This window comes from Triticum dicoccoides, chromosome 3A (genome assembly GCF_002162155.2).
Source record: "Triticum dicoccoides isolate Atlit2015 ecotype Zavitan chromosome 3A, WEW_v2.0, whole genome shotgun sequence".
Taxonomy (NCBI): Eukaryota; Viridiplantae; Streptophyta; class Magnoliopsida; order Poales; family Poaceae; genus Triticum; species Triticum dicoccoides.
The window spans coordinates 484,921,400-484,993,488 of NC_041384.1; the positions used below are offsets into that span (position 1 = coordinate 484,921,400).

The window sequence follows — 72,089 nt, forward strand, 5'->3', positions numbered from 1 at the left end:
CCGTAAGCGGAAGCGTTATGAGCACGCGGTTGATGTGGTCATACGTCTTCACGATCCGACCGATCCAAGTACCGAACGCATGGCACCTCCGAGTTAAGCACACGTTCAGATCGATGACGTCCCACGAACTCCGATCCAGCAGAGCTTCACGGGAGAGTTCCGTCAGCACGAAGGCGTGATGATGGTGATGATGTTGCTACCGACCCAAGGCTTCGCCTAAGCACCGCTACAATATGATTGAGGTGGATTATGGTGGAGGGGGCATGGCTTCGAACAATCAACTTGTGTGTCCTAGGGTGCCCCCTCCCCCGTATATAAAGGAGTGGGGGAGGGGGAGGGCCAGCCCTCTACTATCGCGCGCCCTGGGGAGTCCTACTCCCACCGGGAGTAGGATCCCCCCCTCCCCTTCCATGTAGTAGGAGTAGGAGAGAAGGAAAGGGGAAATAGAAGAGAAGGAAGGAGGGGGCGCAGCTCCTCCCCCTAGTCCAATTCGGACTAAGCCTTGGGGGCGCGCAGCCTCCCCTCTCTCTTTCCCTTAAAGACCAATAAGGCCCATATACTCCCCGGCGAATTCTCGTAACTTTCCGGTACTCCGAAAAATACCCGAATCACTCGGAACCTTTCTGATGTCCGAATATAGTCGTCCAATATATCGATATTTACGTCTCGGCCATTTCGAGACTGATGTCCGAATCACTCGGAATCTCATCTGGGACTCCGAACTACCTTCGGTACATCAAAACACATAAACTCATATTACCGATCATCATCGAATGTTAAGCGTGCGGACCCTACGGGTTCGAGAACTATGTAGACATGACCGAGACACGTCTCCGGTCAATAACCAATAGCGGAACCTGGATGCTCATATTGGCTCCTACATATTCTACGAAGATCTTTATCGGTCAAATCGCATAACACCATACGTTGTTCCCTTTGTCATCGGTATGTTACTTGCTCGAGATTCGATCGTCGGTATCTCAATACCTAGCTCAATCTCATTACTGGCAAGTCTCTTTACTCATTCCATAATACATCATCCTGCAACTCACTCATTAGTTGCATTTCTTGCCAGGCTTATAGTGATGTGCATTACCGAGAGGGCCCAGAGATACCTCTCCGACAATCGGAGTGACAAATCCTAATCTCGATCTATGCCAACTCAACAAGTACCATTGGAGACACCTGTAGAGCACCTTTATAATCACCCAGTTATGTTGTGACGTTTGGTAGCACACAAAGTTTTCCTCTGGTAATCGGGAGTTGCATAATCTCATAGTCATAGGAACATGTATAAGTCATGAAGAAAGCAATAGCAGTAAACTAAAATGATCAAGTGCTAAGCTAACGGAATGGGTCAAGTCAATCACATCATTCTCCTAATGATGTGATCCCGTTTATCAAATGACAACTCATGTCTATGGTTAGGAAACATAACCATCTTTGACCAACGAGCTAGTCAAGTAGAGGCATATTAGTGACATTCTATTTGTCTATGTATTCACACATGTACTAAGTTTCTGGTTAATACAATTCTAGCATGAATAATAAACATTTATCATGATATAAGGAAATAAATAATAACTTTATTATTGCCTCTAGGGCATATTTCCTTCAAAATTGTCATTAGATTATTGTACTTGCATGTTGTGTCATGTCTCTGAATGGATTATGTTGTAAGACCCCCTATGTTGTCCATGTGTTGTAATGATCTGAATTTTTTAGGCGAGGTAATCCTTAGTACTTGTATGATTGACATAAGGTGAACTATTTTTTGTGTGAGCATATTGTATTGGATGAAATAACTGTTTGACTCAAAGTGTATCCAACCTACTGAATTCGAAGATCACGACATTTCTAAATCATAATCATATATAAAGGTGGAGTAAATCTTTGTTGTGGTTTTGAAGAAATAAATAAAAAAACGTAGAATTATCTATGGATATTCGTAATCAAATAAAAATTGGATTTGGATTTAGTTGCCAGGGCCCAGGGCAAACGTGAATGCTAATGCTCCCAAGTTTTGAACGAAGCGGCTAAACACCCACTATCATTTGTGGGCTGCCCGAAGCAAGTGTTTGTGAGATGGAAATTACTATCTACCCCTGACACTTGACATCCTTATCGACCGGATTTACCCTGTTGTCGATAGGGGTAGAGTAGTAACTTCAATCAGACGTGACACGACGGCCTCTGAGCCCATTCAGACACAGTGGGCGCCAAACATGGGCGGCAAAACACATTTGATTCAAGCTCGTCCGAAAGACATGTGTCTCTCCCTCCATTTCCCCATTCATCCACGGTGGGCGGCAAAACAAAATCTCCTCGTCCGAAATCGATGTAGGCTAATATTTTAAATAGGGGCAGATGTGTAACTTCCCTCAGACGTGACACAACCGCCCTACCTGTCAGCCCCTTTCATACACCATGGGCGCCAACGTGGGTGGCAAAACACCCTCTCCTCGCCCGAAATCGTTACCGGCAAATATTTGGGAGATGCGAGATTACCGTCCTATCGCCAACCGACGTGATGTCCGAAATTTTAAACGGGGGATAAGTTTGTAACTTTCCCACATTTCAGACAAGCGCGTCCCAAAGTTTGAGATCCCCCCTCCCCCTCCATTTCCCCATTCATACACCGTCGGCTCCACGACAACCTGCCCACTACGGCCAGCCTCCTCTGTCCGCCACCCCATCCTCCACCTTGTTGGAGCCGCTACCCCTACCTCGTCGTCCACTTCAAGAGATGGACGTCTCTCATCCACGGCGCCGGACCAGGATCCTTTCATCACGTCGTCTCGCTTCATCGGCGCTGTCGTCCACTTTGACGTTGCCGCTCCTACGACCGCCTCGTCCATGGCAATAGGATTTATCCCCCAACCCGGCCGTCTTCCATCTAAAGTCTTCTTCCCCGCCGCCGACAGCCATCGCACCGGCAGCACCCTCAACGTATCAGCAGGGGCCTATACGACGTCGCAAGAGAGGTGGTACTCTTCCATATGTGCTTAAGTTATTGATCTCACCCGGAAAATAGATCTTAAATTGTTTACTACACTTTTCTTGTCCGTACCAAATCGTAGTGGCTAGTTGAATGCAAACATTGGTTGCGAAGTAGCTTTGTCCGGTTTGCACCTTCAGATCCGCCATGTCACGGTCACTATACTCGCAAAGCTTATGGTTTCCCCCCTTTATATTCACTACCATCATTTTAGGTGCTTCACTGCTTCGTGTCATGCTAGCACTGCTCCTCAAGACCTCAACCCATCAAGCGAAACAACATGACACTCATAATTCCAAAGCTTACGTGTTGAAATACGAATTTGATATGATGCTCATATTACTAAAACAGAGAATGTTTAATTGGTCACCTAATGTTCCTATATTTGTTTTGAAAAGCATGTGCGCCACCCACTGGTCCAGCTAGTTCCACTTTCCTGATTTTACTCTTGATGCTTAGGGTTTTCCCCTTTTATCTACTCTACTATGATCTGCGTAGGTGCTTTCTGTCATACTAGCATTACTCCACCCTTCAAGCTAAACAACACAACACTCAAAATTCCAAAGCTTAGTTGTTCAAATATGCTTGTGATATGATACTGATATTAGTTAACAGACACATTTAATTGGTTAGCTAAAGGTCCCACTTGAGTTTCCAAATGCATGTCGCGACATATAGAGAGACAACAGAATTGCATTTCTTTGTCACTTGTTGCCTGTACTTTCTTGTCCATACCAAATCTTAGTTGTTATTTCAAAGCAAATATCGGTTGCTAACTACCCTTTGTGCGATTTGCAGCTTCAGATCTGCCATCCCACTTCCACGGTCAAGACTATACTCATCATGCTTACGGTTTCCCCATTTTATGATGACCACGATCAGCCTACGTGGTTCGTGTCGTAATAGCACTGCTCCACCCATCGAGCTAAACAAGCTTAGTTGTACAAATTCAAATTTGATATTATGTTGATATTAGTAAAACTGAGAGATGTTTAATTGGTCAGCTAAATGTTCCTACTTTAGTTTTGAAATGCATGTGAGCCACATATGGAGAGACCGGAAGGAATAGTATTTCTCTGTGCGCTTTGGTTCATCATGGGTGGCCAACCGACATTGTATAGAAAGACTTGTAATATCTTCAATCTGCTTGCTCTTCTGCTCTTCTTTAAGATGATCCTCTTCTCTTGCGGTCGACTGGTTAGGTCGAGTTATTCTCCCTTAGTATATTTTGAATCTGTCTGGTCAGGTCGACTTGTTCTTCTTTACTATATGTTGAAGCTGTCATCTGCGAAGTATCATCACTTCTGGATCTCTCATATTTTTAGTAGGACACATTATATTAATGCACACACCAAATTACAGCATGCATGGCACCTCTTAGAAGAATTGCAGAGATAGCACAAAGGGGTTTACAGGGAGGAAGTATTGGATTAGAATCACTTCTGCATTACAAAGATAATCTCACTTGTTTTTATGTTTTCATGCATGTCAGGTATTGAACATTATCAAAATGAATATGAGAATGGGCGCACGAGAGGAATATTGCGGAACAATCCACTGGCTAACAAACTTGGCATGGTGGAGGATGGCCTATCTTATTCACCCATCAAGGTGCATGCTCTAACTTGGCAAGGTTGTATTGGTCGCACATATTTTGCATCTGACCTCTTGCATTACTTCTACTTTGTTACACCATCTGCTTAGTTTAAGCATCATATATGAGTATATGCCATACCTATCCATTTTCTGTACCTATTCCATGTGTCGTCATACTATGTTTTTCTAGTCAAATGTTGTTCTTTCGTAATAGATGTCCAAAAGGAAGAGGGTGATTGCATATCCTCAAGGAGTACAAACTAGGTATTTGGAAAAGTTAGTGATACCTATTAAATCAGATAGATCAGCAGCCACAGAAAATACAGGCCCAACTGTAACAAACTTTACCCCTACTCCAGTGGCCAAACCCCTATTAGAACTGCTGACAGCCCAACGTCAGGTGCTGTCTATGATATCAATTCAAAATTTGAACTTCTAAATTTATGCATGTGCCTTACCTTCTCTCTTGTATGAAAACTAATTTCAGCTGAATATCCTTGCTTAAAGGATCATAGGATCTCACGACAATACTGGGCTCTGCATTGCTCTTGTCAGTACCTCTTGCCCTTTGTCAGCATACTTACACTCATTGTTGTTTGATTATGTAGCATCACTGTAAATGTTCGCTTCTTTATCCTCCCTTTGCTTGAAATTATAAGATCTATATTTACTCTTAGATAAATGTAGAATTAACACAATGGTTATGAGTTTTGGATTGCTCATGTAAGTACCTGTTGTCATGTACTCCCTCTGTATCAAATTAATTATTGATCAATTGGATGTATTTAGAACTTAATAGTGCTAGATACATCCATTTGAGCGACAACTAATAACGGATGGTGGTGGTATTACTATACATGCATCGCGAGATAGTTGATTGTCTAGCATTACTCTGCATCTTATCTGCCCTACCCTCCACTTTCTCCAAATTATCATATCTACATTTACTCTTACCAAAATGTTGAATAAAGCCAATGCCACTGCACACGTTGATGTCTGCATTCCTCTTGTCAGTACCTTTTGCCTTGTAACGTTGTACTTAATTAATTTCTATTTGATTATGTATCATCAGTCTGCACCTGAGCTTCATTATCCTCTATTTCTTCCAATATTATTTGATCTATATTTACTCTTTGCAAAATGTAGAATAATGGCAACGCTTATAAAGATTTTTCTTTGGGAAATTTATTGAATTATCTTTCCATTAACATGGAGAAGGGCTTTGTCCAGCCCGTGTTAACATGTAATGTAACTTCATCCTTATCAAGCCTTCAAACTTTGTTCTAGTATAGATTTGGATAGGCATCATTTCCTCCACTGCTGTTTACATCTGATTGGATGTTTGCAACAACTACGAGTTTTAAATTGTAGTTGTAAAAACATGTTCCTTATGCAGAACAAATCTATTTATTTGCTTATATACCTGTGAAACCTGTTACGTGTCTCCTTGTTTATCTTTCAGAGTCGTATCTCTTATGCCAGGAAGAACTTTAGGAAAGATAGTGAGACAAACCATCTTGAGGACAGCGAGATGACCCCAAGGTCCTGTCCTAATGAAGACAGTGAGTTGAAGCTACTCACTAGCAGGTGTGAGACAACCTCTGTGCAGTTGCTGCCTCAATCAGTTCGACTTCTTCAGTCTCAACTTAAAGCGAAAAGGCTTGCTTCAGCTCAGCTCCGACTTGAAGTCAAAGATGTAGTGAAGATGTCAGGGGACTGCCTTGCGCACTATGGTGCCATACAGCTAGGGATGAAGCATCTATCCTTGACACAACTGAGGTCTCATCAGCTTGTTCGGCTGCTTGCGGGGCCTGAGCTTGCCAGGTCTAGTGCCTTCTGAAGTGCTCTCAGTTTTGTATATTCTTTTGTCGGCGCGTTTATATGCACTGGTGGCGACCTTTGATGCCCAGTGTATGCAATCCGCGGTCATGTTGCGCTTTATTATCACCAGTAGGGAACTTTGATTCCTAGTGGATGTAATATGCCGTAATTTCTTTGTTGTATAGTCTAGGTTTATTCTTTGGTCGGTATGTTGTAATTTAGGCCGGAAGGTTCAGTGGATCTCAGTGTTGTCGGTCTTCAGGCCGGCCCGTTACTCATATGGGCCAAAACATGGGCCTATAATCATCTTGGGCCATTAGCAGGTCTAAATCTATAGTAGTCTCCCACCTTTAACAAGCCATGGGCTACATATTTACTATAGTGACACTAAGCTTCCTACGGGCCATAGAAACAATGGGCCTTTTACGGTCTGTAGAAACAATGGGCCTTCTACGGGTCGTACAAACAATGGGCCTTCTATGGGTTGTACCATCAATGGGCCTTAGACGGGCCGTATGATCGATTAGCCAAACATGGGCCAAAAATAGACCGCATTATGGCCGTAAACGGACTAGAGTTGGAGTCATCTCTTCATGGGCCGACCATAACGGGTCGTTGTTAATAGGCCGTATTTGATGAAGCTATGAAGACGGCCCAACGTATTAACGGGACGACTGTAACCACAGGCTGAATTTGGCCCACAAGCAGAAAATGGCAGTAACGGGCCATAAGTAACTGAATGCTGGAAATGAGCCCAAGAGTAAATGGGCCCTGAGAAGGCCGAAAGATAACATGGGATGCAAACGGCCCAATGGATTAATGGGCCGTTAATGGGTATAAAGTGATACACTGTTTAGTACGGGCCAGTTTCACCATGGGCCATTAATGGGCCAAGAGTTACAAAGGGCCTCATATGGGCCGAAAGACGTCATGGGCCATACATGGGCCGGAACTTAAAATGGGCTGGAATCATATTGGACGGCCCAGATGACGCTACTGGGCCTAATTCGGATAGGTCGTAACGGGCCCTGGGTTAGCGGGCTATAAATGGGCTATATGCGAACAGGCCGTTAACAGGCTTTCCATGGGCCGGCCCGCCACCTTTTAACCAAGTCAAATAGGACGGCCTTTTCACAGGAATGGGCCACTATTCAGCCGTGCCACGTGTCGATGTATCATAGGCGCCTTCGGTCCAATGAGTGGATGACATCTGTCCCAACGGTGAGCCGACACGTGTTTCCTCCAGCCAATGATGATTTTACACGTGGAAAAACCCCATTGGTCGGGGCTATTAGCGGGTTATCGGATCCAAAACCGGACCCGATAGCTTAACAACGTTTCGTTATGGTGGATGCCACGTGTCGGTCACCCTTGACAAAAGCACTTCTGTGATGCGCGATTTATCGTCATGGAAGTGGACACTTCCGTGATGATAACTTTGGATATGTCATGTAACACTTCTACGACAGCACATGTATGACTATCTTGATTTTGTCATAAAATTGTCATGGATGTACATGCATGACAGAAAACGTGACCTACTGTGACAAACACGTATCATCACCGAAGTGTATTTTTTTTAGTGATATGAGATGTTAAAGAGCTGAAATTGGTATTTCAGACTCATGCCCGTGTTAAGAGGTATGAGACCTCTGACAAGTACTTTGCCTACAAGATGGACGAGAATAGCTCAGCTAGTGAGCATGTGCTCGGAATGTTTGAGTACACAATCACTTGAATCAAGTGGGAGTTAATCTTCTAGATAAGATAGTGATTGATATAGTTCTCTAGTCACTATCACCAAGTTACTAGAACTTCGTGATGAACTATAATATGCAAGGGATAACGGAAACGATTCCCAAACTCTTCGCAATGCTGAAATTGGCGAAGGTAGAAATCAACAAAAAGCATCAAGTGTTGATGGTTGACAAGACCACTAGTTTCAAGTAAAAGGGCAAGGGAAATAAAGAGAACTTCAAGAAGAATGGCAAGCAAGTTGCCACTCCTGTGAAGAATTCCAAAGCTAGACCTAAGCCTGAAACTGAGTGCTTCTACTGCAAAGGGAATGGTCATTGGAAGCAGAACAACCCCAAATACTTGGGGGATAAGAAGGATGGCAATGTGAATAAAAGTATATTTAACATATATGTTATTGATGTGTACTTTACTAGTGTTCATAGTAACCCCAGGGTATTTGATACCGGTTCAGTTGCTAAGATTAGTAACTCGAAACAGGAGTTGCAAAATGAACAGAGACTAGTTAAGGGCAAGGTGATGATGTGTGTTGTAAATGATTCCAAGGTTGATAAGATCACCATCGCACACTCCTTTTACCTTCGGGATTAGTGTTGAACCTAAAATAAATGTTATTTGGTGTTTGCGCTGAGCATGAATATAATTGGATCATGTTTATTGCAATACGGTTATTCATTTAAGTCAAATAATAATTGTTGTTCTATTTACATGAATAAAACCTTCTATGGTCATACACTTAATATAAATGGTTTATTGAATCTCGATCGTAGTGATACACATATTCATAATATTGATGCCAAAAGATGCAAAGTTGATAATGATAGAGCAACATACTTGTGGTACTGCCATTTAGGTCATATTGGTGTAAAGCGCATGAAGAAACTCCATGCGGATGGACTTTTGGAATCACTTGATTATGAATCATTTGATGCTTGCGAACCATGCCTCATGGGAAAGATGACTAAGACTCCGTTCTTCAGAACAATGGAGCGATCCACTGACTTATTGGAAATAACACATACCGATGTATGCGGTCCGATGAGTGTTGAGGCTCACGGCGGGTATCGTTATTTTCTGACCTTCACATATGATTTGAGCATATATGAGTATATCTACTTAATAAAACACAAGTCTGAAACATTTGAAAAGTCCAAATAATTTTAGAGTGGAGTGGAGAATCATCATAACAAGAAAATAAACTTTCTACGATCTGATCGCATAGTTTCGCAACTCACGCCACCTGGAACACCACAGCGTAATGGTGTGTCCGAACGTCATAATCGTACTTTATTAGATATGGTGCGATCTATGATGTCTCTTACCGATTTACCACTGTCGTTTTGGGGTTATGCATTAGAGACAGCTGCATTCACGTTAAATAGGGCACCATCTAAATCCGTTGAGATGACACCGTATGAACTATGGTTTGGCAAGAAACCAAAGCTGTCGTTTCTTAAAGTTTGGGGTTGTGATGCTTATGTGAAAAGTTTCGAACTAATAAGCTCGAACCCAAATCGGAAAAGTGTGTCTTCATAGGATTCCCAAAAGAAACTGTTGGTTACACCTTCTATCACAGATCCGATACAAGATATTTGTTGCTAAGAATGGATCCTTTCTAGAGAAGGAGTTTCTCTCGAAAGAAGTTAGTGGGAGGAAAGTAGAACTTGATGAGGTAATTGTACCTTCTCCTGAATTGGAAAATGGTTCATCATAGAAATCAGTTCCAGTGATGCCTACATCAATTCATGAGGAAGTTAATGATGATGATCATGAAACTTCAGATCAAGTTACTACCGAACCTCGTAGGTCAACCAGAGTACGATCTACACCAGAGTGGTACGGTAATCCTGTTCTGGAAGTCATGTTACTTGACCATGACGAACCTACGAACTACGAGGAAGCGATGATGAGCCCAGATTCCGCAAAATGGCTTGAGGCCATGAAATCTGAGATGGGATCCATGTATGAGAACAAAGTATGGACTTTGATTGACTTGCCCGATGATCGGCGAACCATTGAGAATAAATGGATCTTCAAGAGGAAGACAGACGCTAATAGTAGTGTTATTATCTACAAAGATCGAATTGTCGCAAAAGGTTTTTGACAAGTTCAAAGTGTTGACTACTATGAGATTTACTCACTCGTATCGATGCTTAAAAGTCTGTCTGAGTCATGTTAGCAGTTGCCGCATTTTATGAAATCTGGCAAATGGATGTCAAAATTGCATTCCTTAATGGATATCTTAAAGAAGAGTTGTATATGATGCAACCAGAAGGTTTTGTCGATCCAAAAGGTGCTAACAAAGTGTGCAAGCTCCAGCGATCCATTTATGCACTGGTGCAAACCTCTCGGAGTTGGAATATACGCTTTGATAGTGTGATCAAAGCATACGGTTTTATACAGACTTTTGGAGAAGCCTGTATTTACAAGAAATTGTGGGAGCACTATAGCCTTTCTGATAAGTATATGTGAATGACATACTGTTGATCGGAAATGATGTAGAATTTTCTAGAAAGCATAAAGGAGTGTTTGCAAGGAGTTTTTCAAAGAAAGACCTCGGTGAAGCTGCCTACATATTGAGCATCAAGATCTATAGAGATAGATCAAGACGCTTGATAAGATTTTTCAATGAAAACATACCTTGACAAGATTTTGAAGTAGTTCAAAATGGAACAGTCAAAGAAGGAGTTCTTTCTTTTGTTGTAAGGTGTGAAGTTGAGTAAGACTCAAAACCCGACCACGACAAAAAATAGAAAGAGAATGAAAGTCATTCCCTATGCCTCAGTCATAGGTTCCATAAAGTATGCTATGTTGTGTACCAGACCTATTGTATACCTCACCATGAGTTTGGCAAGAGTGTACAATAGTGATCCAGGAGTGGATCACTTGATAGCGGTCAAAGTTATCCTTAGTGGAATAAGGAAATATTTCTCGATTATGGAGGTAATAAAGAGTTCGTCGTAAAGATTTATGTCGACGCAAGCTTTTACACCGATCCAGATGACTCTTAGTCTCAATATGGATACATATTTAAACTGGGAGCAATTAGCTAGAGTAGCTCCATGCAGAGCATTGTAGACACAGAAAATTTGCAAAATACACACGGCTCTGGATGTGGTAGACCTGTTGACTAAACTTCTCTCACAGGAAAAACATGATCACTCTTTGAGTGTTAATCACATAGAGATGTGAACTAGATTATTGACTCTAATAAACCCTTTGGGTATTAGTCACATAGAGATGTGAACTAATCACATAAAGATGTGAACTATTGGTGTTAAATCACATGACGATGTGAACTAGATTATTGACTCTAGTGCAAGTGGGAGACTGAAGGAAATATGCCCAAGAGGCAATAATAAAGTTGTTATTTATATTTCCTTATATCATGATAAATGTTAATTATTCATGCTAGAATTGTATTAACCGGAAACTTAGTACATGTGTGAATACATAGACAAACAGAGTGTCCCTAGTATGACTTGATAACCCACAAGTATAGGGGATCGCAACAGCTTTCGAGGGTAGAGTGTTCAACCCAAATTTATTGATTCGACACAAGGGGAGCCAAAGAATATTCTCAAGTATTAGCAGCTGAGTTGTCAATTCAACCACACCTGGAAACTTAGTATCCGCAGCAAAGTGTTTAGTAGCAAAGTAATATCATAGTGGTGGTATCGGCAACAAAAGTAAAGACAGCAAAAGTAATGTTTTTGGTATTTTGTAGTGATTGTAACAGTAGCAACAGAAAAGTAAATAAGCGTAAACCAGTATATGGAAAACTCATAGGCATCGGATCAGCGATGGATAATTATGCCGGATGTGATTCATCATGTAACAGTCATAACATAGGGTGACACAGAACTAGCTCCAATTCTTCAATGTAATGTAGGCATGTATTCCGTATATAGTCATACATGCTTATGGAAAAGAACTTGCATGACATCTTTTGTCCTACCCTCCCGTGGCAGCGGGGTCCTATTGGAAACTAAGGGATATTAAGGCCTCCTTTCAATAGAGAATCGGAAGAAAGCATTAGCACATAGTGAATACATGAACTCCTCAAACTATGGTCATCACCGGGAGTGGTCCCGATTATTGTCACTTCAGGGTTGTCGGATCATAACACATAGTAGGTGACTATAGACTTGCAAGATAGGATCTAGAACTCACATATATTCATGAAAACATAATAGGTTCAGATCTGAAATCATGGCACTCGGGCCCTAGTGACAAGCATTAAGCATAGCAAAGTCATAGCAACATCAATCTCAGAACATAATGGATACTAGGGATCAAACCCTAACAAAACTAACTCGATTACATGATAAATCTCATCCAACCCATCATCGTCCAGAAAGCTTACGATGCAATTACTCACGCACCGCGGTGAGCATCATGAAATTGGTGATGGAGGATGGTTGATGATGACGACGGCGACGAATCCCCCTCTCCGGAGCCCCCAATGGACTCCAGATCAGCCCTCCTGGGAGGTTTTAGGGCTTGGCGGCGGCTCCGTATCGTAAAACGCGATGATTTCTTCTCTCTATTTTTTTCTCTCCGAAAGCAAATATATAGAGTTGGAGTTGGCGTCGGAGGGTCAACAGGGGGCCCACTAGGTAGGGGGCGCGCCCTAGGGGGGGCGCCCCCCACCCTCGTGGAAAGGGTGTGGGCCCCCTGGTCTTCATATTTGGCGAGGATTTTTTATTGTTTTTTCTAAGACCTCCCGTGGAGTTTCAGGTCATTCCGAGAATATTTGTTTTCTGCACATAAAACAACATCATGGTAATTCTGCTGAAAACAGTGTCAGTCTGGGTTAGTTCCATTCAAATCATACAAGTTAGAGTCCAAAACAAGGGCAGAAGTGTTTGGAAAAGTAGATACGACGGAGACGTATCAACTCCCCCAAGCTTAAACCCTTGCTTGTCCTCAAGCAATTCAGTTGACAAACTGAAAGAAAGAAAGAAAAACTTTTACAAACTCTGTTTGCTCTTGTTGTTGTAACTATGTCAAGCCAGCATTCAAGTTTTCAGCATAGATCATAACTAACCATATTTGCAATAATTCTCAGGTCACATAATCACTCGTATCAATAGCATAATCAACTAGCAAGTCATAATAATAAATCTTGGATGACAACACTTTGTCAAAACAATCATAATATGGTATAAAAAGATGGTATCTCGCTAGCCCTTTCGAGACCGCAAAACATAAATGCAGAGCACCTTTAAAGATCAAGGACTGACTAGACATTGTAATTCATGGTAAAAGAGATCCAATCATAATCATACCCAATATAAATTAACAGTGATGAATGCAAATGACGGTTGTGCTCTCCAGCTAGTGCTTTTTAATAAGAGGGGGATGACTCAACATAAAAGTAAATGGATAGGCCCTTCGCAGAGGGAAGCAGGGATTTGTAGAGGTGCCAGAGCTCGGTTTTGAAATAGAGATAAATTGTATTTTGAGCGGTATACTTTCATTGTCAACGTAGCAACTAAGAGATGGCGATATCTTCCATGCTAAACACATTATAGGCGGTTCTCAAACAGAATGGTAAAGTTTATACTCTCCCTCCACCAACAAGCATCAATCCATGGCTTGCTCGAAACAACGAGTGCCTCCAACATACATCAGGTCCCAGAGGGAGTTTTGTTTGCAATTAATTTTGATTTAGTTTGCATAAAGCATGGGACTGGGCATCCCGGTGACCAGCCATTTTCTCGTGAGTGAGGAGCGGAGTCCACTCCCCTTGAGAATAACCTGCCTAACACAGAAGATAAGGACAGTCTTTGTTGATACATGAGCTATTCGAGCATACAAAACAGAATGTTTATTTGAAGGTTTAGAGTTTGGCACATATAAATTTACTTGGAACGGCAGGTAGATACCGCATATAGGAAGGTATAGTGGACTCATCTGGAATAACTTTGGGGTTTAAGGGATTGGATGCACAAGCAGTATTCCCGCTTAGTACAAGTGAAGGCTAGCAAAAGACTGGGAAGCGACCAACTAGAGAGCGACAACAGCCATGTACATGCATTAAAATTAATAAACATTGGATGCAAGCATGAGTAGGATATAATCCACCATGAACATTAATATCGTGAAGGCTATGTTGATTTGTTTCAACTACATGCGTGAACATGTGCCAAGTAAAGTCACTTAAATCATTCAAAGGAGGATACCACCCCATCATACCACATCATAATCATCTCAATAGCATGTTGGCATACCAGGTAAATTATTATAACTCATAGCTAATCAAGCATGGCACAAGCAACTCTGGTCTCTAATTGTCATTGCAAACATGTTTATTCATAATACGCTGAATCAAGAACGACGGGCTCATCATATTTACAAAAACAAAAGAGGTCGATTTCATACCAGCTTTTCTCATCTCAATCAGTCCATCATATATCATCATAATTGCCTTTCACTTGCACGACCGAACGGTGTGAATAATAATAAGAGTGCACGTGCATTGGACTAAGCTGGAATCTGCGAGCATTCAATAAATAGGAGAAGACAAGGAAATATGGACTCTTGGGTTAATTCAACAATAATGCATAAAAGAGCCACTTCAACAATTTAATTATGGTCTTCTCCTACTGACCCCCAAAGAAAAGAAAAGAAATAAAACTATTTACACGGGAAAGCTCCCAACAAGCAAAAGAAGAACGGGAAATATTTTTGGGTTTTATTTTTAATTATTACTACTACAGCAAAAAAATAAACTACTACTATTTTTTTTGGTTTTTCTTAAGGTTTAACAAACACACAAGAAGAAAGCAGGAAAAAGAAAATAAACTAGCATGGATATTATAGTGAAAAAGTATGAGCACCGACATCTAGCAATGAGTGTGTGTGAACATAAATGTAATGTCGGTGAGAAATACGTACTCCCCCAAGCTTAGGCTTTTGGCCTAAGTTGGTCTATGGCCACGGCTGGCCTGGCGGATATCCATAATAATAGTTGTTGGGGCCGTACTGTGACGAGGAGGAATAGTTGGGATCATACTGATGTGCAGCGATTATCGCCTGCTGAGCTGCAGCGTGGAGTCGGGCTGCCTCCGCTCTCCTCTCGTACTCTTCTGCCTCCTCTCTGGTAATAATATATCTTCCTTTTGTCTGCGAATCAAAGAAGGCAGGAGCAGGGAGAGTAATACGGAAAACACGTCGTTTATCAAAAATTAAGCGATATAAGAGAGGTGATTCAGGCCTCTCGACAAACTGGTGCAAAGCCATAGAGTTATAATCTAAATATGCGGGAGGCAACTCCATATCACCCTCATGAATGTCTATTTCAAGAAAATGAGCTAAGCGGGTTGCATAAATTCCTCCAAAGAAATCTCCATTATGTCTATTATGATGCAACCTACAAGCTACAATGGCTCCCATATGATAAGATTGGTCTCCTAACACGGCACTCCTAAGAATGCTGAGATCAGGGACACACATGTGACATGTTTCATCCTTAGCATTTATGCATCTACCGATGAAAAGAGCAAAATAATGTATAGCAGGAAAGTGAATGCTCCCTATGGTAGCCTGCGTTATATCTCTGGATTCCCCCACAGTTATACTAGCAAGAAAGTTTCTAAATTCAGATTTAGGGGGGTCCCTAATACTGCCCCATGATGGAAGTTCGCAAGCAGAAGTGAAATCCTCTAAGTCCATGGTATAAGATTTGTCATAAAGATCAAACATGTCTGAAGGAGAATTACGCGAAGATGAATATTCAAACCTCCTCACAAATGAACTTGTGAGATCATGATACTGGGGGCATTTGTTAGCCTCAAAATCCTCAAGACCGGCATTGCGCAAATATTCTTTGAATTCTTCTTTAATTCCCGCACGGTCCATAAAATTTTCTGACGGCCATTCGCAAGGCCGTACTGGAGCGTCTCTTGGTGGATCCTCGTCAGCATCGCGCATAGCAATCCTGGGTCCTTGCTTCTTAGAGGAACCACCTTGGAACATCTTCCTAAACATATTGTTTATCTCTGAAAAATTCTAAAATTTTTAGTAACTTCAAAATAAAATTAACCAAACTCAATAAAACTGATAGTAACTACTCCTACAAGTGCCTAGAGCCTATATCAAGCATTAGAACTACTTGGAACCATATAAATTTGACATGCAAGCTCAAGAACATGGTCACCTATGCAGCACAAATTTGCAATGAATAAAGCACTAGAACAAAAACTAATTGGACCAATGGAGGAGTCACATACCAAGGAACAATCTCCCCAAGCAGTTTTGCGAGAGGTGCTTTGAGCAAGGAGATCAAAAATCACAACAAAAGTGGCTGGAGCTCGTGCTTGAGTTGGTTTTTCGGGTTTGTGTGAGATAGAGGAAGAAGATGGGTGCTGGAATAAGTGGAGGAGGGCCACCATGGGCCCACGAGGCAGGGGGCGCGCCCTATAGGGGGGGGCGCCCACCACCCTCGTGGCCAGGTGGCAGCTCCTCCCGGGGTAATTTTTGCACAGTAAATCCTCAAATATTCCCGACAAAATCATATTAAATTGGCATGGCATTATGAGGACTTTTATTTTCGGGATATTTTTATATTGCACGGATAAGTCAGGAAACAGACAGAAAAATACTATTTTTACTTTATTTAATATGAATAACAGACAAAATATAAAGAGGGTACAGAAGTTTGTGCCTCTAGTTTCATCCATCTCATGCTCATCAAAAAGAATCCACTAACAAGGTTGATCAAGTCTTGTTAACAAACTCATTCCGATAATCATGAAACCGGAGAAATTTCGAATAACACTAAGTTACCTCAACGGGGATATGCACATCCCCTATAATAAGAATATCATATTTTTTCTTGATAGTAGGAAGAGGAAATTCAAAACCTCCAAATATAATCGATGGAATTTTTCCAATAGAGTTGATACTATGAACTTGAGGTTGTTTCCTCGGAAAGTGTACCGTATGCTCATTACCATTAACATGAAAAGTGACATTGCCTTTGTTGCAATCAATAACAGCTCCTGCAGTATTAAGAAAAGGTCTTCCAAGAATAATAGACATACTATCATCCTCGGGAATATCAAGTATAACAAAGTTCATTAAAATAGTAATGTTTGCAACCACAACAGGCACAGCCTCACAAATACCGACAGGTATAGCAGTTGATTTATCAGCCATTTGCAAAGATATTTCAGTAGGTGTCAACTTATTCAAGTCAAGTCTATGATATAAAGAGAGAGGCATAACACTAACACCGGCTCCAAGATCACATAAAGCAGTTTTAATATAATTTCTTTTAATGGATCAAGGTATAGTAGGTACTCCGAGATCTCCAAGTTTCTTTGGTATTCCACCCTTAAAAGTATAATTAGCAAGCATGGTGGAAATTTCAGCTTCCGGTATCTTTATTTTATTAGTAATGATATCCTTCATATATTTAGCATAAGGATTTGTTTTGAGCACATCAGTTAATCGCATACGCAAAAAGATAGGCCTAATCATTTCAGCGAAGTGCTCAAAATCCTCATCATCCTTTTTCTTGGATGGTTTTGGAGGAAAAGGCATGGGTTTCTGAACCCAAGGTTCTCTTTCTTTACCATGTTTCCTAGCAACAAAGTCTCTTTTATCATAACGTTGATTCTTTGATTGTGGGTTATCAAGATCAACAGCAGGTTCAATTTCTACATCATTGTCATTACTAGGTTGAGCATCATCATGAGTATCAACATTAATATTTTTACTAGGTTTGGGCTCATTACCAGATTGTGTTTCAGCATCAGACATAGATATATCATTTGGATTATCAGGTGGTTCAACATTAGGTTCACTAGAAGTTTGCACAGTTCTATCATTTTTCGTTTTCTTCTTTTTAGAAGAACTAGGAACATCAATATTATTTCTTTGAGAATCTTGCTCGATTCTCTTAGGGTGGCCTTCAGGATACAAAGGTTCCTGGGTCATTCTACCAGTTCTAGTAGCCACTCTAACAGCATAATCATTTTTCTTACTATTCATTTCATCAAGCACTTCTTTTTGAGCTTTAAGTACTTGTTCTACTTGAGTGGTAACCATAGAAGCATGTTTGCTAACAAGTTTAAGTTCACCTTTAATATCAGCCATATAATCACCCAAGCATCTAATCATATAAGCATTTTCTTTTAATTGTCTACCAAAATAAGCATTGAAGTCATCTTGCTTATACATAAAGTTATCAAACTCATCCAAGAATTGACTAGCAATTTTAGTAGGAGGGACTTCAGCTTTATCATATCTATAGAGAGAATTTACCTTTACTACCTGTGTCAGGATATCGGGATCATGAGGTTCTTTAGTAAATAAATAATTAAGATCATATATTTCTTCAACAGGCGGTGAATTAAGACCATGTATTTCTTCAGTAGGAGGTAAATTATTAACATCTTACCTTTCTCTTTCATAGATTTCTTTGCCTCTTGCATATCTTCGGGACTGAGAAATAGAACACCTCTCTTCTTCGGAGTTGGTTTAGGAATAGGCTCAGTAATTGGAGCAGGAGCTGGCTCAGGAGGTGGCTCAGGAGGTGCCCAATTATTTTCATTTGTCAACATATTATTCAATAGAATTTCAGCTTCATCCGATGTTCTTTCCCTGAAAAGAGAACCAGCACAACTATCCACGTAATCTCTGGAAGCATCGGTTAGTCCATTATAAAAGATATCAAGTATTTCAGGTTTCTTAAGAGGATGATCAGGCAAAGCATTAAGTAACTTGAGAAGCCTCCCCCAAGCTTGAGGGAGACTCTCTTCTTTAATTTGCACAAAGTTGTATATTTCCCTTAAAGCAGCTTGTTTCTTATGAGCAGGCAAATATTTAGCAGAGAAGTAATAAATCATATCCTGGGGACTACGCACACAACCAGGATCAAGAGAATTAAACCATATCTTAGCAACGCCCTTTAATGAGAACGGAAATATTTTGAGTAAATAGAGGTAACGTGATCTCTCATTATTAGTGAACAGGGCAGCTATATCATTTAACTTAGTAAGATGTGCCACAACAGTTTTAGATTCATAGCCATAAAACGGATCAGATTCAACCAAAGTAATTATATCTGGATCAACAGAGAATTCATAATCTTTATCAGGAACACATATAGGTGAAGTAACAAAAGCAGGGCCCGGTCTCATTATATCTCTAAGTGATTCTTTGTTCCATTTAATTAATAACCTCTTAAGCTCATATCTATATCTGCAAGCTAAAATAGCTAAAGAAGCATCTTGATCAAATAAATAACCCTCAGGAATAACAGGCATATTTTCATCATCACTATCATCATCGTATTCAGATTCAATAATTCCTTTTTCTCTAGCCCTAGCAATTTGTTCTTCTAGAAATTCACCAAGGGGCACAGTAGTATCAAACATAGAAGTAGTTTCATCATAAGTATCATGCATAGCAGAATTGGCATCATCAATAACATGCGACATATCAGAACGAATAGCAGAAGCAGGCGTAGGTGTCGCAAACTTACTCATAACAGAAGGTGAATCAAGTGCAGAGCTAGATGGCAGTTCCTTACCTCCCCTCATAGTTGAGGGATAGATCTTGGTTTTTGGATCTCTCAAGTTCTTCATAGTGTCCAGCAGATATAAATCCCATGTGACTCAAAGAATAGAGCTATGCTCCCCGACAACGGCGCCAGAAATTAGTCTTGATAACCCACAAGTATAGGGGATCGCAATAGCTTTCGAGGGTAGAGTATTCAACCCAAATTTATTGATTTGACACAAGGGGAGCCAAAGAATATTCTCAAGTATTAGCAGCTGAGTTGTCAATTCAACCACACCTGGAAACTTAGTATCTGCAGCAAAGTGTTTAGTAGCAAAGTAATATGATAGTGGTGGTACCGGCAACAAAAGTAAAGACAGCAAAAATAATGTTTTTGGTATTTTGTAGTGATTGTAACAGTAGCAAAGGAAAAGTAAATAAGCGTAAACCAATATATGGAAACCTCGTAGGCACCGGATCAACGATGGATAATTATGCCGGATGTGGTTCATCATGTAACAGTCATAACATAGGGTGACACAGAACTAGCTCCAATTCTTCAATGTAATGTAGGCATGTATTCCGTATATAGTCATACGTGCTTATGGAAAAGAACTTGCATGACATCTTTTGTCCTACCCTCCCGTGGCAGCGGGGTCCTATTGGAAACTAAGGGATATTAAGGCCTCCTTTTAATAGATAACCGGAACAAAGCATTAGCACATGGTGAATACATGAACTCCTCAAACTATGGTCATCACCGGGAGTGGTCCCGATTATTGTCACTTCGGGGTTGCCGGATCATAACACATAGTAGGTGACTATAGAGTTGCAAGATAGGATCTAGAACTCACATATATTCATGAAAACATAATAGGTTCAGATCTGAAATCATGGCACTCGGACCCTAGTGACAAGCATTAAGCATAGCAAAGTCATAGCAACATCAATCTCAGAACATAATGGATACTAGGGATCAAACCCTAACAAAACTAACCCGATTACATGATAAATGTCATCCAACCCATCACCGTCCAGCAAGCCTACGATGCAATTACTCATGCACGGCAGTGAGCATCAGGAAATTGGTGATGGAGGATGGTTGATGATGACGACGACGATGAATCCCCCTCTCCGGAGCCCCGAACGGACTCCAGATCAGCCCTCCCGAGAGGTTTTAGGGCTTGGCGGCGGCTTCGTATTGTAAAACGCGATGATTTCTTCTCTCTGGTTTTATTCTCTCCGAAAGCAAATATATAGAGTTGAGTTAGCGTCGAAGGGTCAACAGGGGGCCCACGAGGTAGGGGGCGTGCCCTAGGGGGGGGGGCACCCTCATGAAAGGGTGTGGGCCCCCTGGTCTTCATATTTGGCGAGGATTTTTTATTGTTTTTTCTAAGACCTCCCGTGGAGTTTCAGGTCATTCCGAGAATGTTTGTTTTCTGCACATAAAACAACATCATGGTAATTCTGCTGAAAACAGCGTCAGTCCGGGTTAGTTCCATTCAAATCATACAAGTTAGAGTCCAAAACAAGGGCAAAAGTGTTTGGAAAAGTAGATACGATGGAGACGTATCATGCCTCTACTTGACTAGCTCGTTAATCAAACATGGTTAAGTTTCGTGACCATAGACATGTGTTGTCATTTGATGAACGGGATCACATCATTAGAGAATGATGTGATGGACAAGACTCATCCATTATCTTAGCATAATGATCGTTTAGTTTTTCTGCTATTGCTTTCTTCATGACTTATACATGTTCCTCGGTGTCGGGGATATACCCCGCGGTGTAAACTGGCCGGAAGTTAACCCGGCCGGACTTGGCGGTTTATCTGAAGACCCCGCTGACACTTGGCAAGTTACTGGCGACCCGCCCTGACCTGGTGGTTTACAAGCAACCCACCTGGTCATTATGACTCACTGGTGATCCGGCATGCGGGACAGACGGATGACAAGGCCCAAGGCCCAAAAGGCCGGTTCACGTTTAATGGTGGGCCGGTTTAAGAGGAAAGGCATGAGGAATATTTGTCTTACAAAGAGTTAAGACCTGGACTTGTATCCAGTTTGTATTAGAGAAGACTAGTCCCAATCCTAATAGGACTCTACATGTAACCCGCCCCTCCAACATATATAAGGAGGGGCAGGGCTCCCCAAAAGGGGACAAGATTCACAAGTTCCACAAGTTGGACAAGTTAGGTTTAGACAATAGCTCTCGAGATAGAGCACTCTTGTAACCATGATCATCATCATCAATATCAATGAAGCAGGATGTAGGCTTTTACCTCCACCGTGAGGGGCCGAACCTGGGTAAAACATCGTGTCTCTCGGCCCGCTCAACCCCTCTCAAGCTACCACATAGATGTGTTGGCCTCGCGACTAAGTCCTGACACCTAGGACATCTGCCGTGACAATTCCACGACAGTTGGCCCCCACCGTGGGGCCTGCGCATGGTGGTGTTGAGTTCTTGGAGGGATTTCTCTCAAGGATCGAGAAGTTCACGATTAGCTGGATGAAGAAGAACCGGTGCGGAAGAATCATGCAGGATGACCCGGCATGGGAATCTTTTTTGAGCAGAACCAACGTGTCCATCGTTTTATGATCAGAGTCGTGATTAATTCTACTAGGTCAAAACCAGAGCTAGTGTTGCAGGCGGCCGCCGCAGGCGCCCTACGGATCTGCTAGCCAGATCGTCTCGGAGGACGGCCACAAATCGCCAATCTGAAACTGGCAAGACTTTCCGCTGCAAACAGTCCGAATGCTACCCTGAACACCGAAGCATATCAGATTAAGTCCCGAGCCGCGTTCTGTTTTGATGGCCGTACAATTTTCAAATCAGAGCGATTCATACTGTTCCATGTCATCGCATAAAAAAGAGGGACCGCCAAAGAGTGGCCAGAGCACGGAAGTTGATGGGCGTACGTGGCCAATCGTGCGTACATATGCTTGGGTTACAGCAAAAAAAGTGGATCACGACCCGGAAGCGGATAACGACCCTGACCCGGATTGACCGCAACGGGCTGCCTCTGTTGCTTCCAGTTTCTCCCGCGGTCGCCTCTGCGAGGAGCTCACCCGCCATCTTCGAGTCGCCGGCGCCTCGACACTTTCCTCCGGCTGCGTCCAAGTCACTGAATCGCCAAGCCGTCCTCCTCAGCACGCCGTCTGCCGAGCCGCCTCAGCTTCGTTCCTCTGCTGTGAGCCGGTCTCTGCGAATCTCGCCTGCGAGCAGCCCTCACCAACGTTGGGTCCGCTCGGATTCGCCAATGCCATCTCGTCTGAACCCATCCGCAGCCCTGTCCATGCCTCGCAGTCGCATCAAGCCGCTATCGCCAGACGGACCTCCGACTATCGCTCTGTCGCGGCCCCCGCTGCACCAGCGCTTGTCAACCCACCGCCGGCTCAGCCACACTTTGCCGTTTCTGCTTGAGTCGCCATGCACCGAGTCGCCGCCACCTCGACCGTAACCTGCCGCATCGCTCCTCTACCATGCTCGGCCGCTGCCGCTGCCCCTCATCTTGAGTCACATCACGACCCGAGGCTGGTCTGGACCCCACCGCCCGTCAAGCAAAATCCATCGGATGCTCTCTGTACTAGTGCTCTGGCCGCTAGGATTGTTACTCCCATGGAGGTTATCTGCGTGAGGATAACAGTTTTTGGGAGGATAACATTTTTTGCAAAATTATCTACGGATGCCACGTACTGATCGTCCATCATCCAGACGAATCAGGTGAAATCCATCCGATCAATTTTTATGATAATTTTTTTCATTCTTTCAAGAACAATTACTCTCGTTTGTGATCTTTATGCAGGAAAATTACTCATTATAAGAGTGGCTACCGTGCCACAGATACGGAGAGCACATTGCTGGCGTCTGTCTACACCGACGATCGATCACGCCGGTTTACAATGCCTGCGGCCAACTCTCCGTTCGCGCCGGTTTACAAATGCCCGCGGCCAACTCTCCGTCCGCGCCGGTTTACAATGCCCGTGGCCGGTTCATGCGCCCGCACCGGTTTAGAGCACCAGTGCCGACTCTCCTCGTTCGCACCGGCTTACAACGCCGCGGCCGACTCATCTGTCTGTGCCGCCTGTGATGCTGCGGTCATCTTTGTCGTCCGCCCCCGCGGCCTGGTCTACATCAACATACCGGGTCGCACCTGTCTGCATGAGCTGTTTATTGGGTATGAGCAAGTCACAGCTTGGGTAGCCCGGTTCTCTTTCAAATTGGAGACAAATTATCATCAACCGCCATTTGCACTGGATGGTTCAATGGGCAGGCGCACAAGTCACCGCCACTATTGTTTTAATTAACTTCAAATCGCCAGTTGGAAGGAACAATTGGCTGAGTTGCTGACGCGGCTCATATGGGATCATTTACAACCCGCCGCAGTCATCTCAACCTTCTATGGATTCACATCGTGCTACCAATGCCAATGATATACAAGTTATGCCGGTTTATATCATGGTCAAATATGGAGAGTCTCAAGCCAACTCCTCGAGTCACCTTTGAGACTCGGGGGCTACGATGACATGACTCAGCGAATCTTGCCAGTTTCAGCAAATTTAAGAACCCCAGGACGATGGAGGGAAAGATAACCCAGTCCTGGAGGCTACTGTTGTATTGATGAAAATTTAAAGGCCGTCAGAAAATTTCCGGTTTAGAAAGTATATGACAGTTACAAAATCCCGGCTCAATGAAGAAAATCCGAGTCATCAGAAAGGATTCCGGTTTAAAATCTGGCTCAAGGGAAGTCAGTCTGACTGCAGCTCTTAAATATCCGGTTTACAGTCCGGTTCAAGGGAAATATATTCTCCCACAAAGCTCTGAAGCACTCAAATCCGGTTTAACAATGTCCGGTTCAAAAAGGAATTAACTTCTCTCAAGTTCGAGTTTAAAGGCCGTCAGAAAATTTTCCGGCTGAAAATGAGGATTTCGGTTTAAAATCCGGTTCAAGGGAAAGATGTCTCCCACAAAGCTTTGAAGCTCTTAATATCCGGTTCAAGATCCCGGTTCAAGAAGAATTTATCTCTTGCAAAAAGTTAAAAATTGCCAAAGAGGAACTGCTGCCATGATGCGCGGTTCAAGCATGGGTATCCCGCCTTACTGGCCTGACATATTATTGATCACATGGGGGCTTCTGCTTCATAAAGCGGGGTCTCTGTTCTTTTACATCATGTGTGGTTACACGGAGTTGTTCTAAAACGGCCTCTGGTTTACCCCTTGAGTTAGCTTTTCAAAAGCTCTATATTATGTCACTTGGGGGCTTTGGTCGTGTCCGAACCATAGCAACACCTTTTGATAGGCGTAAAGCCACAGCATCACTTGGGGACTTGTGGTCACGTCTGAACCATAGTCACGCCTCTTGATAGGCGAGAGCCACCAGATCACTTGGGGACTTGGTCACGTCTGAACCAGTCATGCCTCTTGATCGGGCTAAGGCCACAGAATCACTTGGGGGCTTGGTCGAACCCGAACCATTGCCATGCCACTTGATCGGCATAAATGCCACAGTTTCATTTGGGGACCTGGCTGACTTGAACCATAGCTACACCTATCGGGAGCTTGGTCGTGTCCGACCATGGTAACGCCATCTGATCAGCTCAAATAAGCCTCTTTTTGCAAATGGTTTTATCATTGCCTTTGCTTCAATATTTTCCTTGATAGCTGTTTCTTTTATTTTTGTTGCGTTTTTAAACCGACAAAGTTTTAAACCGGCCCAAATTGTCAATTACAAATTGACGGAACACGGTCAAATCTTAATCCGGAGACTATCTGCCCGGTTTGATTTTCTGTTACCATCCTATTATGGAGTAAACCGGTGTTTATCATAGCCCGACACGGTTTTATCATAAACCGGCACAATGTGGAAGGAGTTATCAGTACTCAAGATTGGGGTTATCACCTTTACTACAAAAAGTTGGTAAAACCAACAATGTGATTCAATGTCACAGGTATGATCTATTTCATATTTGATTATTCTTAAGGGCAGCCTTGGTTATAAACCTGGGTTATATGTTGGGCATTATGACCCGTCCGGTGGTAAACCGCCAGGACACTTTAAACTTGTTGTATGCAGAAACGGGTTTGTTAAACCGGCCTGGCTTTGGACTATAAGTCGCCAGTATATATATTTGGATTGCGCCATTGGAATCATGCGCTTATAAATCATTGGGTCATATTATTCAAATAGCCAAACTTGGCTGAATTTTCATTATGATATTGAATGAATAAGGTTTTCATACCGGATTATATTATCTTGAATAGCCAACATGGCTGGATTTTTATGGTTATTAATAACCGGTATTATTAAGTTTTCAAAGTCGCTTTAGCGCAATGGCTATTATTTTATCAAAGGATATGATTTATTCTACAATGAAAGGAATAGTCCCGAGTCGTTGCAGGCTTACAACCCGGCACTTGGGGGCTACATTATTCAAATTGAGATTACATGCAAGTCTCATGTCACTGCAAGCATGCACCATGACACTTGGGGGCTAATGCAAAGTCATTTTTACTAGTCTTATTGAAGACCCGACTCATCATATTATAATGAGCCGACCCTTGGGGGCTACCAATTGCTCCTGTCAACAATTCAAGGTACACAAGTTTTCATCCATAATATTGAAAGATCCATTGCTCAGTTGGTAAAGCACAAAGCTCTTAACCTTGTGGACGTGGGTTCAAGCCCTGCGATGGAAGCTACATTATAATATGTTATTTTCATTGAAGTATATATCAAGTCCCGGTTCAGTATTATCTTACTAAGCCGACCCTTGGGGGCTACACGTTGTTGTTCAAAGTTTACAAGATTATATTTACAAAGTCCCTGCTCATTATTGCATAATGACCCGACCCTTGGGGGCTACATTGGTTGAAGTTTTTATGAGCATCAAGCAATTACAAGTCCCAGGTTGCTGCAAGCATGACAACTAGGCCCTTGGGGCTACATAATATGGAGTATTCAGTTTTTACTAGTGACTGGGATGGACAACATGGATTTATTCAAAAGTGGCAGTATTTATATTGAAGCAAGTCTTAAGCCATCACTTTGTTCTGCTCAAGACTTGGGGGCTACAGGTATTATATTATTATCGAAGAAATATTTTCAAATTCTCTGTTTTGAGTAAACCAGATTGACCCGGTGTCACCAATTATTATGACCCTGTGTCTACAACCCGGCATCATCAATAATCATGAACCGGCGTTAGCAACAATCATGACCCGGAATTATCAGTTTTTATAACTCGGCAATTTTGGTAATGATAAACCGGCAAGTTCTACATCTTCAAACCGGCCGAATATCAGATGAGTATTTCAAGACCAAAATTTCTTAAACCGGCGCTTTGGAAGCCGACTCAAGTGGATTATTCTTCACAATATTTTCCTATGAGAAACCAACGTCAGCAGTTTGAGTATGAAGCTGGTTTATTGACCCGGATTTTCTAGAAGAAGGAAATGACAAGGACTTCAGAATGATCGGATGCTGGTTTACAAGAATTCTTAACCCGGAGCATAGTTTGTCAAATTTGTTCTTGTATTTGTTTTACAGGAACAGTTTAACATGGATAAATCCAAATTAAACGGGGGGCTAATGTCGGGGATATACCCCACGGTGTAAACCGGCCTGAAGTTAACCCGGCCGGACTTGGCGGTTTATCTGAAGACCCCGCTGACACTTGGCGAGTTACTGGCGACCCGCCCTGACCTGGCGGTTTACAAGCAACCCACCTGGTCATTATGACTCACTGGTGATCCGGCGTGCGGGACAGACGGATGACAAGGCCCAAGGCCCAGAAGGCCGGTTCACGTTTAATGGTGGGCCGGTTTAAGAGGAAAGGCATGAGGAATATTTGTCTTACAAAGAGTTAAGACCTGGACTTGTATCCGGTCTGTATTAGAGATAGACTAGTCCCAATCCTAATAGGACTCTACATGTAACCCGCCCCTCCAACATATATAAGGAGGGGCAGGGCTCCCCAAAAGGGGACAAGATTCACAAGTTCCACAAGTTGGACAAGTTAGGTTTAGACAATAGCTCTCGAGATAGAGCACTCTTGTAACCGTGATCATCATCATCAATATCAATGAAGTAGGATGTAGGCTTTTACCTCCACTGTGAGGGGCCGAACCTGGGTAAAACACCGCGTCTCTCGTCCCGCTCAACCCCTCTCAAGCTATCACATAGATGTGTTGGCCTCGCGACTAAGTCCTGACACCTAGGACATCTGCCGTGACAATTCCACAACACTCGGACTATGAGATTATGCAACTCCCGAATGCCGGAGGAACACCTTGTGTGTTATCAAACGTCACAACGTAACTGGATGATTATAAAGATGCTCTACAGGTGTTTCCGATGGTGTTTGTTGAATTGGCATAGATCGAGATTAGGATTTGTCACTCCGTGTATCGGAGAGGTATCTCTGGGCCCTCTCGGTAATACACATCACTATGAGCCTTGCAAGCAATGCGACTAATGAGTTAGTCACGGGATGATGCATTACGGAACGAGTAAAGAGACTTGCCGGTGACGAGATTGAACTAGGTATGATGATACCAACGATCGAATCTCGGGCAAGTAACATACCGATGACAAAGGGAACAACATATGTTGTTATGCGGTTTGACCGATAAAGATCTTCATAGAATATGTAGCATCCAATATGGGCATCCAGGTTCCGCTATTGGTTATTGATCGGAGATGTGTCTCGGTCATGTCTACATAGTTCTCGAACCATAGGGTTCACATGCTTAACGTTCGATGATGATTTGTATTATGAGTTATGTGATTTGATTGCCAAAGTTTGTTCGGAGTCCTAGATGAGATCACGGACATGATGAGGAGTCTCGAAATGGTTGAGAGGTAAAGATTCATATATTGGAAGTCTATATTCGGACATCGAAAAGGTTCCGAGTGATTCGAGTATTTTTTAGAGAACCTTCTTCTTGTAGACGTTGTTGGGCCTCCAAGTGCAGAGGTTTGTAGGACAGTAGAAAATTTCCCTCAAGTGGATGACCTAAGGTTTATCAATCCATGGGAGGCGTAGGATGAATATGGTCTCTCTCAAGCAACCCTGCAACCAAATAACAAAGAGTCTCTTCTGTCCCCAACACACCCAATACAATGGTAAATTGTATAGGTCACTAGTTCGGCGAAGAGATGGTGATACAAGTGGTATATGGATAGTAGATATAGGTTTTTGTAATCTGAAATTACAAAAACAGCAATGTAACTAATGATAAAAGTGAGCACAGACGGTATTGCAATGCTAGGAAACAAGGACTAGGGTTCATACTTTCACTAGTGCAAGTCCTCTCAACAATAATAACATAATTGGATCATATAACTATCCCTCAACATGCAACAAAGAGTCACTCCAAAGTCACTAATAGAGGAGAACAAATGAAGAGATTGTGGTAGGGTACGAAACCACCTCAAAGTTATTCTTTCCAATCAATCAGTTGGGCTATTCCTATAAGTGTCACAAACAGCTCTAGAGTTCGTACTAGAATAACACCTTAAGACACAAATCAACCAAAACCCTAATGTCACCTAGGTACTCCAATGTCACCTCAAATATCCATGGGTATGATTATATGATATGCATCACACAATCTCAGATTCATCTATTCAACCAACACATAGAACCTCAAAGAGTGCCCCAAAGTTTCTACCGGAGAATCAAGATGAAAACGTGTGCCAACCCCTATGCATAAGTTCATGGACGGAACCCGCAAGTTGATCACCAAAACATACATCAAGTGAATCACGTGATATCCCATTGTCACCACAGATATGCACGACAAGACATACATCAAGTGTTCTCAAATCATTAAAGACTCAATTCGATAAGATAACTTCAAAGGGAAAACTCAATCCATTACAAGAGAGTAGAGGGGGAGAAGAAACATAAGATCCAACTATAATAGCAAAGCTCGCGATACATCAAGATCGTGCCAAATCAAGAATACGAGAGAGAGAGAGAGAGAGAGAGAGAGAGAGATCGATCAAACACATAGCTACTGGTACATACCCTCAGCCCCGAGGGTGAACTACTCCCTCCTCGTCATGGAGAGCGTCGGGATGATGAAGATGGCCACCGGAGAGGGATCCCCCCCCCCTCCGGCAGGGTGCCGAAACGGGTCTAGATTGGTTTTCGGTGGCTACGGAGGCTTCTTGCGGCGAAACTCCCGATCTATTCTGTTCCCCGATCGTTTTAGGGTATATGGAGATATATAGGTGGAAGAAATACGTCAGGGGAGCCACGAGGGGCCCATGAGGGTGGAGGGCGCGCCCAGGGGGTGGGTGCGCCCCCCTACCTCGTGCCTCCCTCGTTTCTTTCCCGACGTGCACTCCAAGTCTCCTGTATTGCTTTCCTTCCAAAAATAACTTTTCCGAAGGTTTCATTCCGTTTGGACTCCGTTTGATATTCCTTTTCCACGAAACACTGAAACAAGGGGAAAACAGAAACTGGCACTAGGCTCTGGGTCAATAGGTTAGTCCCAAAAGTAATATAAAAGTGCATAGTAAAGCCCAATAAACATCCAAGATGGATAATATAATAGCATGAATATTTCATAAATTATAGATACGTTGGAGACGTATCAAGCCCTGTTTCGGTAACTTCATCATCACTGTCAACACGCCGTCGTGCTGACGAAACTCACCCTCGGCCTCAGCTGGATCAAGAGTACGAGGGACGTCACCGAGCTGAACATGTGTAGATCACGGAGGTGTCGTGCATTCGGTACTTGATCGGTTGGATCGTGAAGACGTTCGACTACATCAACCGTGTTACCAAACACTTCCGCTTTCGTTCTACAAGGGTACGTAGACACACTCACCCCCTCATTGCTGTGCATCTCCTAGATAGATCTTGCGTGATTGTAGGAATTTTTTTGAAATACTACGTTCCCCAATAGAAGAGCCCGCGGCCGAGGAGGGCGACTAGAGGAGCCCGTGTCGGCGGTCGTACTCCTCCGACTCGCGACGGAGGAGCGACGCCGGCGGCTCGAGGCCTTTGTTGGTCCACTTCTTGGCCGGGTGCTTCCTCCCGCCGTCCGCGTGGACACACCGCTCGCGCTCGGGGTCGCCGCCCTGCCGGAGCTGCGGCCGGAGCTCTACATACGGCCCCATATGGCGGCTATAGGCGGAAGCGGGCTGCTACGTCTTGAGCTTGCGTTGGTTTTCCCCGAAGAGGAAGGGATGATGCAGCAGAGTAGCGTTAGTATTTCCCTCAGTTTTTGAGAACCAAGGTATCAATCCAGTAGGAGGCCACGCTCAAGTCCCTCGTACCTGCACAAAGCGATAGCTACTCGCAATCAACGCGATTAGGGGTTGTCAATCTCTTCATGGTCACTTACGAGAGTGAGATATGATAGATATAATATTTTTGGTATTTTTGGTATAAAGATGCAAAGTAAAAAGTAAAGGCAAAGTAAAATCAAAGCAAGATTAAAGTGATGGAGATTGATATGATGAGAATAGACCCGGGGGGGCATAGGTTTCACTAGTGGCTTCTCTCAAGAGCATAAGTATTCTACGGTGGGTGAACAAATTAATGTTGAGCAATTGAGAGAATTGAGCATAGTTATGAGAATATCTAGGCATGATCATGTATATAGGCATCACGTCCGTGACAAGTAGATCGAAACGATTCTGCATCTACTACTATTACTCCACTCATCGACCGCTATCCAGCATGCATCTAGAGTATTAAGTTAAAAACAGAGTAACGCCTTAAGCAAGATGACATGATGTAGAGAGATAAATTCATGCAATATGAAATAAACCCCATCTTGTTATCCTCGATGGCAACGATACAATACGTGCCTTGCTGCCCCTTCTGTCACTAGGTAAGGACACCGCAAGATCGAACCCAAAGCTAAGCACTTCTCCCATGGCAAGAACTACCAATCTAGTTGGCCAAACCAAACGGATAATTCGAAGAGACTTGCAAAGATAACCAATCATACATAAAAGAATTTAGAGAAGATTCAAATATTATTCATAGATAGACTTAATCATAAACCCACAATTCATCGGTCTCAACAAACACACTGCAAAAAGAAAATTACATCGAATAGATCTCCACAAGAGAGGGGGAGAACTTTGTATTGAGATTCAGAGAGAGAGAAGAAGCCATCTAGCTACTAACTATGGACCCGAAGGTCTGATGTAAACTACTCACATTCATCGGAGAGGCTATGATGATGTAGAAGCCCTCCGTGATGACGGCCCTCTTCCGGCGGAGCTCCGGAACAGGCCCCAAGATGGGATCTCGTGGATACAGAAAGTTGCGGTGGTGGAATTAGGTTTTTGGCTCCTGTTCTGATCGTTTGGGGGTACATGTTTATATATAGGAGGAAGGAGTACGTCGGTGGAGCACCAAGGGGCCCACGAGGCAGGGGGCGCGCCCCCCACCCTCGTGACCTCTTCTTTGACCCTCTGGAGTAGGGTCCAAGTCTCCTGGATCACGTTTGGTGATAAAATCACGTTCCCGAAGATTTTATTCCGTTTGGACTCCGTTTGATATTCCGTTTCTCCGAAACACTGAAATAGGCAAAAAAAACAGCAATTCTGGGCTGGGCCTCCGGTTAATAGGTTAGTCCCAAAAATAATATAAAAGTGGAAAATAAAGCCCAATATAGTCCAAAACAGTAGATAATATAGCATGGAGCAATCAAAAATTATAGATACATTGGAGACGTATCAGGCATCCCCAAGCTTAATTCCTGCTCGTCCTCGAGTAGGTAAATGATAAAAAGAGAATTTTTGATGCGGAGTGCTACTTGGCGTAATTTCAATGCAAATCTTCTTAATTGTAGTATGAATATTCAGATTAGAAAGATTCAATACAAAAGTTTATATTGACATAAAAATAATAATACTACAAGCATACTAACAAAGCAATTATGTCTTCTCAAAATAACATGGCCAAAGAAAGTTATCCCTACAAAATCATATAGTCTGGCTATGCTGCATCTTCTCCACACAAAGTATTAAATCATGCACAACCCCGATGACAAGCCAAGAAATTGTTTCATACTCTAACTTCTTCAAAACTTTTTCAATCTTCACGCAATACATGAGCGTGAGCCATGGACATAGCACTATAGGTGGAATAGAATGGTGGTTGTGGAGAAGACAAAAAGGAGAAGATAGTCTCATCAACTAGGCGTATCAATGGGCTATGGAGATGCCCATCAATAGATATCAATGTGAGTGAGTAGGGATTGCCATGCAACAGATGCACTAGAGCTATAAATGTATGAAAGCTCAACAAAAGAAACTAGTTGGTGTGCATCCAACTTGCTTGCTCACGAAGACCTAGGGCAATTTGAGGAAGCCCATCATTGGAATATACAAGCCAAGTTATATAATGTAAAATTCCCACTATTATATGCAAGTGAAAACATATGAGACTCTCTATATGAAGAACATGGTGCTACTTTAAAGCACAATATACGAGACTCGCTATATCATGGTGCTACTTTGAAGCACAAGTGTGGAAAAAGGATAGTAGCATTGCCCCTTTTTATTTCTTTTCTTTTTTGGGGCCTTCTTTTTTTTCTTTGGCCTTTATTTTTTTATTTTTTATTTGGGACAATGCTCTATTGAATGATGATCATCACACTTCTATTTATTTACAACTCAATGATTACAACTCGATACTAAAACAAAGTATGACTCTATATGGATGCCTCGGCGGTGTACCGGGATATGCAATGAATCAAGAGTGACAAGTATGAAGAAATTATGAATGGTGGCTTTGCCACAAATACTATGTCAACTACATGATCATGCTAAGCAATATGACAATGATGAATGTGTCATGATGAACTAGATGGTGGAAAGTTGCATGGCAATATATCTTGGAATGGCTATGGAAATGCCATAATAGGTAGGTATGGTGGCTGTTTTGAGGAAGGTATATGGTAGGTGTATGATACCGGCGAAAGGTGCGCGATATTAGAGAGGCTAGCAAAGGTGGAAGGGTGAGAGTGCGTATAATCCATGGACTCAACATTAGTCATAAAGAACTCATATACTTATTGCAAAAATCTAGAAGTTATCAAAGCAAAGTATTGCGCGCATGCTCCTAGGGGGATAGATTGGTAGGAAAAGACCATCGCTCGTCCCCGACCGCCACTCATAAGGAAGACAATCAATAAATAAATCATGCTCCGACTTCATCACATAAAGGTTCACCATACGTGCATGCTACGGGAATCACAAACTTTAACACAAGTATTCTTTAAATTCACAACTACTCAACTAGCACGACTTTAATATTATCACCTCCATATCTCAAAACAATTATCATGCTTCAATATTTTCTTAGTATTCAACACACTCAAAAGAAAGTTTCACAAATCTTGAATACCAAGCATATTATTATTAAGCAAATTACCATGCTATTAAGAGACTCTCAAAATAATTTAAGTGAAGCATGAGAGATCAATAGTTTCTTTAAAACAAATCGACCACCGTGCTCTAAAAGATCTAAGTGAAGCGCATAGAGCAAAATTATAACGCTCAAAAGATATAAGTGAAGCACATAGAACAAAACTACTTAGTTCAAAAGATATAAGTGAAGCACATAGAGTATTCTATCAAATTTTAATTCATGTATGGCTCTCTCAAAAGGTGTGTACAGCAAGGATGATTGTGGCATACTAAGACACAAAGAGACAAATAATACAAGACGCTCCAAGCAAAACACATATCGTGTTGGTGAATAAAAATATAGCTCCAAGTAAATTACCGATGGAAGTGGACGAAAGAGTGGATGCCTTCCGGGGCATCCCCAAGCTTTGACTTTTTGGTGTACTTGGATTATCTTGGGGGTGCCATGGGAATCACCAAGCTTAGGCTCTTGCCACTCCTTGTTTCATGATCCATCAAAAGAATTCACCCAAAACTTAAAAACTTCACAACACAAAACTCAAAATAGAAAACTCGTGAGCTCCGTTAGCGAAAGAAGACAAAAGACCACTTCAAGGTACTGTAATGAACTCATTATTTATTTATATTGGTGTTAAACCTACTGTATTCCAACTTCTCTATGGATTATAAACTATTTTACTAGCCATAGATTCATCAAAATAAGCAAACAATACACGAAAAACAGAATCTGTCAAAAACAGAACAGTCTGTAGTAATCTGTAGATAGCGCAAGATCCGGAACCCCAAAAATTCTAAAATAAATTGCTGGACGTGAGGAATTTATCTATTAATCATCTGCAAAAATAATTAAATAAATTTCACTCTTCAAATAAAAATTACAGCAGTTCTCGTGAGCGCTAAAGTTTCTGTTTTTTACAGTAAGTTCAACAAGACTTTCCCCAAGTCTTCCCAACGGTTCTACTTGGCACAAACACTAATTAAACACAAAAAACACAACCAAAACAGAGGCTAAATAATTTATTTATTAAATAACAGCAAGGAAAAATATTGGGATGTCTTCCAACAAGCGCTTTTCTTTAAAGCCTTATAGCTAGGCATTGATAATTTTAATGATGCTCACATGAAAGACAGGAATTGAAGCACAAAAGGAGCATCATAAAGCATGTGACAAACACATCTAAGTCTAACATACTTCCTATGCATAGGCATCTTATAGGCAAACAAATTATCAAGGCAAGCAAAAACTAGCATATGCAAGGAAGAGGAAAGAAACAATAGCAATCTCAACATAACGAGAGGTAATTTAGTAACATGAAAATTTCTACCACCATATTTTCCTCTCTCATAGTAATTACATGTAGGATCATAAGAAAATTCAACAATATAGCTATCACATAAAATATTCTCAACATGATCCACATGCATGCAAAGTTGGCACTTTTTCGAAATAGTGGGATTAACATTAACTAAAGTCATGACCTTCCCAAACGCACTTTTATCAAAACTTCATAAGATTGAACATTCTCTAAATATGTGGGATCTAAAGTTGACATTCTTCCAAACCCACTTTCAATATTATTGCAAACATTATAATCAATCTCATATTCATCATGGGGTTTAAATAAATTTCCAAGATCAAAAGAAGAATCACCCCAATCATGATCATTGCAACAAGTAGAGGACATAACAAAACTAGCATCCCCAAGCTTAAGGTTTTGCATATTATTAGCACAATTATCATTAATAGAATTTATAATAACATCATTGCAATCTTGCTTTTTATTCAAAGATCTATCGTGAATCACTTCATAACATACTTCATTGCAATCTTCAGATTCACGAATTTCAAGCAAAACTTCATAAAGATAATCTAGTGCACAAAACTCACTAGCAATTGGTTCAACATAACTGGATCTCTTAAAAAGATTAGCAAGCGGATGAGGATCCATAAATCTTAGGTTCTCTGATTAGTAATAAATAAATGACTATTCCAACCGTACGAGCAAACAAAAAGCAAACGGGCCAGAAGAGGCAAATAGAGAGGGAGGAGATTGGGAAAGAGAGGGCGAATAAAACGGCAAGGGTGAAGTGGGGGAGAGGAAAACGAGAGGCAAATGGCAACTAATGTAATGCGAGAGATAGGGATTGTGATGAGTACTTGGTATGTTGACTTTTTGCATAGACTCCCCAGCAACGGCGCCAGAAATCCTTCTTGCTACGTCTTGATCTTGCGTTGGTTTTCCCTGAAGAGGAAGGGATGATGCAGCAGAGTAGCGTAAGTATTTCCCTCAGTTTTTGAGAACCAAGGTATCAATCCAGTAGGAGGCCATGCTCAAGTCCCTCGTACCTGCACAAAGCGATAGCTACTCGCAACCAACGCGATTAGGGGTTGTCAATCCCTTCACGGTCACTTACGAGAGTGAGATCTGATAGATATAATATTTTTGATATAAAGATGCAAAGTAAAAAGTAAAGGCAAAGTAAAAGCAAAGCAAGATTAAAGTGATGGAGATTGATATGATGAGAATAGACCCCGGGGCCATAGGTTTCACTAGTGGCTTCCCTCAAGAGCATAAGTATTCTACGGTGGGTGAACAAATTACTGTTGAGCAATTGACAGAACTGAGCATAGTTATGAGAATATCTAGGCATGATCATGTATATAGGCATCACGTCCGTGACAAGTAGATCGAAACGATTCTGCATCTACTACTATTACTCCACTCATCGATCGCTATCCAGCATGCATCTAGAGTATTAAATTAAAAACAGAGTAACGCCTTAAGCAAGATGACATGATGTAGAGAGATAAATTCATGCAATATAAAATAAACCCCATCTTGTTATCCTCGATGGCAACGATACAATACGTGTCTTGCTGCCCCTTCTGTCACTGGGTAAGGACACTGCAAGATCGAACCCAAAGCTAAGCACTTCTCCCATGGCAAGAACTACCAATCTAGTTGGCCAAACCAAACGGATAATTCGAGAAGACTTGCAAAGATAACCAATCATACATAAAAGAATTCAGAGAAGATTCAAATATTATTCATAGATGGACTTGATCATAAACCCACAATTCATCGGTCTCAACAAACACACCGCAAAAAAAGATTACATCGAATAGATATCCACAAGAGAGGGGGAGAACTTTGTATTGAGATTCTAAGAGAGAGAAGAAGCCAACTATGGACCCGATGGTCTGAGGTAAACTACTCACACTTCATCGGAGAGGCTATGATGATGTAGAAGCCCTTCGTGATGACGGCCCTCTTCGGCGGAGCTCCGGAACAGGCCCCAAGATGGGATCTCGTGGATACAGAAAGTTGCGGCGGTGGAATTAGGTTTTTGGCTCTTGTTTTGATCGTTTGAGGGTACGTGTGTATATATAGGAGGAAGGAGTACGTCGGTGGAGCACCGAGGGGCCCACGAGGTAGGGGGGCGCCCCCCACCCTCGTGACCTCCTCTTTGACCCCCTGGAGTAGGGTTCAAGTCTCCTGGATCACGTTTGGTGAGAAAATCATGTTCCCGAAGATTTTATTTCGTTTGGACTCCGTTTGATATTCTGTTTCTCCGAAACACTGAAATAGAAAAAAAACAGCAATTCTGGGCTGGGCCTCCGGTTAATAGGTTAGTCCCAAAAATAATATAAAAGTGGAAAATAAAGCTCAATATAGTCCAAAACAGTAGATAATATAGCATGGAGCAATCAAAAATTATAGATACGTTGGAGACGTATCACGGGCTCACGGGCCGCGAGAAATGCGAGGAAGGAAGTGAGGAATTGCGACGAAACGCAATGGTGGGGGATAGGGTTTCGACTAGTATCTACCCCGCAAACCCGTTGATATACTGCTCCGAGAGGTGGTCTGCGGGGCGCGGTAAATTTTTCTCGGGCTGGACGAGTATACGGGCTTTGTTCTGTCCAGAAAATTGGGCTGAGCCCGTATACTTGCTAAAATTTTGCGGGTTCACGAGATATACATGGTCTGCTAAAGTTGCTTTAAAGAAGGCCTAATGCTATTTTATACAGGACACAATACAGACTGAGAGCCAGTTCTTTTGGACGATTCTACCAGAATCGCTCCCCTCCCCAGCTTCTCCCAGAATCGCCATTCCATATGTTTTTTATAATCCTAGCTAATTAAATTTTAACTAAATAGAATTGTAAAAAAAAATATATAGTGACGATTCCGAGAAAATCGCCAAAAAAAAACTGGTCTTGATACCAAGCCCAAGAAGACCACATACGAGCCACCGACCACCCGAGCGAAGTGAAGGAAGAAAAGGGCTCGATGTGGCGAATTCACAGCCGCGTAAAAATGACCGATCCCATCACCACCATTCAAGAGCGTTGGGCACCAACTCACTTCGATGCACGAGCCCATAACCCACCGTGTCCTCCTTCCTTCGTGCTTTTCGCAATTCTTTTCTCCCGCTGCATCAGTTTGAGCCAGGCAAATGCGGACACCTGGGAACTCCCCGCTCTTCACAACGCGTGTCCTACCAACGTGGCGCCCATCTACATGCGCCTGCGCGCCACGTGCCCGGGCATCTCTCCCAGCTCAACCGCTATAAAGACACCAGCCGATCAAGCTGCTCGTCACAACAGCAAAGCATCCAGCATCGCCAACTTCCAAAATCAACCTACGTTGTACACTTTTCGAGCCCTATCCAGTTCTATTTTCTATACACTTCTCGAGCCCCATCCAGTTTTGCGTTCGTGCCGCTCGATCCAATCCTACCTTAGCTTGCGAAGACATGGCTTCTCGTCAGGATCAGGCTAGCTACCACGCCGGGGAGGCCAAGGCCCGCGCCGAGGTCAGTTTCGTGCTTGCTCCGCCCTGTCGGCGTGTCGGCTTTGACATGTACTCACACTGTGGTTTTGGTGCGTGCGTTGCAGGAGAAGACGGGGTACGTCGTGGGCGCGGCGCAGGACAAGGCGAGGGAGGCCAAGGACACGGCGTCCGACGCCGCGGGCCGTGCCATGGGCAGGGGCGGCGACGCCAAGGAGGCGACCAAGGAGAAGGCGTACGAGGCCAAGGACGCGGCGTCGGACGCCACCGGCCGCGCCATGGACAAGGGCCGCGGCGCCGCGGAGGCCACCAAGGAGAAGGGCTGCGAGGCCAAGGACAAGGCCGCCGGCACCGCGCAGCAGACCGGGAGCTACATCGCCCAGACGGCCGAGGCCGCCAAGCAGAAGGCGGCCGGCGCCGCCCAGTACACCATCGACACGGCCCGTGCCGGCACCGAGCAGACCGGGAGCTACATCGAGCAGACGGCCGAGGCCGCCAAGCAGAAGGCCGGCGCGGCCGCGCAGTATGCCATGGACACCGCCGTCGCCGGCAAGGACAAGACCGGCAGCCTCCTCGTGCAGGTACATTGTTACATTCTTTTCTTCTTAGGGGAAAGATCTCTTGTCACATTCTTGCAGCAGACGTTCTAAAGATGACCCTGTGTGGTTTTTGTGTGCAGGCAGGGGAGACGGTGAAGGGCGCGGCGGTGGGGGCGAAGGACGCCGTGATGAACACGATCGGAATGGGCGGCGGCACCAACGGCAGCACCGACGTCCCCGCCAAGGACACCAGCACGTACAAGCCCGGGACCAGGGATTACTAATCGTGTGCCATTGTCAAGGCGACCCTGATGTATCTTTCTAAGCTGTAGTTTAATTTCGACGTGGCCATCTGTCGCCACTTTGGTTTCTAAATTAGCTCACCTCGTGGAGGTTGTAACTTGTCAGGACCTAGACAAATGCCCAATGAAGCATTCCTGACTCCTCCCTTCCATGCTTGTTTCCGTGTTCACAATTTAATAAAGTTGGAATCCTAGTGTCTCTTCTGTAATCCTATTCACAGTACTACTGTGATGTGCACCCATTTTGTCGTCCTGGTGAACATGGTCATGTACACGGAGACACAACCTTGCAGTTTAAAATGCAAAACTACGACACTTGCATTGGATCGGAGGGAGTTAAAAACACAACCGTAACTTGTTCTTGCGAGTGCACACGGAGACACAAAACGATCTCACACAAGTCGGGTACAGAGACAGCAACAAACGCACGCTCTTGAAACGAATACGGATACTGCAGCGGATTGCATTAGCAGCTGAACCCCCGCCAATATTCAGTGTCAGAAGCCGGCGAATTTGGATTTCATGGCGGTGACATCATCTTCGCCCATGAGGAAGGTCTTGGTGAGCACCTCCATGGGCATGGCCGGCTCGGTCGCGAAGAGCGCGAGCGTGGGCGTGACCAGGCCCGGCGACTGGGCGTCGAACATGGCCATGAACACGGCGTCGCCGGTGCCAACGTTGAGCTGGTAGTGCTGCAGGCCGCGGGGCACGACGTAGAGCTCGTTCTCCTTCACCACCTTGGTGAAGAGCCGGTTGGTCGCCGAGGTGAAGCCGACCATGACCTCGCCCTTGAGCACCAGCACGAGCTCGGAGCCGCGAGGGTGCGAGTGCGGCGGGTTGAGGCCGCCCACGGCGAGGTCGGTGCGCGTGATGGAGAGGCCCAGCGTGTTGAGGCCCGGGAAGACCGACACGGTGGCGCGCGTGGAGTTGACGCCGAAGGGGTTGGTGTCGGTTCTGGGCGCGGCGACCATGGCGTCGGAGAAGAAGTCGTCGTCCTCCACCGTCGACGGCGCCTTGCAAGGGAACCCGTCGACCGCCGTGGCGGCCTTGAGGTCGGCCACGCAGAAGTCCTGGAGCGGCGACGGGTCCGAGAGGACGGCCGGCGCCGCGGCGAGGGCCACCGCGAGCAGCAGCACGTGGAGCATCACGGAGCGAGCCGATGCCATTACGCGAGTTGCTCCCGGCCTGGTGTTTGGTTCTGTGGAATGGCAATGTGATCTTGGTGGTGACATTGTGGTGCAGCTCGTTCACTATAAATAGATCGCGATGAACGCAGCATCCGGATGCACGGGTGATGACTGATTGACCGATGCTGTTGCAGGCGGTTTACTGGGTCGTAAAGTGCGTGCATGGCAGCCAGTGATAACGGGCGGAAGGGGCTATGTTGTTCGTCGTCGCCGTTTGTCGCTGTCGAGATCATGACACCATTGGGCCCCGTATGGGACTCACTCAGATTTCCCGCAGCGACGGGTTCTGTTGTTTGTGTGCGGCGCGGCGCAGGTGCCGAATGGCTGGACGCCGGGCGCGCCCGCGGACATACACCTTTCTTTTTTTGCGGGTGTATAAAAAAGATGCCAATCGGATGCGGTGCTCTTCGAATCTAGCTGCTGCGACGTCTGCTGCTTCCATTTGTGGCGCGCTGGTGACCCCAAACCTGCCATATTTCGAAATCACTAGTTAAAAGTATTCCTTTGTAAAATTCATTCTCATCTTCCTTGGTGATGACAAGTGGCGCGTTGTATGCGTGACATTTGTCACAATCCGAGAGTTCTGAGCTTTTTTTAGATTCCTTTAAAACATTTTATCATTTAAACTGTGCGTTCAAATCATGATTTTTTTTCATCACTGTGTTTCTCACATCGAGATCTATGAACTAAATCCCACGTTAATGGGTTTGGATGATTTAGAAAAAACATAAACCAAAAAGAGCTGGAACAGAAAAACGGGAACCAGAAGCACAACTATTTTTTTAAAACTAACCTGAAGCACAACTATGCTTCACACGCAGGCACATTTTGCTCTTCACTTCTATTAGAAGCACACTTTTTTCACACGCAGTGCAAAACTGTGCTATTCACTTGTTGGGAGTATAGTTTGTGAATACTTTTCACTTTTCAAGAAGCACAGTTTGTGTGCTTCATTATAAAGCACAGTTGTGCTTTCAAACAACGTGCTTCCGCAAAGGCCCAAACGATCATATTTTCTTCAAGAAATCTAGGGAAAATCAAGCAAAATCTGAAGAAGAAAAAAACACGCGCAGAGAAAATTGTGCTGTCCGTCCTAACATGCCTCCGCAAAGGCCCAAACGGTCCATATTTCTATGGGTTGTCTGGGCCGTCATAAATAATACTACATGTGGGCCAGCCCAGTTTTTATGTTTTTGCATGCAGTTGCTCCGTTTGATTCATGGTGCTGCGTTTTTTTATTTGGTTTCTTCTTCTGTGATTTCCGTTTGGGTTTTTTGTTTGGGTTTTCCTTTCTAATTTTATTTTGTTTTTTGCTTTTTAGATTTGATTTTTCTTCCTTGTTTTCTTTCTTAAAGGTTTATGTACTATAAATACTAGCAAACAGCACATGTTTCGCATGTAGTGCCAACTGGCCAAAGGGGTGAGAAACTCAACGCCACTCTTACTCCAGGCTTTCTTTCCGCACTACTATGGATAATCAAATAATGGGAAATTTTGGATTCAATTGTCAACTGGTCATTAATTGCATTAAGAAAACTTAGCAGTGAATACTTTTCATAATTTCATAATAATTTATCACTTAAAACTATGCCATCAAAAATAGATGTGACATGTTTTTTTTTGCTGGAGAAATAGATGTGACATCTTTGTGTAGTAACAAAATCAGGACATTGGGTAATGCACATATACTCTACCTTCAATAGGCATCAGGTAGATGCACTAATTGGCTAGATCTATAATTTTTTTAGGGCCTCACTGTGTGTAACTCGGCTCATTAGGAAATAAAAGTTCTGGAATGGAGAGAATAGATTTTTTTTTCAAAATACAATTTAAATTTATTTTATTTTTTTAAGGTTCTTGTTTATTTTCTACATGCACAATATTTAATAATCTAGTGTTTTAAGCTTGCAAGGACATGTGCATCCAGACTGTTTTTATCAGGACATGCATCTGGACTTGTTAAATTTGTGGTACACTTTCTTTCATGCCTACATGCATTTTCTATTGTTTCTTTGTAGATTTTCCTTTTGAGGCAAATTGTATCGAACCCTCTACATCATTCCCTTTAACTCAGGGGAGCACGTCGATTTTTTAATATTTTGTGCGGGCTCTGCTCCGTAGGCATTGCCATGGTCCAAGGTGCAGTGGTTTTTTACTCAACAAAAGCCCGCCACCTGACACAGCGGGACAGTGCAACACTTATGGCATGTACAATGCATAGCTCTAGGATGATGCCCATTACGCCATGTAGGATCAGATGTCAGAAAAAATAGGTTCGGCTAAAGAAGCAGGATCTTCTGCAGGAGGCGGATACTTGAGGAGAAAAAGTATGGTTCAGTGCATAAAGCTGAAAAAATTGAAGTAAAAAATAAGAATGTATGTGTAGTGAGAGTCTACTTTTTATATTTAATGAGGTCCACTAATAGTAGCTAGCATTGAAAAGAAAAAGTCAATATAGACGCCTCATGCTACTTTTTATCATGGGGCATCTGTATCCACATATCACCATTATACATGCTCTAACTCCTACAACGAATCCCAGGGATGTTGGCCGTTGGACCACACAATCCAATGGTAAGTAAACTGCCACGTTGTTGAGGATTTCAACCCGTTGAATGCTAGCCGTCCGATAGGAAAGATCAAGCAGCTCATATGCTTCAAAACTGGTACACTATACACTAGTATAGATTTTCTAATATACAATAACATATTTTAAATACATGCTGAATATTTTTTATACACAATAAACATTTTTCAAATATATACTGACCATTTTTAATATACAATGAACATTTGTTATTTATAGTGAACTTTTTTTAATATACGGTTAACTTTCTTTCTAATAAACATAAAAGTTTTGTAAATACACAATATTTTTCCTGTGTTTCTTGAAATAGTTTTTTATTTGAATTACTTTTAACAAGTCCAATGGTCTTTTTTTTTCAGAAAAAGCAATGAGAAAAAAATGCAAGGCAAACCTGTGTAACTAAGCACGCCAGAATGGGACGGCCTATTATCAACTTCGTACAGGTCTCTCCTCCCCTACTAGACGCCAATGCGCCTCCACTAGGAGGTCTCGTAAATACAACCCAAACATGGGGTGGATACAACGTTATTTGGACCTGTCCAGACTGAAGGAAATATACCCTAGAGGCAATAATAAAGTTGTTATTTTATATTTCCTTATATCATGATAAATGTTTATTATTCATGCTAGAACTGTATTAACCGGAAACTTAGTACATGTGTGAATACATAGACAAACAGAGTGTCCCTAGTATGCTTCTACTTGACTAGCTAGTTAATCAAAGATAGTTAAGTTTCCTGACCATAGACATGTGTTGTCATTTTATAAACGGTATCACATCATTAAAGAATGATGTGATGGACAAGACCCATCTATTAGCTTAGCATTATGATCGTCTAGTTTTATTGCTATTGCTTTCTTCATGACTTATACATATTCCTTTGACTATGAGATTATGCAACTCCCGAATACCGGAGGAATACCTTGTGTGCTATCAAATGTCACAACGTAACTGGGTGATTATAAAGATGCTCTACAGGTGTCTCCAAAGGTGTTTCTTGAGTTAGCATAGATCGAAATTAGGATTTGTCACTCCGTATATCGGAGAGGTATCTCTAGGCCCTCTCGGTAATGCACATAACTATAAGCCTTGCAAGCAATATAACTAATGAGTTAGTTGCAGGATGAAGCAAAACGGAATGAGTAAAGAGACTTGCCGGTAACAAGATTGAACTAGGTATGATGATACCGACGATCGAATGTCGGGCAAGTAACATACTGATAACAAAGGGAATGACGTATGTTGTTATGCGGTTTGACCGGTAAAGATCTTCGTAGAATATGTAGGAGCCAATATGAGCATCCAGGTTCCGCTATTGGTTATTGACCGGAGATGTGTCTCGGTCATGTCTACATAGTTCTCGTACCCGTAGGGTCCGCACGCTTAACGTTCGATGACGATTTGTATTATGAGTTATGTGTTTTGGTGACCGAAGTTTGTTCGGAGTCCCGGATGAGATCACGGACATGAGAGGAGACTCGAAATGGTCAAGAGGTAGAGATCGATATATTGGACGAAGGTATTTGGACACCGGAAAGGTTTAAGGACGTTTCAGATATTTATCGAGGAACCGAGGGGTTACCGGAACCCCCCGGGGAAGTTATGGTCCTTAATGGGCCATAAGGGAGTAGGAGAGGGAAGGCCATGAGGTGACCCCCCCCCCCCCGACAGTCCGAATTGGACTAGGGGGGGGGCGCAACCCCCTCTTTCCTTTCCCTCTCCCTCTCCTTCCCTCCTTCCCCTTCTTGGAATAGGAAAGGGAACCCAACTAGGATTGGGTTGGCGCACCCCCTAGGCCGGCCGCCTCCTCCCCTCCTCCTTTATATACGGGGGCAGGGGGCACCCCAAAGGCACATCAATTGTTCCTCAGCCGTGTGCGATGCCCCCCTCCACAGTTTACCCACCTCGGTCATATTGTCGTAGTGCTTAGGCGAAGCCCTACGCGGTCACATCACCAACACCGTTGCCACGCCGTCATGCTGACGGAACTCTCCATCGACCCTCTACTGGATCAACAGCTCGAGGGACGTCATCGTGCTGAACGTGTGCTGAACACGGAGGTGCCGTACGTTAGGTACTTGGATCGATTGGATCGTGAAGACGTTCGACTACATCAAACGTGTTACGTAACGCTTCCGCTTTCGGTCTACGAGGGTACATGGACACACTATCCCGTCTCGTTGCTATGCTTCTCCTAGATAGATCTTGTGTGGTCGTAGGTTTTTTTTTTTGAATTACTACGTTACCCAACAATGGTATCCGAGCCAGTTCCATGCGTAGATGATATATGCACGAGTAGAACACAATGAGTTGTGGGCAATAATAGTCATACTGCTTACCACCAACGTCTTACTTTGATTCGACGGTATTGTTGGATGAAGCGGCCCGGACTGACATTACATGTCCGTGTTCATGAGACTGGTTCTACCGATGTGCTTCGCACACAGGTGGCTAGCGGATGTCTGTTTCTCCAACTTTAGTTGAATCGAGATTGACTACGGCCGGTCCTTGTTGAAGGTTAAAACAGCACACTTGACGAAAAATCATTATGGTTTTGATGCGTAGGTAAGACGGTTCTTGCTAGAAGCCCATAGCGGCCACGTAAAATTTGCAACAACAAAGTAGAGGACGTCTAACTTGTTTTTGCAGGGCATGTTGTGATGTGATATGGTCAAGACGTGATGAGATATAAATTGTTGTATGAGATGATCATGTTTTGTAAAAGTTATCGGTAACTGGCAGGAGCCTTATGGTTGTCGCTTTATTGTATGAAATGCAATCGCCATGTAATTTCTTTACTTTATCACTAAGCGGTATCGATAGTCCTGGAAGCAATAGTTGGCGAGACGACAACGATGCTACGATGGAGATCAAGGTGTCAAGTCGGTGACAATGGAGATCATGACGATGCTTTGGAGATGGAGATCAAAGGCACAAGATGATTATGGCCATATCATGTCACATATTTTGATTGCATGTGATGTTTATCCTTTATGCATCTTATTTTGCTTAGTACGGCGGCGACATTATAAGATGATCCCTCACTAAATTTCAAGGTATAAGTGTTCTCCCTGAGTATGCACCTTTGCTACAGTTTGTCATGCCGAGACACCACGTGATGATCGGGTGTGATAAGCTCTACGTTCGCATACAACGGGTGCAAGCCAGTTTTGCACGTGCATAATACTCGGGTTAAACTTAACGAGCCTAGCATATGCAGATATGGCCTCGGAACACCGAGACCGAAAGGTCGAACGTGAATCATATAGTAGATATGATCAACATAGAGATGTTCACCATTCAAAACTACTCCATCTCACGTGATGATCAGACATGGTTTAGTTGATATGGATCACGTGATCATTTAGATGACTAGAGGGATGTCTATCGAAGTGGGAGTTCTTTAGTAATATGATTAATTGAACTTTAATTTATCATGAACTTAGTCCTGATAGTTTTTGCGTATCTATGTTGTAGATCAATAGCTCACGTATAGCTCCCCTGTTTTATTTTTAATATGTTCCTAGAGAAAATTAAGTTAAAAGCTAATAGTAGCAATGATGCGGACTGGGTCTGTGATATGAGGATTATCCTCATTGCCGCACCAAAGAATTATGTCCTTGATGCACCGCTAGGTGACAGACCTATTGCAGGAGCAGATGTAGACGTTATGAACGTTTGGCAAGCTCGACATGATGACTACTTGATAGTTTAGTGTACCATGCTTTATAGCTTAAAACCGGGACTTCAAAAACGGTTTGAATGCCATGGAGCATATGTGATGCTCGAAGAGTTGAAATTAGTATTTCAGACTCATGCCCGTGTCGAGAGGTATGAGACCTCTCACAGTACTTTTCCTACAAGATGGAGGAGAATAGCTCAACTAGTGAGCATGTGCTCAGATTGTCTGGGTACTACAATTGCTTGAATCAAGTGGGAGTTAATCTTCCAGATAAGATAGTGATTGACAAAGTTATCTAGTCACTATCACCAAGTTACTAGAACTTCGTGATGAACTATAATATGCAAGGGATGAACAAGACAGTTCCCGAGCTCTTCACAATGCTAAAGGCTGTGGAGGTAGAAATCAAGAAAGAGCATCAAGTGTTGATGGTTAACAAGACCACTAGTTTCAATACAAAGGGCAAAAGGAAGAAAGGGGAACTTCAAGAAGAATAGCAAGCAAGTTTCTGCTCCCGGGAAGAAGCCCAAGTCTGGACCTAAGCCTGAAACTGAGTGCTTCTACTGAATGGTCACTGGAAGCGAAACTACCCCAAACATTTGGCGGATAAGAAGGATGGCAAAGTGAGCAAAGGTATATTTGACATACAGATTATTGATGTGTACTTTACTAGTGTTCATAGTAACCCCTAGGTATTTGATACCGGTTCAGTTGCTAAGATTAGTAACTCGAAACAGGAGTTACAAAATGAACAGAGATTAGTTGAGGGAAAAGTGACGATGTGTGTTGGGAGAGATTCCAAGGTTGATAAGATCACCATCGCATACCCCCTCTACCTTCGGGATTAGTGTTGAACCTAAATAAATGTTATTTTGTGTTTGCGTTGAGCATGAATATGATTGGATCATGTTTATTACAATACGGTTATTCATTTGAGTCAGAGTTGTTATATTTACATGAATAATACCTTCTATGGTCATACACCCAATATAAATGGTTTATTGAATCTCGATCGTAGTGATACACATATTCATAATATTGAAGCCAAAAGATGCAAAGTTAATAATGATAGTGCACCTTATTTGTGGCACTGCCGTTTAGGTCATATTGGTGTAAAACGCATGAAGAAACTCCATGCTAATGGGCTTTTGGAATCACTTGATACTTGCGAACCATGCCTCATGGGCAAGATGACTGAAACTCCGTTCTTCGAAACAATGGAGTGAGCCAATGACTTATTGGAAATAATACATACTGATGTATGCGGTCTGATGAGCGTCGAGGCTCGCGGTGGGTATCATTGTTTTCTGACCTTCACAGATGATTTGAGAAGATATGGGTATATCTACTTAATGAAACACAAGTCTGAATCATTTTGAAAAGTTCAAAGAATTTCAGAGTGAAGTGGAAAATCATCGCAACAAGAAAATAAAGTTTCTGCGATCTGATCGCAGAGGCGAATATTTGAGTTACGAGTTTTGGCCTTCAATTAAAACAATGTGGAATAGTTTCACAACTCACGCCACCTAGAACACCACAGCGTAATGGTGTGTCCGAACGTCATAACCGTACTTTATTAGATATGGTGCAATCTATGATGTCTATTACCGATTTACCGCTATCGTTTTGGGGGTTATGCATTAGAGACGGTTGCATTCACGTTAAATAGGGCACCATCTAAATCCGTTGAGATGACACCATATGAACTATGGTTTAGCAAGAAACCTAAGTTGTCATTTATTAAAGTTTGGGGCTGCTATGCTTATGTGAAAAAGTTTCAACCTGATAAGCTTGAACCCAAATCGGAGAAATGTGTCTTCCTAGGATACACAAAGGAGATTGTTGGGTACACTTCTATCACAGATCCAAAGGCAATATATTTGTTGCTAAAAATGGATCCTTTCTAGAGAAGGAGTTTCTCTCGAAAGAAAGTGAGTGGGAGGAAAGTATAACTTGATGAGGTAATTGTACCTTCTCCCAAATTGGAAAGTAGTTCATCACAGAAATCAGTTCATGTGATTCTGATGCTGATTAGTGAGGAAGCTAATGATGATGATCATGAAACTTCAGATCAAGTTATTACCGAACCTCATAGGTCAACCATAGTATGTTCCGCACAAGAGTGGTACGGTAATCCTGTTCTGGAAGTCATGTTACTAGACCATGACGAACCTACGAACTATGAGGTAGCGATGATGAGCCCAGGTTCCATGAAATGGCTTGAAGCCATGAAATCTGAGATGGGATTCATGTATGAGAACAAAGTGTGGACTTTGGTTGACTTGCCCAATGATCGGCAAGCCATAGAGAATAAATGGATCTTCAAGAGGAAGATGGACGCTGATGGTAGTGTTACTATCTACAAAGCTCGACTTGTCGCAAAAGGTTTTCGACAAGTTCAAGTTGTTGACTACGATGAGATTTTCTCACTCGTAGCGATGCTTAAGTCTGTCCGAATCATGTTAGCAATTGCCGCATTTTATGATTATGAAATTTGGCAAATGGATGTCAAAACTGCATTCCTTAATGGATTTCTTAAAAAAGAGTTGTATATGATGCAACCAGAAGGTTTTGTCGATCCTAAAGGTGCTAACAAAGTGTGCAAACTCCATCGATCCATTTATGGACTGGTGCAAGCCTCTCGGAGTTGGAATATACGCTTTGATAATGTGATCAAAGCATATGGTTTTATACAGACTTTTGGAGAAGCCTGCATTTACAGGAAAGTGAGTGGGAGCGCTACAGCCTTTCTGATAAGTATATGTGAATGACATATTGTTGATCAGAAATGATGTAGAATTTTCTGGAAAGCATAAAGGAGTGTTTGAAAGGAGTTTTTCAAAGAAAGACCTCGGTGAAGCTGCTTACATATTGAGTATCAAGATCTATAGAGATAGATCAAGACATTTGATAAGATTTTTCAATGAGAACATACCTTGACAATATTTTGAAGTAGTTCAAAATGGAACAGTCAAAGAAAGAGTTCTTGCCTGTGTTGCAAGGTGTGAAGTTGAGTAAGACTTAAAAGCCGACCATGGCAGAATATAGAAAGAGAATGAAAGTCATTCCCTATGCCTCAGTCATAGGTTCTATAAAGTATGCCATGCTGTATACCAGACCTATTGTGTACCTTGCCATGAGTTTGGCAAAGGGGTACAATAGTGATCCAGGAGTAGATCACTGGACAGCGGTCAAAATTATCCTTAGAGGACTAAGGAAATATTTCTCGGTTATGGAGGTGATAAAGAGTTCATCGTAAAGAGTTACGTCGATGCAAGCTTTAACACCGATCTGGATGACTGTGAGTCTCAATCGAGATACATATTGAAAGTGGGAGCAATTAGCTAGAGTAGCTCCGTGCAGAGCACTGTAGACATAGAAATTTGTAAAATACATACGGATCTGAATGCAGCAGACCCGTTGACTAAACTTCTCCCACAACCAAAACATGATCACCCCTTAGTACTCTTTGGGTGTGAATCACATGGTGATGTGAACTAGATTATTGACTCTAGTAAACCCTTTGGGTGTTGGTCACATGGCGATGTGAACTATGGGTGTTAATCACATGGTGATGTAAACTATTGGTGTTAAATCACAGGGCGATGTGAACTAGATTATTGACTCTAGTGCAAGTGGGAGTCTGAAGAAAATATGCCCTAGAGGCAATAATAAAGTTGTTAATTTATATTTCCTTATATCATGATAAATGTTTATTATTCATGCTAGAATTGTATTAACCGGAAACTTAGTACATGTGTGAATACATAGACAAACAGAGTGTCCCTAGTATGCCTCTACTTGACTAGCTCGTTAATCAAAGATGGTTAAGTTTCCTGACCATAGACATGTGTTGTCATTTGATAAACGGGATCACATCATTAGAGAATGATGTGATGGACAAGACCCATCCATTAGCTTAGCATTATGATCATCTAGTTTTATTGCTATTGCTTTCTTCATCACTTATCTATATTCCTCTGACTATGAGATTATGCAACTCCCGAATACCGAAGGAACACCTTGTGTGCTATCAAACGTCACAATGTAACTGGGTAATTATAAAGATGCTCTACAGGTGTCTCCGAAGGTGTTTGCTCAGTTGGCATAGATCGAGATTAGGATTTGTCACTCCATGTATTGGAGAGGTATCTCTGGGCCCTCTCGGTAATGCACATCACTATAGGCCTTGCAAGCAATGTAACTAATGAGTTAGTTGCAGGACGAAGCATTACGGAACGAGTAAAGAGACTTGCCGGTAACGAGATTGAACTAGGTATGATGATACTGACAATCGAATCTCGGGCATGTAATATACCGATGACAAAGGGAATGACGTATGTTGTTATGCGGTTTGATCGATAAAGATCTTCATAGAATATGTAAGAGACAATATGAGCATCCGAGTTCCGCTATTGGTTATTGACCAGAGATGTGTCTCGGTCATTGACACGTCTCCGTCATATCTATAATTTTTGATTGTTCCATGCCAATATCCTACAACTTTCATATACTTTTGGCAACTTTTTATACTATTTTTGGGGCTAACATATTGATCCAGTGCCCAGTGCCAGTTCCTATCTGTTGCATGTTTTTGGTTTCGCAGAATATCCATATCAAACGGAGTTCAAACGGGATAAAACGGACGGAGATACGTTTTGGAATATTTGGAAAATTCTGGAAGAAAAATCCACGTGAGATGGTGCCCGAGGTGGTCACGAGGTAGGGGGGCACGCCTGCCCCCCTGGGCGCGCCCCTACCCTCGTGAGCCACCCATAAGGCGGTTGACGCTCTTCTTTTGCCGCAAGAAATCTAATTTATGGAAAAAAATCACGGCGAAGGTTTCAGGCCAATCGGAGTTACGGATCTCCATATATACACGAAACGGTTAAACAGAGCCAGGAGAGAACGCAGAAACAGAGAGAGACAGAGAGACAGATCCAATCTCGGAGGGGATCTTGCCCCTCCCGTGCCATGGAGGCCATGGACCAGAGGGGAAACCCTTCTCCCATCTAGGGAGGAGGTCAAGGAAGAAGAAGGGGGGGGGCTCTCTCCCCCTTGCTTCCGGTGGCACCAGAGTGCCACCGGGGGGCCATCATCATCACTGCGATCTACACCAACACCTTCGCCATATTCACCAACATCTCCATCACCTTCCCCCCTCTATCTACAGCGGTCCACTCTCCCGCAACCCGTTGTACCCTCTACTTGAACATGGTGCTTTATGCTTCATATTATTATCCAATGATGTGTTGCCATCCTATGATGTCTGAGTAGATTTTCGTTGTCCTATCGGTGGTTGACGAATTGCTATGATTGATTTAATTTGCTTGTGGTTGTGTTGTTGTCCTTTGGTGCCCATCATATGATTGCACGCGTGGATCACACCCTAGGGTTAGTTGTATGTTGATAGGACTATGTATTGGAGGGCAAGAGTGACAGAAGCTTCAACCTAGCATAGAATTTGATGCATGCGGGATTGAAGGGGGACCAATATATCTTAATGCTATGGTTGGATTTTACCTTAATGAATGTTAGTAGTTGTGGATGCTTGCTAATTGTTCCAGTCATAAGTGCATAGAATTCCAAGTCGGGGATGACATGCTAGCAGTGGCCTCTCCCACATAATACTTGCTATCGGTCTAGTAAAGTAGTCAATTGCTTAGGGGCAATTTCGCAATTCCTACCACCACTTTTCCATACTCGCGATATTTACTTTATTGTTTCTTTATCTAAACAGACCCTACTTTTTATTTACTTGCTCTTTATTATCTTGCAAACCTATCCAACAACACCTACAAAGTACTTCTAGTTTCATACTTGTTCTAGGTAAAGTGAACGTCAAGTGTGCGTAGAGTTGTATCGGTGGTCGATAGAACTTGAGGGAATATTTGTTCTACCTTTAGCTCCTCCTTGGGTTTGACACTCTTACTTATCGAAAACTGTTGCGATCCCCTATACTTGTGGGTTATCAAGACCATTTTCTGGCACCGTTGCCGAGGAGCAATAGCGTGGGGTGAATATTCTTGTGTGTGCTTGTTTGCTTTATCACTAAGTAATTTTATTTGCTATTCTTAGTTGTTCTCTATCTTCAGTTATCGATATGGAACACGAAATACCAAAAAAATTAGGTGTACTTGCTACTCATGGAGATGAGGAACCTCCTAAAACCCTCGATGCTCAATATGTGAAAAATATTATGTACCACTTTGATAATCCTGAGAAAACCTCATTCAATCTGGTAATGGGAGTAATGTTGGATCAAGGTGAATACTTTAGGGATTATCGCTTGACACAAAAAGGGAAACTATTATGGGATCAAATTTATATATTGAAGTGGTATGCTTGGCAAGTATGCTTGAGTTATGATATTACTTGTTGCTCTAGGATGAAGGCTCCACACCTTCCCTTTTCATGTGAATTTAATGGTAATGAAACCTTGGCTTCTTATGCTAGAGGTATATATGATTACTATGATGCGGAACAAATAGAAGAATTTCTTGCTTTTAAGGGTGCTTATGAAATTGAATCTTTGTTTGAAAAGATTGAAGCTTATGATGATGATGTTTATAGGCCTGAAAATTTAGCTATCTTAAAATATTGCTATGATAATTATGAATATAATTCCTATACTAATGCGCTTATTGAGAAAGTCTCCTCTATCCAAGAAGAGACTAATATTTTGCAGGAATCTATGGAAGAAGAAATTGATGAAACTGTGAGCTCATTGGATGAAAAAGATGAGGAAGAGAGCGAAGAACAAAAGGAGGAAGAGCGGATTGATCAACCGTGCCCACCTTCTAATGAGAGTAACTCTCCAACTTATACATTATTTAATTCCCCTTCGTGCTTACCGAAGGATGATTGCTATGATGACTGTTATGATCCCTTGGATTCTTTTGAAATATCCCTTTTTGATGATGCTTGTGGCCAAGATGCCAATATGAATTATGCTTATGGAGATGAACTTGCTATAGTTCCTTATGTTAAATATAAAATTGTTGCTATTGCACCCACGCATGATAGTCCTATTATCTTTTTGAATTCTCCAAACTACACTATATCGGAGAAGTTTGCCCTTATTAAGGATTATATTGATGGGCTGCCTTTTACTACTACACATGATGATTTTGATAGATATAATATGCATGTGCTTGCTGCTCCTAATTGCAATTATTATGAGAGAGGAACCATATCTCCACCTCTCTATGTTTCCAATACAATAAAATTGCAAGAAACTGTTTATACTATGCATTGGCCTTTACTATGTGTGCATGAATTGTTCTTTTATGACATGCCGATGCATATGAAGAGAGTTAGACTTCGTTGTTACATGATATATGTTACTTTGTGCTCATTACTAAATGCTAAATCATTGTTAATTAAAATTGGCTTTGATATACCTTGGGATCCGGGTGGATTCATTACTTGAGCACTATATGCCTAGCTTAATGGCTTTAAAGAAAGCGCTGCCAGGGAGACAACCCGGAAGTTTTAGAGAGTCATTTATTTCTGTTGAGTGCTTTCGTATAGTTTAAAAACAACAAAAATAAAGAGGGGAACCCAAAATTTTTCAAAAAGGGAAGTGAAAGTGAGAAAGACAAGCATTGTTGAAGTGGGAGAGCTCCTTGAACTTTGTTCATGCTCACTGAAACTTTGTGAATCTTGATTACAGAAACTTCTCAACAAAAATAATTATCCCCTTGTACAATTCCATTGTATTATAAAAATAATGTGCCAAGGTTTGCCTTTAGGATGTTTACATTTGCTTGATGGTTTGTACGGTGCAGGACATAAACTTTGGCTGAAGTGCGCAGTTTTACATTTTTAGCTGGAACGTCAAATGGTTCTGATTCTTTTTGAACTGTCTTCCTATACAAATTGTTTATTTTTCCTAATTTTGGTAGAATTTTTCAAGTATCAGAAGTATGGTGAATGTTCAGATTATTACAGACTTTTCTGTTTTAGACAGATTCTGTTTTTGATGCATAGTTTGCTTGTTTTGATGAAATTGTCAATTTATATCAGTGGATTAAGCCATGAAAAAGTTATATTACAGTAGACACAATGCAAAAACAAAATATGAATTGGTTTGCAACAGTACTTAGAGTAGTGATTTGTTTTATTATACTTACGGATCTTACCGAGCTTTCTGTTGAAATTTTGTGTGGATGAAGTGTTCGATGATCGAGAAGGTCTCGATGTGAGAAGAAGGAAGAGAGGCAAGAGCTCAAGCTTGGGGATGCTCGAGGAACCCAAAGTAAATATTCAAGGAGACTCAAGCGTCTAAGCTTGGGGATGCCCCAGTAGGCATCCCCTCTTTCTTCAACAAGTATCGGTATGTTTTCGGATTCGTTTTATTCATGCGATATGTGCAATCTTGGAGCGTCTTTTGCATTTAGTTTTCATTTTTCTTTTATGCACCATGCTGGTATGATATAGTCCTTGGTTGATTTATAGAATGCTCATTGCACTTCACTTATATCTTTTGAGTATGGCTTTATAGAATGCTTCATGTGCTTCACTTATATCATTTGAAGTTTGGATTGCCTGTTTCTCTTTACTTAAACAACCGCCATTTGTAGAATGCTCTTTTGCGTCACTTAGATTTGTTAGAGCATGGGAATATCTTTTGTAGAAAGAATTAAACCATCTTGCTTCACTTATATCTATTTAGAGAGATGACATGAACTGGTCATTCACATGGTTAGTCATAAAATCCTACATAAAACTTGTAGATCACTGAATATGATATGTTTGATTCCTTGCAATAGTTCTGCGATATAAAGATGGTGATATTAGAGTCATGCTAGTGGGTGGTTGTGAATTGTAGAAATACTTGTGTTGAGGTTTGTGATTCCCTTAGCATGCACGTATGGTGAACCGTTATGTAACGAAGTTGGAGCATGAGGTATTTATTGATTGTCTTCCTTATGAGTGGCGGTCGGGGACGAGCGATGGTCTTTTCCTACCAATCTATCCCCCTAGGGGCATGCGTAGTAGTACTTTGCTTCGAGGGCTAATAAGCTTTTGCAATAAGTATGTGAGTTATTTATGACTAATGTTGAGTCCATGGATTATACGCACTCTCACCCTTCCACCATTGCTAGCCTCTCTAGTACCGCGCAACTTTCGCCGGTACCATAAACCCACCATATACCTTCCTCAAAACAGCCACCGTACCTACCTATCATGGCATTTCCATAGCCATTCCGAGATATATTGCCATGCAACTTTCATCATCATCATATACATGACTTGAGCATTCATTGTCATATTGCTTTGCATGATCGTAAGATAGCTAGCATGATGTTTTCATGGCTTGTCCTTTTTTGATGTCATTGCTACGCTAGATCATTGCACATCCCGGTACACCACCGGAGGCATTCATGTAGAGTCATATCTTTGTTCTAGATATCGAGTTGTAATAATGATTTGTAAGTAAATAAAAGTGTGATGATCATCATTATTAGAACATTGTCCCATGTGAGGTTATCAAAATAAAAGTGGCCAAAGAAGCCCAAAAAAAAAGAGAGAGGCCAAAGAAGCCTACCAAAAAAATGAGAGAAAAAGAGAGAAGGGGCAATATTACTATCCTTTTACCACACTTGTGCTTCAAAGTAGCACCATGTTCTTCATATAGAGAGTCTCTTGAGTTATCACTTTCATATACTAGTGGTAATTTTCATTATAGAACTTGGCATGTATATTCCAACGATGGGCTTCCTCAAATTCCCTAGGTCTTCATGAGCAAGCAAGTTGGATGCACACCCACTTAGTTTCAGTTTGAGCTTTCATATACTTATAGCTCTAGTGCATCCGTTGCATGGCAATCCCTACTCACTCACATTAATATCTATTGATGGGCATCTCCATAGCCCGTTGATACGCCTAGTTGATGTGAGACTATCTTCTCCTTTTTGTCTTCTCCACAACCACCATTCTATTTCACCTATAGTGCTATGTCCATGGCTCATGCTCATGTATTGCGTGAAGGTTGAAAATGCTGAAGCGCGTTAAAAAGTATAAAACAATTGCTTGGCTTGTCATCGGGGTTGTGCATGATGTGAGTATTTTGTGTGGTGAAGATGGAGCATAGCCAGACTATATGATTTTGTAGGGATAACTTTCTTTGGCCTTGTTATTTTGAAAAGACATTATTGCTTTATTGGTAGGCTTGAAGTATTATTTTTTTATGTCAAATGATAGACTATTGCTTTGAATCACTCATATCTTAATATTCATGCCATGATTAGATATGTGATCAAGAATATGCTAGGTAGCATTCCACATCAAAAATTATCCTTTTATCATTTACCTACTCGAGGACGAGCAGGAATTAAGCTTGGGGATGCTGATACGTCTCCGTCGTATCTATAATTTTTGATTGTTCCATGCCAATATTCTACAACTTTCATATACTTTTGGCAACTTTTTATATACTATTTTTGGGACTAACATATTGATCCAGTGCCCAGTGCCAGTTCCTGTCTGTTGCATGTTTTTGGTTTCGCAGAATATCCATATCAAACGGAGTCCAAACGGGATAAAAACGGACGGAGATACTTTTTGGAATATTTGGAAAATTTCGGAAGAAAAATCCACACGAGACGGTGCCCGAGGTGGTCACGCGTGAGCCACCCGTAAGGCGGTTGACTCTCTTCTTTTGCTGCAAGAAAGCTAATTTTCAGGAAAAAAAATCACGGCGAAGGTTTCAGGCCAATCGGAGTTACGGATCTCCATATATACACGAAACGGTGAAACAGAGCCAAGAGAGAACGCAGAAACAGAGAGAGACAGAGAGACAGATCCAATCTCGGAGGGGCTCTCACCCCTCCCATGCCATGGAGGCCATGGACCAGAGGAGAAACCCTTCTCCCATCTAGGGAGGAGGTCAAGGAAGAAGAAGAAGGAGGGGGATCTCTCCCCCTTGCTTCCGGTGGCACTGGAGTGCCACCGGGGGCCATCATCATCACCGCAATCTACACCAACACCTTCGCCATCGTCACCAACATCTCCATCACCTTCCCCCCTCTATCTACAGCGGTCCACTCTCCCGCAACCCGCTGTACCCTCTATCTTGAACATGGTGCTTTATGCTTCATATTATTATCCAATGATGTGTTGCCATCCTATGATGTCTGAGTAGATTTTCGTTGTCCTATCGGTGGTTGACGAATTGCTATGATTGATTTAATTTGCTTGTGGTTATGTTGCTGTCCTTTGGTGCCCATCATATGATTGCATGCGTGGATCACACCCTAGGGTTAGCTGTATGTTGATAGGACTGTGTATTGGAGGGCAAGAGTGACAGAAACTTCAACCTAGCATAGAAATTGATGCATACGGGATTGAAGGGGGACCAATATATCTTAATGCTATGGTTGGGTTTTACCTTAATGAACGTTAGTAGTTGCGGATGCTTGATAATTGTTTCAATCATAAGTGCATAGAATTCCAAGTCAGGGATGACATGCTAGCAATGGCCTCTTCCACATAATACTTACTATCAGTCTAGTAAAGTAGTCAATTTATTAGGGGCAATTTCGCAACTCCTACCACCACTTTTCCACACTCGCTATATTTACTTTATTGTTTCTTTATCTAAACAGCCCCTACTTTTTATTTACTTGCTCTTTATTATCTTGCAAACCTATCCAACAACACCTACAAAGTACTTCTAGTTTCATACTTGTTCTAGGTAAAGCGAACGTCAAGCGTGCGTAGAGTTGTATCGGTGGTCGATAGAACTTGAGGGAATATTTGTTCTACCTTTAGCTCCTCGTTGGGTTCGACACTCTTACTTATCGAAAACTGTTGCAATCCCCTATACTTGTGGGTTATCAGTCATGTCTACATAGTTCTCGAACCCGTAGGGTCTGCACGCTTAACGTTCGATGACGATTTGTATTATGAGTTATGTGTTTTGGTGACCGAAGTTTGTTTAGATTCCCGGATGAGATCACGGACATGGCGAGGAGTCTCGAAATGGTCGAGAGGTAAAGATTGATATATTGGACGAAGGTATTGTTTCGGGATGTTTCAGATATTTATCGGGGAACCGAGGGGTTACCGGAACTCCCCGGGGAAGTTATGGGCCTTAATGGGCCATAAGGGAGTAGGAGAGGGTAGGCCACAAGGTGGCGCCCTCCAAGGAAGTCCGAATTGGACTAGGGGGAGGGGGCGCAGCCCCCTCTTTCCTTCCCCTCTCCCTCTCCTTCCCTCCTTCCCCTTCTTGGAATAGGAAAGGAAATCCAACTAGGATTGGGAATCCTAGTTGGACTCCCCCCTTTGGCACGCCCCCTAGGCCGGCCGCCTCCTCCCCTCCTCCTTTATATACGGGGGTAGGGGGCACCCCAAAGGCACATCAATTGTTCCTCAGCCGTGTGCGGTGCCCCCCTCCACAGTTTACCACCTCGGTCATATTGTCGTAGTGCTTAGGCGAAGCCTTGCGCGGATCACATCACCAACACCGTCGCCACGCCGTCGTGCTGACGGAACTCTCCCTCGACCCTCTATTGGATCAAGAGCTCGAGGGACGTCATTGCGCTGAACGTGTGCTAAACACGGAGGTGCCGTACATTCGGTACTTGGATCGGTTGGATCGTGAAGACGTCGACTACATCAACCGCGTTACATAACACTTCTACTTTCGGTCTACGAGGGTACGTGAACACACTCTCCCGTCTCGTTTCCATGCTTCTCCTAGATAGATCTTGCGTGATCGTAGGATTTTTTTTGAATTACTACATTACCCAACACATACATGTCCGTCGCGTCGCCCCATCTTAAGCCCAAAACCCCAGTCGTGTCTGCCTAAGTTGTAGCCCCCATCCTCCCCCGTCCACTCCCATCCGTAGGCACCATTTACGGACCATAGGACAATGGCGTCAATTGAGACCTCGTGGCGGTGAAGGGCGCCAAGGACCTCATAGTTCATGTTGACGCCCTCCGTTAGTACTGGGTGGAAACCCATGGCTCGAACAACCAGGCTCCGTCCCCGCTGTCCCACCATGACTCGAGCAACAGTGAGCCATCCCCCGTTGCCCCGATGGTGGATTCTCACCCATTCCTCTCCATCCCTACCGCGACAAGGGTGGACCGGTGATGGTGGTCGTTCGAGCTCATTCGCTCTGTCCTGGCTACCCAGGTGGAACTGAGGCGGTGGCGGGCGAAGCTACTGCGTCTACCATGAGTCGGTGGCGCGGGGAGCTTAGCTGGCCACGACCCTCTTGTGGGGGTGGATCTAGCTCGCGAAACACTCGTGTGTTCTCTCCTCCGCGGTGCCCATGTCATCTTTGTGCGAGAAGAAGCAGGTGGCTAGTTGCGTCCTCCAGTTCTCCTTGACCATGAAGGAATCTGATGCCGTTGCCTGTGTTGGAAGAACACAAAAGCTCTTTGAGTGGGTATCAAGGCTTTGTAGTGAGAGGCCGAAGTTGCCGCCCACGCCAAAGCACTCGCCGACGAGCAGGCTTGAGATGATTGAGCCCTCATTGGACCACAGGACCCCGACGACCTCTACGGCCTGCACTTCCACTTCATAGGAGGAAAACACTGGTGAAATTTATCATTTCGTCCTATGACCTATTGCTAATTTTGTGTTAGTACATCCTATGTTGTTGGACTATGTTGTTTTGCTGAACTACGTTCTTTTTAAACTATTTTTCAACTATGTCGGTTTGAATGTCCTATGTTCGGCTGTGTGTGTGCTAAACTATGTCCTCAATTTAAACTATGTCTAATGTCAAAATGTGCCCGAGGTATGTGATATAGGACTGTGCTATGCACGTTGCATGGATTTGGGGAGGAGAAATAGGATGACAAATGGGCTTCACCCTTTGCTATCCGTGGACATGCCCACGGACATAATGGGTGACAACTTTTGATACTCTCCCTTGGCGGGGTGCTCCTATTTCAAGCCTTTTGCGTGCAATAGATCCCAAGACATCCACACATGGGCTATGTGGGATAGACCCAATAGCGCTCATTGGCTCGCTGGACTTTGCTCTTGCGCCTGTGTTTGTTTTTTCTCTTCACCTTTCGAAAGAACGTAGACCTGGTATCGGTAGAAATAACCACGTGCAAGTTCTAGCTTGGGAAAAACTCTGTTGCGGTTTTCTGACAGATTAAAAAATTCTTGAATTTTAAAAGGTGTTTCACAAAGTTGAAAGAGCTAGTGGACTTTAAAATATGTTCACAAAATTTTAAAATATTTGTGTATTTAAAATATTCATGTTTTTTTCAAAATGTTCATGAACTTTAAAAAATTATGAAATATAAAAAATATTCATGAATTTTAAAAAACATTCAATTTTTTGAAAATGTTCATGAATAAAAATAATAATTAAAAGAAAAAAAAGGAAAGAGCAAAATGTGAAAAAAATAATATTTTTAAAGATAAAACCTGTGGAGAACACAAAAAAAAAAGAAAAAGGAAAGAACCAAACGAAACCTTACCTAAAACTGGGCAAAACCTTTCGAAAACATGTTAAGGGCATCTCCAACGGCAACCCCTAAAAATCCTCCCACATCTGTCTGCGGACAGGGGTGGACCAGGCCGCGAGCATGGACGCGGGAGGACACTATCTAACCGTAGCCGCATACATTATAAACTCTTTCAACAAACCAGATGAAATTTACGCAAACAAAACGGATTTCATATAAACATGACAGATTGCATACAAATCGGAAAGCGGGCAGCTGGCGCGAGGCGAGATGCACGCACGGGAGTGAGGGAGTCCTGGATTAGGGGGTCCCCAGGCATCTGGGCTATGTGACGTGGGCCGGACTGGTGGGCCGTGAAGATACAAGATAGAAAAGCCCCCCCCCCCCATGTCCGGATGGGACTCTCCTTGGCGTGGAAGACAAGCTGGGCGTTCGGATATGAAGATTCCTTTCTTTGTAAACCGACCTTGTACAACCCTAGCCCCTCCGATGTCTATATAAACTGGAGGATTTAGTCCATAGAGGCAGTCATAATCATACTGGCTAGACATCTAGGGTTTAGCCATCACGATCTCGAGGTAGATCAACTCTTGTAACCCCTATACTCATCAAAGTCAATCAAGCAGGAAGTAGGGTATTACCTCCATTAAGAGGGCCCGAACCTGGGTAAACATCGTGTCCCCTGCCTCCTGTTACCTTCGATCCATAGACGCACAGTTCGGGACCCCCTACCCGAGGTCTGCCAGTTTTGACACCTACATTGGTGCTTTCATTGGGAGTTCCTCTGTGTTGTCAATAAAGGATTCGATGGCTCGTTCAATCATCCACAATGATGTTGTTTCGGGGGAGAATTTTCCCCTGGGCCAGAATTTCGTATTTGGTGGCTTCGCGCTACGTGCCAACTCGATTGGCCACCTCGAGCAGATCAACAGCTACACCCTTGGTCATCATATTAGTTTCGGGAACCTAAACTATGTCGCCGATATCCGAGGAGATTTGATCTTCGAAGGGTTCGCGGCCCCGGTCACTGCTCTGGCCTTAGATATGGAGCAGGCTGCCAGGTCCAAAGATGAGAGTTTAGAGCCCGCCGGATTCTCTCCAATTATAGAACTTGTTACCGGAGATTTGGAGGGGACGGCGTCGTCGGCTAACCCGAAGATGAACCGAACTCCCCTTGTCATTCAAGCACCGGACACTCCACCGGACTCTAAGTCTGAACTCTCGAGGTCCGTGTCAAGCGGGAAACGCCAGGAGGCTCCAACTCCAGACAGCCCCACAGACTCTCGCTTCTTTGTCCAACCCTCGCCTTTAAATGAGGCTCTAGACTTAATGCGATCACTCGCCATTACGGAAGGATCGCTTCCGAATTATCCCCAACCCAGACTAGGGGCTGAGAGCGGGGAATTTTACGTCCCACCCACCACCCACTTCATAGCCACTATCAAGGATCTAATCGACATGCTGGACTACGCCTCCGAAGACATCGACGGTATGGTCGACGATGCCGGAGACGAACAAGGCCAAAACCCTCCGTTTATCGGACGATGGACGGCCACCTCCACATACGATGTGTACATGGTGGACACACCCAAAGAGGATGGCAACGATGGCAAGGAGAATTCAGTTGAGGACAAGCCTGCCGAAGCACCTCCAAAACATCGACGTGGGCGGTGCCGCTCAAAATCGCGTTGCCAAAAAGACAGCCGAACACCCCGAAGCCCCTATTGAGCCAACATCCGAACAACATGATTGGGAGGATGGGCAAGTTAATCCCGACGATCCTATCGGTAACGAAGGCTTGATAACCCACAAGTATAGGGGATCGCAACATTTTTCGAGGGTAGAGTATTCAACCCAAATTTATTGATTCGACACAAGGGGAGCCAAAGAATATTCTCAAGTAGTAACAGTTGAGTTGTCAATTCAACCGCACCTGAAAGACTTAATATCTACAGCAAAGTATTTAGTAGCAAAGTAATATGGAAGTAGCGGTAACAGTGGCAAAAGTATCAGTAGCAGTTTTGTAGTGATTGTAACAGTGGCAACAGAAAAGTAACTAAGCGAAGATCAATATGTGAAAAGCTCATAGGCATTGGGTCAGTGATGGATAATTATGTCGGATGCGATTCCTCATGCAACAGTTATAACATAGGTGACACAGAACTAGCTCCAGTTCATCAATGTAATGTAGGCATGTATTCCGAATATAGTCATACATGCTTATGGAAAAGAACTTGCATGACATCTTTTGTCCTACCCTCCCGTGGCAGCAGGGTCCTATTGGAAACTAAGGGATATTAAGGCCTCCTTGTAATAGAGTACCAGAACAAAGCATTAACACTTAGTGAATACATGAACTCCTCAAACTATGGTCATCACCGGGAGTGGTCCCGATTATTGTCACTTCAGGGTTACCGGATCATAACACATAGTAGGTGACTATTGACTTGCAAAATAGGATCAAGAACTCACATATATTCATGAAAACATAATAGGTTCAGATCTGAAATCATGGCACTCGGTCCCTAGTGACAAGCATTAAGCATAGCAAAGTCATAGCAACATCAATCTCAGAACATAATGGATACTAGGGATCAAACCCTAACAAAACTAACGCGATTACATGATAAATCTCATCCAACCCATCACCGTCCACCAAGCCTACGATGGAATTACTCACAAACGGCGGTGAGCATCATGAAATTGGTGATGGAGGAAGGTTGATGATGACGATGGCGACGGATTTCCCTCTCCGAAGCCCCGAACGGACTCCAGATCAGCCCTCCCGAGAGAGATTAGGGCTTGGCGGCGGCTCCGTATCGTAAAACGTGATGAATCCTTCTCTCCGATTTTTTCTCCCCGAACGTGAATATATAGAGTTGGAGTTGAGGTCGGTGGAGCATCAGGGGGCCCACGAGATAGGGGGGCGCGCCCCCACCCTCGTGGATAGGGTGTGGGTCCCCTTGTGTTGATTCTTTTGCCAGTATTTTTTATATATTCCAAAAGTATTCTCCTTGAAGTTTTAGGTCATTCCGAGAACTTTTGTTTCTGCACAAAGATAACACCATGGCAATTCTTCTCAAAACAACGCCAGTCCGGGTTAGTTCCGTTCAAATCATGCAAGTTAGAGTCCAAAACAAGGTCAAAAGTGTTTCGAAAAGTAGATACGATGGATATGTATCAACTCCCCCAAGCTTAAACCTTTGCTTGTCCTCAAGCAATTCAGTTGACAAACTGAAAGTGATAAAGAATAACTTTTACAAACTCTGTCTGATCTTGTTGTTGTAAATATGTAAAGCCAGCATTCAAGTTTTCAGCAAAGATTATGAACTAACCATATTCACAATAACATTTAGGTCTCATGTTTACTCATATCAATGGCATAATCAACTAGCGAGCAATAATAATAAATTGCGGATGACAACATTTTCTCAAAACAATCATAATATGATATAACAAGATGGTATCTCGCTAGCCCTTTCTGAGACCACAAAACATAAATGCAGAGCACCTCTGAAGATCAAGGACTAACTAAACATTGTAATTCATGGTAAAAGAGATCCAGTCACAGTCATACTCAATGTAAGCTAATAATAATACATGCAAATGACAGCGGTGCTCTCCAACTGGTGCCTTTTAATAAGAGGATGATGACTCAACATAAAAGTAAATAGATAGGCCCTTCTCAGAGGGAAGCAGGGATTTGTAGAGATGCCATAGCTCGATTTTTGAAATAGAGATAAATAATATTTTGAGTGGTATACTTTCATTGTCAACATAACAACCGAGAGATCTCGATATCTTTCATGCTACACACATTATAGGCGGTTCCCAAACAGAATGGTAAAGTTTATACTCCCCCACCACCAACAAGCATCAATCCATGGCTCGCCCGAAACAACGGGTGCCTCCAACTAACAACAATCCTGGGGGAGTTTTGTTTGCAATTATTTTGATTTTATTTGAGCATGGGACTGGGCATCCCGGTGACCAGCCATTTTCTCGTGAATGAGGAGCGGAGTCCACTCCTCTTGAGAATAACCCGCCTAGCATGGAGGATACAGATAGCCTTGGTTGATACATGAGCTATTCGAGCATACAAAACATAATGTTTATTTGAAGGTTTAGAGTTTGGCACATACAAATTTACTTGGAATATAGGAAGGTATGGTGGACTCATGTGGAATAACTTTTGGGGTTTATGGAGGTGGATGCACAAACAATATTCCCGCTTAGTACAAGTGAAGGCTAAAAAGAGACTGGGAAGCGACCAGCGAGAGAGCGACAACAATCATGAACATGCATTAAAATTAATCAACACTGAGTGCAAGCATTAGTAAGATATAATTCACCATGAACATAAATATCGTGGAGGCTACGTTGATTTTGTTTCAACTACATGCGTGAACATGTGCCAAGTCAAGCCACTCGAATCGTTCAAAGGAGGATACCACCCTATCATGCCACATCACAACCATTTTAATAGCATGTTGGCACACAAGGTAAACCATTATAAACTCCTAGCTAATTAAGCATGGCATGAGCAACTATAATCTCTAATTGTCATTGCAAACATGTTTCATTCATAATAGGCTGAATTAGGAACGATGAACTAATCATATTTACAAAAACAGGATAGGTCAAGTTCATACCAGCTTCTCTCATCTCAATCAGTCCATCATATATCATCATTATTGCCTTTCACTTGCACGGCCGAACGGTGTGGATAATAATAATAGTGCAAGTGCATTGGACTGAGCTGGAATCTGCAAGCATTCAATACAAGGGAGAAGACAAGGTAGTATGGGCTCTTTGTTAGATCAACAATAATGCATATGAGAGCCACTCCACAATTTCATCATGGTCTTCTCCTCTCGACCCCCAAAGAAAAGAAAAGAAACAAAACTATTGTAACATCCCAAAATTCTAAATTTTGGAATGTTATAATAAATAGATAGATTGATTGATTGTTTGATTGTTGTGAGATTGATTGAGTGAAATTCGAAACTTTTGAAAGTTAAATGAGAGGGAATAAAAGGACTTTCCCAAACTTTCACCTTTTTCTTTTGATCATCGTGAATTCAAATTCTTTTCAAATACAAAACCCTAGAGAGAAGATTACATGACTTCTTCCAGTATTTAAATGACAAGGGGTGTTGAAAATATTTGAATTTCATTTGGAAAATATTTCCAATTCAGAAACTTTAAGCAACTCAATGATTTTCACGAGAGGAGATAAAATGACTTCTTCAAATTATGAAATATGAGTTGGGAGTTTCAAGGATCAAAATTCAAAGTCCTTTTGAAATTATTCTCAATTTGGAATTGTTTGAGTTTTATTCAAATTGTTTTTCTCCAAAAATAAAATATATGGAAAATAGGGTAACATGATTCCCTACATTAGAAAATTGGAGAAAAATTAATTTGAAATCATTTTGGTATTTTTAAAATGATTTTTGCTGGATTTTAATAGACCAGTAGCACTCTTTGATTTATCTGATTTTGTGAGGATTTTATTTGGCATATTAAAAATATTCATGGCGTCGAAAATCTTTTTCTGCAAATTTTGGTATATTATATGCCTATATAATATTTTTTATTTCTATTTGTTTTATCTGTTTTGTTTGTCTGAAAAATGTTTTAAAAAAACAAATCCCTCTAGACCGACCGGACCGAGCCGGCCTAGCTCGCCAGGCCACGGCCCTGCCGGCCCACGCCAGTGCCCCACCGTCCCCGAGCTCCCGCAGGAGTTCGTCTCCCGCACGGGAGCGCCGCCGCCGGAGTCCGGCAGGACTCCGCGACCGCCTTGCCCCTCCCGCACGCAAGAGTCGCCGCCTCCTCCCTCCATAAATAGCTCCGCCCCGCCCCGTGCCGCTCCTCGCATCTCGCCGCCGCTGCCTCGCGAACCACCGCGCCGCCGCCGCATCCCGCCAGATCTGCGCAGCCGCCTCGCCGCTGCTGTCGTCCACCACCGCGATGCCGCGTCGCTGCTGTCGCCCCGCGCCGAGTCCCGCCGCTGCCGTCGCCGTCCTCGCCTCGCCACGGCAAACCTCGCAGCCGCCGGACTTGCTAACTGCCGCCGCCGGTTTTCGATGGAAAACCGCCCCGAACCGGTACAAACCGACCTGGTTTTCTTTTTAGGTTTTTCTTTAGTTCGGTTTTATTTTATTAGATCGGTTTTTCTTTTGCCTAGTTATTTCGAGAACGTTCGCTGGTTAGGTTTTCACAGCGAACGGATTCGTTAGTTAGCGTTCGACAGCGAACGTTCGTTATTTAGTTTTTTCTTTTTCTTTTTAATTTCGGCCAGGGACCTATCTGTGATGATTTTATTTACAGTTTAGTCCCTGAAATTCAGACGATCATTACTTTTTACTCGTTAGTCCAAATCCAACGAAACCAATGCCCACATCTTCGTTATGATCTCCTCTATCTAGTAATCCAACTCAAACATGTTTTTGAAAAGTTGAAAATTTGAATTAGGTCAGATTTGAATTCAAACTTCGTTTGATCATAACTTGAGTTTCGTAGCTCCGTTTGAGTTGATTCTTTTTGCAAATCGAAGCTCTTGACCTAAACTTTCTGATAAGGCCAAATTCACATAATTTTGGTACTGTTAGAAATTGTTTTATGTTGCAAGAGCTATTTGCTTGGTTTTGATGTTTTCCGAATCGACTTCTTCGATCTTTCAGGTCTTTTGAGTGATTGCTTATGTGTGGTTACTATTGCTTGATTACGATAAATTGACCGGAGTGTGACGAGTAGAGCTATCAAGATTTTTGAGTGCGAATCATCTTCATCAACATTGCAGGCAAGTTCACACTTTGATCATATCCCTTTCATACCCAGTTTTTATGCATTAGTTTCACGCTCAAACATTGCATGAGTAGGATTTGATAACATGTGGGTATTGGGAAGTAGTTGATGAGGTAGGAACCTATTGCCATGCATTCAAACCTTGGGAGTTACTATTACGTTATGCTTAGATTGCCATGCTATGCTCGTAGACGTGGATTGGGTTTTGAGAGTATTCATGACAGATGTGAGATTGTTAATTAATGGTTTACTTAAGGTGGCAACTTAAACACACATCTGGGTGGATTGAGGCACCTGGGTATTCCAGGATTGCCTGTCTAGGCACTTGGGTAGACCAGGATTGCCTGTTTTTTATGGACCGCCACCCAGGCTCAAAGGGATCATGAGATTTTTCATACTAGAAACTTCCGTGTGCAGCCACAAGCTATTATGGGCTCTAGCATAGTTGATTAAGTCGTGCGAACCCTTACAGGGTAGACTAGCAGATGTAGGGGAAAGTAGGTGTAACGGTCTATCCGTCGTAAGGTGCTAGCGCTTCTGAAAGACCGTGTCTCGGTCATCCGTCTTCTCAAACACCATGTAGTGCGAGAAACCAAATGGAGGCGATCGTGTCTTGTGGGGAAAAGTGCGCAAACCTCTACAGAGTGTATAAACTAATCATGATTAGCCGTGTCCCCGGTTATGGACATCTTGAGTATCTAGTACCTGGATTATCATGTGAATCTCATCACGTTACTTTAAATGAATATTGTTGGGTTTTAATGATGATATTTAGTTGGGATTGAGAATGATGTCAACCATTCTCAATGTTTAACAATCACCATGATAGTTAAATAAAATTTATTCCTTTGCAGTAGGGAAAAATTGGCTTTTCGCAAAAAACATTATAACCCAGAGCCTTTCCACCAGCCAAATATGCATGTAGTGATAGCCTTTATTCATCATTATCCTGTGGTGTGAATTTGCCAGTACATTCAATGTACTGACCCTTTGTGGCTGCAACGTCTCATGTTGCAGGATTATCTTATGACGAGTGAGTGATACGTTAGGGTTACAATTTCTACACTCAACTTTGCCGTTGGTGTTGATGGGAATGCACAACCTTGTTACTTCCGCTATTTGGATTGAGGTAATAGTATTTACGTTACTTATACATGTGATTTACCTCTGTTATAAATCCTCGACTACTGTGTGTGTCAGCATACCGGTCCAGGGATGACACTTAAGCATAAAGACTTGATCCATTCGGGTCAGGTCGCTACAAGATGGTATCAGAGCACATGTTGACTGTAGGACGTGACCCTAGAAACTGGCAAGCCCATAGCAAAGATTTTTCTCTACAACTTTCCCTTTTCAAAAAGATCTTTTACCTCTCTTCTCTTCTGAGCTTATTCAAATATCCCCTTTTAGTGAGACCATACCCCCTTTTCCCTTTTGACCACATGAAAATTCGGCTGATGAGATCACTCCAAGAAGTACAAGATATCGGACAACCGAGATCATTCGGAATGAAGAGGATTTTACCATACATTATGATAATGGAAACTACAACTGTTGAAGACTCTGAAGACTAGGAGAATTGGAGGCTCCGAAGAACTTCCAGATTTGTGTGACCTAGGAAGGCTACCCTTATGGAACTTGGCAGACTATGGAAGTTGTCAATACCCGAGATTAAGGTGCATCGGAGAAAGACCAAGCATGGAGAGTTAAAAACCTCAAAGTTTTGTCAAGAAAACCCTAAGGCAGGAGATATCAACTATGGAATATAGCTCATGGCAATGACAAGGGAAAAAACACGGTTATCCGTGATGTCATCGCGCGCTTATGCTATTTGTCATCGGGCTGAGTTAAGCAGGCATTTCTTCGGAAGGATTGGATGGTAGAAGGCTGATGGAGCATCTATCAGCAAAGGATGCAGTTTTAACCTTAGCTAGTGTATCACCAGGATCTGGAGTAGTACATCAAGAAGTTTAAGATGGAGCTCCAGGAAACCGTAGTAGACAAGGAAGCATTTCATGAAGAACTTAGGTCCAAGAAGCTGAAGCATCCAAGCTGGAGGAGAAAAACCTCGAGATACCGGAGATTCGTCAGGAACTGAAGGACAGTAGGACCCTGGTTCATGCAAAGGATGTTGAAACCAGAAGTTTGGAATGCAACTCCGGAATATTAAAGGACGTCACGAGAGACTTCGCGTCAACAGAGTTGATCTGGAAAAATAACTTGAAAATGGACAAGCACGATGGGAAGAAGCCATCGGAGACATAAACAAGACTTGAAGAGTTTGGTGATTTTGAAGATTTATTGACCTTTAGAAGACCCAACCCCTGTTATATGCCTACGTTATATGCGACGTTTGTGAGTTGTCATTTGTTTGATGTTTTCCCGACGGCCACAAATAAAATCTGTCTTTTCAAAACTATTGTTTGCATTGTGTGTATCCCTCTCTATCTCTCTTATCTCACCCCAAACCCATGGACCCAATAGAGGATGAATGAAGGTGAGCTTGTATTTTCTGGACCGATGAGTCAGTTGGAGATGAACCGATGGATTCAGAACATGGAGGATCACATGAAGAATAACCCTATAGTTGGAAATGATATGACCCAGCATGCTCTTCAGTGCTTTGAAGGAGGTGCTGCTACTTGGTGGAGGATATACCAAACCATGAATGGATGGCAAGGAGTAACCACTTGGAGAGAATTTAAGTTGACTCTGCCAAAGTCTCGGCTTGTGTCCCAGAAGTTGAAACCTTATGGAAAGGATATGAAGAAACCTTGTGCATGCAAGATTTGTGGAGAAATAGGACACACCCATAAGGAACACAACGATGAATGCCCTAACTGTGAAGGAAGTCACCCATTTGAAGAATGCCCAACTAGGCAGATTACTTGTTTCTTGTGTGAAGGGACTACCCACTACCCTACTCAGTGTCACATTTACCCCATGGTATAATGAACCATCCAGCAGAAGAAAGAAGTAAAGAAAGGAGCCCTTATGGGAATTCTAGAAGAAACTGTGATGAAGGAAGAGGTGGAGGACACGCCTAAAGAAGACCCGAGTAAACCCTGCACTAAGTCTTGCTATTCGTGTGGAGAAGAAGGACACATCTCCCAAAATTGTTTGAATGGGGATCTAGTAGAATTCCCGACAGAGGAAGTAGAATATGACCCACAGGAAATATATGCCCTGATTGGAATGGAAAAGTCCAGGAAGAGAAACCGGTTGGAGCCCAGGAGGGACCTGAGTCATATCACCTGTCACAGGTGCAAGGAGTCAGGGCACTACCTCAACAGTTGCCCCAAAAGGAAACCTCGAGACTTGTCATAAGTAATATGTTTTAGTTGTAATGGAGCAGGGCACTTTGCCAGAGAATGCCCCAAGGAGAAGGAAACTTGTGCTAGATAGTTGAGTTTGCAACAAAAGAAATGGAGTAGTAGAGGTGAGAACATTTTATTTTATATTGAGGTGTTGAGTTGAGACATGTAATGGAAAAGCGAGAGATTGTAATCACTTGAGAGTGAATAAAGTTAGCATCGTTGGTACTGATATGGATTTTATGAGTTGTTACCCTATGAAGAAGAATTTTGACCATTTTTGAGGATATGAGAAATATGGTCTATGGAAGATTTGTGCATTTTAAGGGTGG

General features: G+C 42.8%; 2 protein-coding genes across 2 annotated transcripts; one reads left to right on the plus strand and one right to left on the minus strand.

Moving 5' to 3' along the window:
- The first annotated feature begins 38,710 nt into the window (after positions 1-38,710).
- Positions 38,711-39,937, plus strand: LOC119271659 (late embryogenesis abundant protein 14-like). Its single transcript, XM_037553398.1, has 3 exons — positions 38,711-38,912; positions 38,995-39,468; positions 39,567-39,937. Exons 1-3 carry the CDS (start codon positions 38,853-38,855, stop codon positions 39,708-39,710), a joined length of 678 nt encoding a protein of 225 aa, XP_037409295.1. The 5' UTR covers positions 38,711-38,852; the 3' UTR covers positions 39,711-39,937.
- A 161-nt stretch (positions 39,938-40,098) lies between these two features.
- Positions 40,099-40,932, minus strand: LOC119271660 (germin-like protein 1-2). Its single transcript, XM_037553399.1, has one exon. The coding sequence runs from the start codon at positions 40,892-40,894 to the stop codon at positions 40,226-40,228; it is 669 nt and encodes a 222-aa protein (XP_037409296.1). The 5' UTR covers positions 40,895-40,932; the 3' UTR covers positions 40,099-40,225.
- Positions 40,933-72,089: the final 31,157 nt, after the last annotated feature.

Bases quoted from the DNA above. Each gene is read 5' to 3' on its own strand.
- LOC119271659 (XM_037553398.1), top strand. From the start codon at position 38,853: ATGGCTTCTCGTCAGGATCAGGCTAGCTACCACGCCGGGGAGGCCAAG. The intron at 38,913-38,994 runs GTCAGTTTCGTG...CGTGCGTTGCAG, and splicing joins AGGCCAAGGCCCGCGCCGAG to GAGAAGACGGGGTACGTCGT. The intron at 39,469-39,566 runs GTACATTGTTAC...TTTTGTGTGCAG, and splicing joins CCGGCAGCCTCCTCGTGCAG to GCAGGGGAGACGGTGAAGGG.
- LOC119271660 (XM_037553399.1), bottom strand. From the start codon at position 40,894: ATGGCATCGGCTCGCTCCGTGATGCTCCACGTGCTGCTGCTCGCGGTG.